The sequence below is a fragment of the Bufo bufo genome, chromosome 2 (assembly GCF_905171765.1).
Source record: "Bufo bufo chromosome 2, aBufBuf1.1, whole genome shotgun sequence".
Lineage (NCBI taxonomy): Eukaryota > Metazoa > Chordata > Amphibia > Anura > Bufonidae > Bufo > Bufo bufo.
The window spans coordinates 449,967,713-450,039,801 of NC_053390.1; the positions used below are offsets into that span (position 1 = coordinate 449,967,713).

Here is a 72,089-nt window from a genome sequence, read left to right on the forward strand (position 1 = left end):
ACGGTCCATTACTACCAGAGTCAGTCTTCCCCAAGGAACGAGGCAGGTCCGTAATGAAGTCCATGAACAGATGCGTCCAAGGACGGGAAGGAATGGGTAACGGGAGGAGAGAACCCGATGGCCGTGAATGAAGGACCTTGGCACGAGCGCAGGTCTCACAGGCTGCCACAAAACCCTCAACCGTCTTACGAAGAGCCGGCCACCAGAATCTCCGAGCAATGAGATCCACTGTGGCTCTACTCCCCGAGTGCCCAGCAAGGACAGTATCGTGGTGCTCCTTAAAAACCTTGTGTCGTAAAGCGAGAGGCACAAACAACCTCCCAGGAGGACAAAGATCAGGAGCCTCTGCCTGGGCTGCCTGAACCTCTGCCTCCAAATCAGGATAAAGAGCAGAGACGACCACCCCTTCAGCCAAAATCGCACCCCTTCAGCCAAAATGGGTCTTCAAAGTTCGCCCCTCCTGGAAAACAACGTGACAGGGCATCAGCCTTCACATTTTTAACCCCAGGGCGGAAGGCGACAACAAAATTAAATCTAGAAAAGAATAAAGAACATCTGGCCTGTCTCGGGTTCAGACGCTTGGCTGATTCCAAGTAGGCCAGATTCTTATGGTCAGTAAACACGGTAATAGGGTGTCTGGCTCCCTCTAGCCAATGGCGCCATTCCTCAAAAGCTAATTTGATGGCCAACAACTGCCTATCTCCCACATCATAATTTCTCTCTGCGGAGGAGAGTTTCCTTGAGAAAAAGGCACACGGTCGCCATTTGGCAGGAGAGGGACCCTGAGATAAGACCGCACCCACACCCACCTCAGAAGCGTCCACCTCAACAATAAAAGGTAGAGAGACATCAGGTTGTACCAAAATGGGAGCGGAAGCAAAACTCTCCTTGATACTAGAAAAGGCCTTAAAGGGAATCTGTCACCTACTTTTAGCATTTTAAGCTGTCACCATCGCTATGTTCACTAAAGTACCTTATTTCCAGCAGTCTATCTTTTTACTTGATTTCGTTTTGTCCTTTTGATATAAAAGCGCTTTTTATGATATGCTAATGAGGGTCCAAGGTGCCCAGAGGGGCGTTTTTTTCCCTCTCCGATGCCCAGTGACGCCCCCCTGCAGTGCCCAAGAACGCCTCCTGATCCTGAAATAACCTCCCACAGCCCGGCAAACTGTTCCGCCCCCTCCCCACGTCATAGTCTACCTTCTAGAAATGCCCCGTCCTCCTTCCTGTCGGCGGCCAGAAAACTCACGCAGGGTCAGTACCGCCTGCGGCCTGCGCCTGCGCGATCATCAACCTCCTCAGGGCAACAGCGCTCAGATTACATCACTGGGCTCGGCGCATGCCCAGTGAGACTTTTGAGGCTGTTGCCCTCAGGAGGTTGATGATCGCGCAGGCGCAGGCCACAGGCGGTACTGCGCCCGCGCGAGTTTTCTGGCCGCCGACAGGAAGAAGGACTGGGCATTTCTAGAAGGTAGACTATGACGTGGGGAGGGGGCGGAACCGTTTGCCGGGCTGTGGGAGCTTAGGGCACCGGAGAGGGGAAAAAACACCCCTCTGGGCACCTTGGACCCTCATTAGCATATCATAAAAAGCGCTTTTATATCAAAAGGACAAAACGAAATCAAGTAAAAAGAAGACTGCTGGAAATAAGGTACTTTAGTGAATATAGCGATGGTGACAGCTTAAAATGCTAAAAGCAAGTGACAGATTCCCTTTAAGCGCATCTACCGACAAGGAGGAAAAATCTACCCCCTTTTTAGTCATATCAGTGAGTGGCTTAACAACAGAGGAATAATTCAAAATGAAATGTCTGTAATAATTGGCAAAACCCAAAAACCGCATCAGCGCCTTCTGATTCTCAGGGAGTTCCCAATCAAGCACAGCGCGGACCTTCTCAGGGTCCATGCAAAAACCAGAAGTGGAGAGAAGAAAACCAAGAAATTGAATCTCCGGAACTGCAAACACACATTTTTCTAGTTTAGCGTACAATTTATTCTCCCGCAGAATGAGCAAGACCTGACGTAGGTGGTCCCTATGAGTTTTGAAATCAGGAGAAAAAATCTAAATGTCATCTAGATACACCAGTACAAATTTCCCCATTACATGATAAAAAATGCTGTTCACAAAATGTTGGAAGACGGCCGGAGCATTCATCAAACCAAAGGACATAACCAAATTCTCTAAATGACCCTCAGGGGTATTGAAGGCCGTCTTCCATTCGTCCCCTTCCCTGACCCTGACTAGATTGTATGCCCCTCTTAAATCCAACTTAGAAAAAACTTTAGCCCCAACAATCTGGTTAAACAGGTCCGGGATCAGAGGAAGGGGATATGGGTCACGAATTGTGATACAGTTCAGCTCCCTGAAATCCAGACAAGGTCTTAAAGAACCATCTTTTTTCTTAACAAAAAAAAAAAACAGCGGCAACAGATGACTTCGAGGGTTGGATGTGTCCCTTTCTCAGGCTCTCAGAGATATAAGTATGCATAGCGACTCTTTCAGGTTGGGAGAGATTGTATAAACGAGATTTTGGCAGCTTGGTGCCTGGGATGAGATTAATAGGGCAATCGTACTCCCGGTGAGGGGGCAGCTCCTGGACACCACTCTCGGAAAACACATCCGAAAATTCAGAGAGAAAAGATGGTGCAGTCTTGGTAGAAACCTCTGAAAGAGATGCCATGAGGCAATTCTCTCTGCAAAAGTCACTCCAACCATTTATTTGCCTTGCTTGCCAATCAATGGTGGGGTTATGTTTAGTGAGCCAGGGTAGCCCCAACACTAGAGGAGTAGGTAATCCACTTAGAACGAAACATGACATATCCTCAACATGAGCATCACCCCCAATCAAACGGATATTGTGAACTATGCCCTTTAACGATTTTAGAGAAAGTGGAGCGGAATCGATAGCAAAAACAGGTATATCCTTTTCCAAAGTGCATACCTGGAAACCATGTATTATAGCAAATTGATTATCAATGAGATTGACAGCTGCTCCACTATCTACAAAAATCTATCTGAAAAAAAGTATTAAAAAAAGGTATAATGAGGATAATAGGCACATATGATAATGCTCATGAAAAAGTCTTTGAGATACTAAGGAAACATTGGGTTATCTTACAGACAGACCGAGATCTAATGGACATATTACCGCCTAGACCAGCAATAACTTTTAGGAGAGGGAAATCCATCAAAGATCGCTTGGTACATAGTATGTATACGAAACCAAGGCCCACAGGTACCTGGCTTGATATGAGGCCTCTGGGGACTTTTAAATGCAGTGGATGTGTAGCTTGCCCCTTTATTTTAACATCTAAGACATTCAAGAGGAAGGATTTTTGACATGAGAGATTTTTCTAATTGTAGAACATGCGGAGTAGTATACCTTATCACTTGTCAATGCCCTCTAAATTATGTAGGGAAAACCAAAAGAGAATTGAGAAGGAGAATTGGTAAACACATTGGAGATATTAAACACAAAAGGGATAGAGTTGAGCGGACACCTGGATGTTCGGGTTCGACGGGGACGGTTTGGCCGAACTTTACAAAAAAGTTCGAGTTCGGGACCCGAACTTGACCCCGAACCCGAATCCCATTGAAGTCAATGGGGACCCAAACTTTTGAGCACTAAATGGCTGTAAAAAAGTCATGGAAAGGGCTAAAGGGATGAAAATGGCATCAAAATGTGGTTAAGAGCATAGCAAGTGCTCTGCAAACAAATGTGGATAGGGAAATGACTTAACATAAAATTCGTAAAAAATAAAAATAAAATCTTGATCTAGGAGGACGAGTTCCATATGGAGTAGAAGGTGGAGGAGGCGGCGAATGTGGCGGTGTAGGTGGAAACGGCGGTGGAGGATAAGGAGGTAGCCTACACAGCTTTTTAGTTTTAGTTTTTATTGTTTAAATTAGGGTACACTCCAAAACATTGGGAAATATAACCTGTGATAAACCCCTCCAGCTGCGCTAAACAAACATTCAGAAAAAACACTGGCTGCAGGGCAGGCCAGCACCTCCAAGGCGTAAAGGGCAAGCTCAGGCCATATGCCCAATTTGTAGACCCAGAAGTTGAAGGGGGCAGACCCATCAGTCAGTACGTGTAGGCGTGTGCACACATACTGCTCCACCATGTCGCACGTCCCCGTGAAGTTCACGATCCAATTGGATATCTGCTCTATCAACTTTCGATGTTCTTTTCTGCGCCTATCATGTTGATCACGTTTAGCGGCGAATCAGGTTTCCACGCCGGAAAGGGAGCGTGAGAAAGGGAGACCACATCCAAGGAAGGTCAATGGCTGCAATGTGATCAAGCTGAAATGTGTGACAAGTTATTAAAGCAGAAGAATGAAAGGGCCATTTAAAGACGAATTTTAGAAATTTAAGTCCCTGTCACCTATGCAGAGCAGGGGTTTTTCATCGCCAGAAATGGGTTAAAGTCACCCAACAATGAAACAGATAATTTTTAAAAATTTCGGTAGCCAGTCACCTATGCAGAGCAGGGGTTTATTCACGGCAAAAATGGTAAAATGTCATCCAAGAATGTAACAGAAAATTTGTGAAATTTATTAACCTGTCTACTAGGTAGAGCAGGGGTATATCACAGCCAAAAATTGGTGAATGTCACCCGACAATGTAACAGAAAAATTAGTGAAATTTATTAACCTGTCTACTAGGTAGAGCAGGGGTATATCACAGCCAAAAATTGGTGAATGTCACGCGAAAATCTAACAGACAATTTAGTGAAATTTGTTTACATGTCTACTAGGTAGAGCAGGGGTATATCACAGCCAAAAATTAACGAATTTCAACCGAAAATGTAGCAGACAAATTAGTGAAATTTGTTTGTTTACCTGTCTACTAGATGGAGCAGGGGTATAGAGATGACCTTGCGGTTCGCCCGGCGATCGGTTTGCGGCAAACCTTGCCTGTTCGCGGTTCGCCGAACATATGGCGATATTTGCGCCCGCCACATTTACATTGTGAAGAACTTTGACCCATGACACATCCATCAGGTGGTACAGGACAGCCAATTGAGACATTTCAGCACATGGATATACCCCCTACCTTATAAATAGACCTCATCTGGCTGCCATTTTACATTCTGTCTTTTGTCAGTGTAGGGAGAGGTTGCTGTGTGGAGCAGGGACAGACTGTTAGTGACACAAATCGCTAGCTAATAGGTCCACAAAAGTCCTTTTAAGGACTGGTATAGGTGTACTATTGATTGGTGTGCAGTATATAGGGGTATAATACACTTATAATATACTTTCTAACATAGAAAGCATATTATAGTGGATTTGTATTGTGCAGCATTGTGACTGGTGAGCGGTTCTGCAGCGATACTACAACTACAAAGAGTGACAAACACAATTAGAAAAAAAATATTTTAACTGGTGTGATATACCAGTGGCCCCCCAAAACGACAGATTGGGTACTGCAGAATTTTTTGCCTCTTTTGCTGCGTTCCCTCTGCTACACACAGTAACAAATGGTACTGGAAAAAAAGTATTATAACTGGTGTGATATACCAGTGGCCCCGCAAAACGACAGATTGAAGCGGGGTGTTATATAACAATATACTTTCATAATAGTGTATTTGGGTACTGCAGAATTTTTGCCTGTTTTGCTGCGCTCCCTCTGCTACACACAGTGACAAACGGTACTGGAATTTTTTTTTTATAACTAGTGTGATATACCAGTCGCCCCCCAAAACGACAGATTGAAGCGGGGTGTTGTATAACAAAATACTTTCATAATAGTGTATTTGGGTACTGCAGAATTTTTGCCTGTTTTGCTGCGTTCCCTCTGCTACACACAGTGACAAACGGTACTGGAAAAAAAGTATTATAACTGGTGTGATATACCAGTGCCCCCCCAAAACGACAGACTGAAGCGGGGTGTTATATGCCTTTTTCCACATACACTGCGCTTCTCTAGAGACTTTTGTCACAGGGTCATTTAAAAAATGACAGGCAGAGGAAGAGGCAGGCCCTTCTGCAGGGGTGGTAGGGGTAGGGCAGGAGCACCAGGCCATAGCCAAAGTGGGAAGTTGAGAAGGTGCGTTCGATTACGTCAAAGGATGCACCAGACTTCGTTGAGTGGATCACTCAGACTTCCGCTTCTGCACCCTCCTCATCCTCTCTCTCTGCACCCTCTTCACTCTCTGCTGTGTGCACCCCCAAAGACACCACCACCAACACCACCACCACCATATACCCTCCGCTTGAGTCCCAGGAATTATTTTAGATCCATTACAAGACATTACCGATGCACAGCCATTCTTGGAATCGGATCAGGAAGAGGAGGTAGCAACGGCCGCCGCTCAGCAGTCTGGCGACAGTACCCAGATGAGCCCCTCTCCTTATCCTCTCTCCTCCCAATTGTCCTCCACTCCACCTTCCATCATGCCGTCCTCACGTTTATCTGGCAAAAGGCAGGCTTCCATGGCCCAAATGTTCGAGCGTAAAAAAAATGATGACGCCAGATAACCTCTTGCCCAACGGTTGACCACTGGCTTGTCGGAACTGCGAGCTTGCCAACTACTGCCATATAAACTGGTGGACTCGGAGGCCTTTAGAAAATTTGTGGCCATTGTAACACCGCAATGGAAGGTCCCAGGAAGGAAATATTTATCCCAGAAGGGCATCCCAGAGCTATATGGCCACGTTCAGCGGCAAGTGAATGTATCTCTGGCACACAGTGTCGGTGCCAAGATACATCTGACCAAAGACACATGGTCTAGCAAACACGGGCAGGGAAGGTACATAACTTTTACTGCCCACTGGATGAACCTTCTGACGGCCGTCAAGCATGTAACTCGTGACACCAGTGTAGATTTGGTTTTACCGCCACGGATTGCATGCAGGCCAGCCTCTTTTCCTCCTACTCCATCCTCCCTCTCCTCCTCAGCTGTCTTCTCCTTTTCTGCTGCTACCGTCTCTTCCGCTGCACCCCCCAAGATCCCCAGAACCTATTCGACATGCCAGGTGAGACGTTGCCATGCTGTGCTGCGTCTGTTGTGCCTGGAAGCCAAGAGCCACACGGGTCCTGCACTCCTTTCAGCTTTGCGTTCACAGGCTGATCAGTGGCTAACCCCGCTCAATTTGACAGTTGGTAAAGTGGTGTGCGACAACAGTGCCCATCTGCTGAGCATGCTGAAACAGGGCAAAATGACACACGTGCCATGCATGGCACACGTCCTAAACTTGGTCGTGCAGCGATTCTTTGTCAAATACCCCGGGGTCCAGGACGTCTTGTGGCAGGCCAGGAAAATCTCTGGCCATTTTAGAAGATCTTACACGGCCATGGCTCGCCTTGCTGAAATTAAGCGGTGACACAACCTGCCCGTCAGACGTCTTATTTGTGACTGACCGACGTGATGGAACTCAGAAACGTGCAGTTAACGACTACCTGTACGAACTCTGCGGCAGGACAAGTTCTGGGAGCTTGTTTTTTTTTCACCGCGCCAGTGGCTGCTCATGCGCGACGCATGCAGACTTCTGTGGCCATTTGATGAGATCACCAAACTGGTCAGTCGCAGCCAGGGCGCAATCAGTGACATCGTACCTTACGCCTTCTTTCTGGAGCGTGCATTGCGTCGTGTCATTGATCAAGCCGTCAAGGAGCAGGAAGATGAGGAAGCCGCAATGCTGGATGAATTCCCGGGGGGCTACTCCATCTGAGACAAGTCAACAACAGGAGTCTGAAGAGGAGTCAGAGGAGGATGGTGTCGGGGCGGATGAGGCGGAGCAAGAAGAGCATGCTTTAAACCTTTCTGGGATCCCTGGTGTTGTCCGTGGATGGGGGGAGGAGAACGAGGACGACATTATCCTGGATGATGAGCAGGAGCCAGGCCACTACACCGCTTCCAGTTTAGTGCAAATGGGGGCCTTCATGCTCCAGTGTTTTAAGAGGAACCCCCGTATAAAAAGCATAAAGGGCAAGGACCAGTACTGGGTGGCAATGTACTTAGACCCCCGGTACAAACAAAAAATGGTGGAAATGTTACCACCATCACAGAGGGCTGTCAGAATGCAGCACTTCCAGGCCTTGCTTCGAGAAATGATGTATTATGCTTTTACGGGCACTGGCAGAGGAATTTCCACTCACAGAGAAACAGTTGTGGGTACCAATCCAACAGCGCCTGCAAGAAGAGGGCGGTTTGAAGATGTGTTAGTCATTTCTAATATGAGATCATTCTTTCAGCCGACCCATCGACAGCTGTCCTCCGGATCCAGCATCAGGGAACGCCTAGACCGACAGGTGTCCGACTACATCGGGTTAACGGCCGATGTTGACGCTCTGAGAAGTGATGAACCCCTGGACTACTGGGTGGGCAGGCTTAACCTCTGGCCAGAGCTGGCACAATTTGCCATGGAACTGTTAGCTTGCCCCTCGTCCAGTGTCCTGTCCTAAAGGACGTTCAGCGCAGCAGGGGGGATCGTGACCAATAAGTGCACTCGCCTAGCTCACGACAGTGTTGACTACCTCACATTTCAAAAAATTAATGAGGCATGGATCTCGGAGGAATTCAACACATGTGACCAGTAGACCATGTTTGATTCAAATTCCTTATGACAGCCCACAAATATCCGCCACCACTCATAACAATTCATGGTCCCTGTCTTAGGTAAATACAGCGGCATAAAAGGCCTTTTATGTCCGTTGAATACATAATTTTTGGGGCCTGTAATGGCCAACACTTACTTCTTTATCCTGTGAATGCCTAATGTACCTCCAGCCACAGAATACAAAGTTCTTTGCTGTCAGGTGAACGCCTGTTGGCTAATTTTTGAGGCCTGTACTGGCCAACACTTAGGCCTCTTTCACACGGGCGTTGCAGGAAAATGCGCGGGTGCGTTGCGGGAACACCCGCGATTTTTCCGCGCGAGTGCAAAACATTGTAATGCTTTTTGCACTCGCGTGAGAAAAATCGCGCATGTTTGGTACCCAAACCCGAACTTCTTCACAGAAGTTCGGGCTTGGGATCGGTATTCTGTAGATTGTATTATTTTCCCTTATAACATGGTTATAAGGGAAAATAATAGCATTCTGAATACAGAATGCATAGTAAAACAGCGCTCGAGGGGTTAAAGAAAAATAATAATAATTTATCTCACCTTAGTCCACTTGATCGCGTAGCCCAACATCTCCTTCTGTCTCCTTTGTTGAACAGGACCTGTGGTGAGCATTAATTACAGGAGCAGGACCTTTGATGACGTCACTCCGGTCATCACATGATCCATCACCATGGTAAAAGATCATGTGATGGATCATGTGATGACCGGAGTGACGTCACCACAGGTCCTTTACCCAGGTCCTGAAGACAGAAGGAGAAGCCGGGCTCCGTGGTCAAGTGGATTAAGGTGAGTTTAAAAAAAAAAATGTAACCCCTCCAGCGCTATTTGACGCTGTATTCAGAATGCTATTATTTTCAGGGGAAATAATAATGATCGGGTCTCCATCCCGATCGTCTCCTAGCAACCGTGCGTGAAAATCGCACCGCATCCGCATTTGCTTGCGGATGCTTGCGATTTTCACGCAACCCCATTCACTTCTATGGGGCCTGCGTTGCGTGAAAAACGCAGAATATAGAGCATGCTGCGATTTTCACGCAACGCACAAGTGATGCGTGAAAATCACCGCTCATGTGAACAGCCCCATAGAAATGAATGGGTCGGTATTCAGTGCGGGTGCAATGCGTTCACTCACGCATCGCATCCGCGCGGAATACTCGCCCGTGTGAAAGGGGCCTTACTTCTTTATCCTGTGAATGCCTAATGTACCTCCAACCACAGAATACAAAGTTCTTTGCTGTCAGGTGAACGCCTGTTGGCTAATTTTTGGGGCCTGTACTGGCCGACACTTACTTTTTTATCCTGTGAATGCCAAATTTTTCTGACTGGAATTGAAAATCAATGGGTCTGTAACCATTCAGCTAAATTGTGGAACGGATGCGGACCCATTTTACAGACGTGTGAATGAACCCTATATGTATTTGACATGTATTTACCGGCTGCTGTCAGTTCTGGCTGGTTTAAGCCGAGCTATTACACTGAAACAGAGAAATTTTACAAAGAACAAAATACACGTTACAACTAGAGATGGCCTTGCGGTTCGCCCGGCGGTCGTTTTGCGGTGAACTTTGCGTGTTCGCCGAACATATAGAGAAATTTGCGCCCGCCATATTATTTTACATTATGAAGAACTTTGACCCATGACACATCCATCAGGTGGTACAGGAAAGCCAATTGAGACATTTGTGTGCTATCTATATGTGTGATACACAGAGGGGTGCGATATACTTATACTTTTATAATGAGTCAAAAACACATAGTACTATATATTGATCACCTGGAAGTCAGGGGCCTAGGGGCTAGTGGCTTACTAGGGCCATTTTTATAGAGGGTAAGGTTCCGGATGGGGTCGCTCTTATCAGGGCGGGTGGTTTGTGGTTAGGCTATCAGGGCCAGAATAGCACCCCCTGTAGGGCAATATCAGGGACAGTTCTTTGCCCACCCTGTTCTTCAATACCACATCATCATCTAGCTCAGGGATAGATGGTTATTGCTTTCCCTCCGGTGTTCATGGAGTTTCATTTTGAGGGATATCTTTTCCATTCACACATCCACAAAATGGGTCCGCATCCGTTCCACAATTTTGCGCAATGGGTGCAGACCCATTCATGTTCAATGGGGCCGGAATGTGCTGTCCGCATCCGCATTTGCGGATCCGCACTTCCGCATCTGTGCTTCCGTTTCCGCAAAAAAATAGAACATGTCCTATTCTTTTTATCCTGCCCTGAGCCCAGTGACCGAAAAAAAATAACTTTTATAAGTCAATTAGGTGGGCGGCGGTGGCGGCCATTTTATGCAAGCTCAGTGCACGAGCACTGCATCTGAGCTTTTGGGACATTGAAATCCAAGCTTTAAAAACAGCACAAATAATCAGTTTTTTTTTTAAATCACAATTTTTTGGGCAATTTACAACATCTGGTGCATTTGCAGGCTTAGTCAGTGTGCAATTTAAGCTATAAATACAGCCATAATTTTCTGAGTTTTTAAAAACACCTTTTTGCAAAAAAAAAACACTATTTTCAAGATCTGCAAGTGTTAAATTCAATTTTAATATATAAAGCTTTCATATTCTGTTACCCAAAAAAACTCTTTTTTTGGCAATATACAACATCTGGATTAGTCAGTGTGCAATTTAAGCTAGAAATACAGCCATAATTTTCTTGATTTTTAAAAACACACTTTTTTGCCACATTCCACTATTTTTCAGTCCTTGCAGCATCAGCAAGTGTGAAATTCAAGGGTTATATACTGCTGTCAAATTCAGTTATTACACAAACACCCGTTTGGGCAAAAAAAATTTAGTTGGCAGCCTTTGCTGCAGATGTCATTGTGAGATACCGCCTTTACATACTGTCTTTTTATTCAGTTATTTGAAATAAAGCCATTTTGGACACAATTCTTTGATAGCGCCCTAGTTTGGATCAGGGCGTGTGAGATACACCCTGTATACACAGGGGTTCTATTCAGGTATTTTAAATACAGCCATTTTGGGCAAACAAAATTAAAAGAAGGCCTATTGTGGTTCAGGGCGTGTGAGATACACCCTTTAAATACAGGGGTTTGATTATTTTATTAATAAAACACCTCTTTTTGTGCAAAATACACAATTTTTCAGTCCTTGCAGCATCATCACGTTTGAAATTCCAGGGTTATATACTGCTGTCATATTCAGTTATTAAACAAACACCCGTTTGGGGGAAAAATGTTTATTTTGCAGCCTTTGCTGCATATGTCATTGTGAAATACAGCCTTTACATAGTGTGGTAAAATTCAGGTATTTGAAATATCGCCATTTTGTGCACAAATCTTTAATTGCGGCCTAGTGTGGGTCAGGCCGTGTGAGATACACCCTGTATATACAGGGCTTATATTCTTCTTTTAATAAAACACCCTTTTTGGGGCAAAATACACAATTGTTGCGCCCTTACATCATCAAGACGTTTGAAATTCCCTTTAAATACAGTGGTTTTATTCAGGTATTTGAAATATAGCCATTTTTGCCAAACAAACTTAATTGAGGCCTAGTCTGGTTCAGGGCGTGTGAGATACACCCTTTAAATACAGTGGTTTTATTTAGGTATTCGAAATACAGCCATTTTTGGCAAACAATTTTAATTGAGGCCTAGACTGGTTCAGGGCGTGTGAGATACACCCTGTACATACTGTCGTTCTATTCTACTATTAATTAAACACCCATTTAGGGCAAGATCCTAAATTCAAGAAATATGAGGAGAGCGTCAAATAAGGGACGTGTCCCAGGTCGCGGTGCTGCTGGTGGAGCTCCTGTTGCAGGGAGAGAACGTGGTCGATCTGTGCCAGCTACACGCACAAGTGAAACCCCTTCCTCAGGTGCGAGTAGGCGACAGAACCTGCAGCGGTATTTGGTCGGGCCTAATGCGGCTCTACGAATGGTGAGGCCTGAACAAGTACAGGCGATAGCAGATTGGGTTGCTGAAAGTGGCTCCAGTTTCTTCACATTGTCTCCCACCCAATCTCATGCTGAAAGACCACAGTTGGCACCTGCAGCCGATGTCCATCAGTCTTTCACCTCACCCCCTTCCAAATCAGCCAAGCAGTCTGATCCCCAAGTCATGCAGCAGTCTCTTCTGCTTTTTGATGACTCTGTTAGCAGGGTTTCCCAGGGCCATCCACCTAGCCCTGCCCCAGAAGTGGAAGAGATTAAGTGCACCGATGCCCAACCACTTATCTTTCAAGATTAGTACATGGGAGGACCATTGCAGCACGTCTCGGATGATGACGAAACACAGGTGCCAACTGCTGGGGCTTTCGAAAGTGTGCAGACCGACAAGGAGGGCAGGGGTGAAGACTGGGTGGAAGATGATGTGGAGGACGATGAGGTCCTCGACCCCACATGTAATCAAGGTCATGCGAGTGACCTATGTAGTTCGGAGGAAGAGGCGGTGGTCGCACAGAGCCACCAGCACAGCAGAAGAGGGAGCAGGGTGCAAAAGCGGAGCGGCCGTCCTCTAGACAGTACGCCTGCTACTGCCCACCGCAGCAAGAGACCGAGCACAGCAAAGCCAGCTCCAAGGAGTTCCCTGGCGTGGCAGTTCTTCAGACAATGTGCTGATGACAAGACACGAGTGGTTTGCACGCTGTGCAATCAGAGCCTGAAGCGAGGCATAAACGTTCTCAACCTGAGCACAACCTGCATGACCAGGCATTTAAGTGCAAAGCACGAGCTGCAGTGAAGTAGACACCTGAAAAACAAAGAAAGGTCTCTGGCTCCTCCTGCTTCCTCTTCTGCTGCAGTCTTGGCCTCTTCATCCACCTCTGGAGTGACAGTGCCACCTGCCACCCCGCAAACAGAGGATCTTCCAGCAACACCACTTCCTGGGTCTACAAGTATCTCCACAATGTCCCACGGAAGCGTTCAGCTCTCCATCTCCCAAACGCTGTAGAAAAAGAGGAAGTACCCCCCTACCCACCCGCGATCACTAGCCCTGAATGCCAGCATTTCTAAATTACTGGCCTTTGAAATGCTGTCATTCCGTCTGGTGGAGACGGATAGTTTTGAAGGCCTTATGGCGGTGGCTGTCCCACAGTACGTCGTGCCCAGCCTCCACTACTTTTCCAGGCGAGCCATCCCTTCCCTGCACAACGAAGTAGAGGACAAAATCAGGTGTGCACTGCGCAATGCCATCAGTGGCAAGGTGCACCTCACTACGGATACGTGGACCAGTAAGCACAGTCAGGGCCGTTATATCTCCTGAGGCGGATAGCAGTTTGGCGCATGTCCTTCCACCACTGAGGATTGCAGGGCGCTTCAGTTTGCCTCCTGTTGCTTCCTCCTCCTACTCTGCTTCCTCATCCTCTACCAGCTCCTCATCCGGTCAGCCTAACACCTTCCCCACCAACTTCAGCACAGCCAGGGGTAAACGACAGCAGGCAGTTTTAAAACTTATCTGTTTGGGGGACAAACCCCACACCGCGCAGGAGCTGTGGACGGGCCTTGAACAACAGACCGATGAGTGGTTGGTGCCAGTGATCCTCAAGCCCGGCTTGGTAGTGTGCGATAATGGGCGAAATCTCGTAGCAGCTCTGGGACTAGCCGGTTTGACGCACATCCCTTGCCTGGCGCATGTGCTGAATTGTATGGTGCAGAGATTCCTTAAAAATTACCCCAATATGTCAAAGCTGCTGCATATAGTGCGGGCCATCTGTGTAAGCTTTCGGCGTTCTCACCCTGCTGCTGCTTGCCTGTCAGCGCTGAAGAGAAATGTGACTTCATCTTGTTCCTGCTCTAAATATGTAAAGAATTGTTACAACATTTCACCCACGTTTCAAGTTCTTAGACTGTGAGTTAGGTTCGCTTATCTGTCCCAGGACAGATTCTGGGAATCGCCCAGAACTAGTACAAACGCTCTTGCCTTATTCAGGGTCATTCGGCACAACTGTTTACATTCTTATATGTGACTGATTAAAACCTATTCTTTTTGCCTACTGCACGTACACATACCATATAAGGATGTTCCGGTAGTATGTGTATGAGCACCAATGTTTATCTTTATGATTGGCCTTATATAGGCAGTAGAAAAGTTTGCATAACAGCGTTAAACCAAACGATAGCATGATAAAGTTAGAGTATTTCTCAGTGATACCTGTGTGTGTATTGCCAACTGAGAAATATCTCTCCTGACGTCAGTGACATCAAACCAATGTGGTCGTAGAGGTCCAGAAAGGTCCAAATCCTTTCAAGCGCTGCAGTGTAACTTCGGCCTTTCCGCTCACCGCCTCATATGCGACGTGCCCACAAGGTGGAACTCCACCTTGCACATGCTGGCCAGACTGTGCGAGCAGCAGCAGGCGATAGTGGAGTTTCAGCTGCAGCACGCACAGGTGAGTCGCTCGGCGGAACAGCACCACTTCACCACCAATGACTGGGCCTCCATGCGAGACCTGTGTTCCTTGTTGCGCTGTTTCGAGTACTCCACCAACATGGCCAGTGCCGATAACGCCGTTCTCAGAGTAACTATCCCACTTCTATGCCTTCTTGAAAAAACGCTGCTGGCGATGATGGAAGAGGATGTGGCACAGGAGGAGGAGGAGGAGGAAGAGGGATCATTTCCTAGGGTTTCCGGCCAGTCATTCCCAAGTGGCTCTGAGGGTGGGTTCCTGCACCCACAAACGCCAGGTACACAATCGTCTAGCCAGGGCACAGTTCTGAAGGATGACGAGGTAGAGGATGAGGAGATGGAGGAGGAGGAGGAACCATGTTCACAGCAGGGTGGCACCCAGACCGGCTCATGGTCATCACTGGTGCATGGCTGGGGGGATACAGAGGACACAGATGATACACCTCCCACAGAGGACAGCTTTTCGTGGCAGCCTGGCACACATGAGCGATTACATGCTGCAGTGTCTCAGCAACGATCGCCGAGTTGCCCACATTCGAACTTGTGCTGATTACTGGGTGGCCACGCTACTGGATCCCCGTTACAAGGACAACGTACCGTCCTTAATTCCGTCACTGGAGCATGATCGTAAGATGCGCGAGTACAAGCGCACGCTGGTAGACGCGCTGCTGATGGCATTCCCACCTGACAGCAGGGGCACAGTGGAAGCACAAGGCGAAGGCAGAGGAAGAGGTTGCCAACGCAGCTGGGGCACCGCCAGCACCTCAGAAGGCAGGGTTAGCATGGCCGAAATGTGGAAAAGCTTTGTCAGCACCCCACAACAACCAGCACCACCAGCTGATATGGAACGTCATAGGAGGCAGCATTTCACCAACATGGTGGAGCAATATGTGTGCACACGCCTACACGTACTGAATGACGGGTCTGCCCCCTTCAACTTCTGGGTCTCCAAATTGGGCTTATGGCCTGAGCTTGCCCTTTACGCCTTGGGGGTGCTGGCCTGCCCTGCGGCCAGTGTATTATCTGAACGTGTGTTTAGCACGGCAGGGGGCGTCATCACAGACAAGCGCAGCCGCCTGTCCACAGCCAATGTGGACAAGCTCACGTTCATTAAAATTAACCAGGCATGGATCCCACAGGACTTGTCCGTACCTTGTGCAGAATAGACATGTATACCAGCACTAACCAGCCATTGTTATACTGCAGCGCAATTGCTCATTCTTGTATACCGAGCAGACAGGTAAAAAATAAATAAAATTGTCTGTTACATTTTTTTGTGAAATTCACCAATTTTTGGGTGTAATATACCCCTTCTCTACCTAGTTGACAGCTTAATAAATTTCAATAATTTTTCTTTAACATTTTTAGGTGACAAACAATTTTTTTCTGTCATAGACCCCTGCTCTACCAAGTTGACAGGATAATGAATTTCACAAATTTTTCTGTTACATTCTTAGGTTGACATTATACAATTTTAGACGTGAATAAACCCCTGCTCTGCATGGGTGACAGGGAATAAAATTCAAGAAATTCTTCTTCAAATGATGCACGCCACCTCTTTTGATTCAATGCTTAAACTTTAACAAGTTGTACCACATTTGCGCTTCAATAATTTGTCCCACAATTCCGCTTTACTCTTTTGGGCAACATTTGCGCTTCAATACTTTGTCCCACATTTCCGCTTTACTCTTTCGGCCCTTATTTGGGCTTCTGTAATTTGTCCCACATTTGCGCCTCAATAACTTTTCCCATAATTCCGCTTTTACTCTTTTGCCTACATTTGGGCTTCTGTAATTTGTCCCAAATTTTCGCCTCAATAACTTCTCCCATAATTCCGCTTTACTCTTCTGGCCCACATTTGGGCTTCTGTAATTTGTCCCACGTTTGCGATTTAACAGCTTTTCCCATATTTCCGCTCGATCCCAAAAAATGTTTATAAATTTATCTCCTGTAAATTTGGTCTCTTTTTCTCACGCTCCCTCTCCGGCGTGGAACCCTGATTCGCCGATAACCATGATCAACATGGTAGGCTCAGAAAAGAACATCAAAAGTTGATAGAGTAGATATCGAAATAGATGGTGGATGTCACTGGGGCACCTCTACATAGGTGACAGGAACATAAATTTAAAAGAATCGTCAATTACATTGTCAGGTGACATTTTTCAAATTTTGCCGGATTAAAACCCCTGCTAATTGACAGGGAATAAAATTTAATAAATTCTTCATTAATTAATGTGCGGCACATACTTTTATTCAATGCTTAAACTTTAAAAAGTTGTCCCACTTTTACGCTTTAATAATTTGTCCCATAATTCCACTCTATAATTTTAAATGTGAAAAAATTCATCCTCCCTTGGATGTGGTCTCTCTTTCTCACGCTCCCTCTCCGGCTTGGAACCCTGCTTCCCCGCCACCCGTGATCACCATGGTAGGCGCAGAAAAGAACATCGAAAGTTGATAGAGCAGATATTAAACTGGATCGTGAACATCACGGGGACGTGCAACATGGTGGGGCAGTAAGTGTGAACACGCCTACACGAACGGACTGACAGGGGTCAGCCCCTGTGTTAAGGGAAATATGGCTTTTAGCCAGAACCTCATCCTGATGACCACACAAATATGCCTAATAATTGGACCCAGTGGTCAGTATGGCCAGTAGCAGTGTGTCCCTTGTTAGCATATCTAAGGCAGGAAGGGCACATTGTGAAAGCAGTTGAACAACATCCTCTTGACCAAGAGATGGGGGAAGATATTTGGGTGGTCACAGGGTGGAGTCTATGGTGGGGGGCTGGGACACAGCAACATATAGGTGAAAGTTGGGAGTGGGGCTGGGGCTTCTCTTCCTGAACACCCGTGGATGAACAGCACTACAGGAGCAAGCTAAGTTATATGTGTGCTTATGTGGGTATGTATATAAGTATAATATCCCAGTAGACTGTATATGTGTACATATAGATTTTCGCAGTCTGCAATTGTATTATATATGCTGTTTATGCATGAGTCTCTATATGTACATGTACTAATGGTCAGCTACTGGATGTGAGTTGGTTAGAAGAGTAGATCAAGTAGACTGCATGCTGGTGAACTCTGGATATACTGTATATACATACACATTATTGGCCACCTTTGCTTAGCATCCAGGGTGCGCAGGAACTGAGGTGGCTGTGTGTGGTGGTGTCCTCGATGTATTGTGTTATCTGTATCTCTATGTATAATGTCCATTGCTATGTTATCAGTAAACTATTTTTATATATAAGTATCTGCGAGGGTTGTGTGCTGCTCCTGGGGTATATGAAGGACTGGAAGAGGTGTTGTCTGTGCGGACTGGCTTCACACATCTACAAGGACTGCCCACAAAGAGAACGCACCTGGGCAGCGGTCGCAGCCAGAGCACCGGCCAGCGGGAACCCCACCGCAACCGCACCTCCGGCAGCAACAAGACCCAAAGCGAAGGAGTCCAAAAAGGAGGGTAAGCAGACACCTGCCCTAGGCCATACTTCCGTTCCCCCCCCCCTCTCCCGGCCCCCCTCCTGCCCCGTCGTCACCACCACTGAGGATTCCCTTATCCAACTGCCCATTACCTCAGTGATACCCTCCACCGCCCCAAGCCCAACCCGCCCCATTGTCACCACTGCAGCAGCACTAACCCCCCCCCCCCTCCAGCTGCTGCAGCCCTCTCTTTGGAGGATTTTCCCCCTCTTGACTCCCAGAGGTCAGGAAAGGGAAGAGGAAGGGGAGAGACAGCCCCATCGCTGACCACTCCAAAAAGAAGATGGTTGAGGTAGAGGAAGGGGCCTCACCCAACAAAGAGGAAACAGAGCAGCAGACGGAAGAACCGGTGGCCACCAATGAGGACCCCCAACAGCAAACCCTCCACCCCCCTGTTAGCCTCGATGAGACCGAGGTGGAGGAAATAGTGGCCAACGGAGCAACCACCGACCCGATGCGGCTACAGATAACCCTAGAGGAGATCGTAGCCAGCTTTGCCCTGTTACAGGGGCAACCCACAGACAGCGGACAAGAAATAGAGAAACCGCCGGACGACCGGAGTGGTAACTAAGATGTATCGTTTCCGCTAACCTTTTTCTTCCCCTTACATGATGGCAAATTTTAACCTTTTCTCCATTAATGTTAGGAGTATCAGGGACAGGTTCAGACGTCAGACGGTGCTAACCTTTCTTACTTCACAGGTCGCCGACTTGTTTATGTTGCAGGAGTGTACTTTGCCCCCCTCTAGGTCATACAACCATCTGGCCAGGGAGTGGTCCCACAGCCCCTCCTACTGGTCCGGTGGTGGCGACTGCAAGTCGGCCGGGGTTGCCATCCTCCTCAGAGGAAATGCGTTCACACTTGACTCCGTCCAGGAGCTAGTCTGCGGCAGACTACTTGTCGTAGACGGCTCCTGGGCGGGAGAGCCGGTTAGGCTCATCAACGTGTACGCCTCCCCTGACAAGGGTTAGCGACTGGAGCTCTTCCAGGCCCTCCGACTGCAACTCGCTACCACTAGGACCGTGGTGATGGCCGGGAAATTCAACTGCCCGATCGAGGAGGACGGACGCAGCTCCCGGACGTCAAGCAAGCTTGACGTCACTTCCAAACTGCTCATTGAGATGGTGACCGAAGTGCATCTGCAGGACGTTGTGGGATCCATGGGGAACGACTCCATTAATTATACGTGGAGTCGACCCAATGGCTCACTCTGCTCCCGGATCGACTTTGTGTTTACCTCTTGGGCAGTCAGGCAGTGTAGACACTCTATGGTCCCTTGCTTCTTCTCCGATCACAGGGCCATTCAGGTCCAGTGCACCCTAGGCACCGGGTTTCCCCCGGGCCGTGGGTCCTGGAAACTGAACTGCGCCCTGCTGAATCGCGAGGACGTGCTTGCGGAACTTAGGGAGGTCTACATAGCCTGGCGGAATGACAAATGCTTGTTCCAACAGACTAGTGACTGGTGGGAGTATGTCAAAGTCCAGTTTCGTTGTTTCTTTCAGGCCAAGCAACAACATCAGGCGTGTGAGAAGAAGAGGGCCTTCAGAGCGCTGCAGCAAGAGCTGCGGTCCCTGCAAAACCTTCACCGGTGCGGCTGGAACGTTAGACAGGAGCTGGAGGAGGCCAAAAAGAAACTGAAAAGGCACTTTGAGGAGGAATCCAAGCGAATTGTCTTCCGTTCCAAAGTGGAAAACATGGAGAAGGGTGAGAAGTGTAACTCGTTCTTTTTCAGGAAACTCCACGCCGGTCACACGCCCCTGAATGAACTTCGAGACAAAGACGGCAACATGCGTTCGGGGAAGGAGGAAGTAATGGGAGTCGTCACAGACAACTACAGCGACCTCTACTCCCTGAAGAACACCGACCAGACGGCCGCCGATAAATTCCTGTCAGGTATCACTAACCACCTTGACCCTGCAGGTACGGAGGCAATGGGTGACCCTCTGACGGTGGAGGAGGTGCTCTATGCCGCTAGATCCTTTAGATCCGGCAGGACCCCTGGCAGTGACAGCCTCCCAGCGGAGCTCTATGTTGCGCTGGGGGACCTGATCTGTCCGGACCTGCTGGAACTCTATGAGGAGATGGTGGTGGAGGGTAGGATGCCCCCATCGTTGAGGGAAGGAATGATCACGATCCTGTTTAAGAGGAAGGGGGAGAGATGTGACCTGAAAAACTGGCGTCCCATCTCTCTCCTGAACGTGGACTACAAGATCCTCGCCAAGGTGCTAGCCAACCGGCTGAAGGTCATCATCGGCAACATCATCCACCCGGATCAGACCTGCAGCATTCCCGGCCGCAGGATCGCAGACAGCCTCGCTCTCATGAGAGACACGGTACACTACGTCAAGGACCGCCGCGTACATGCGGCCCTGGTCAGCCTGGACCAGGAGAAGGCCTTTGACCGAGTGTCCCATGCATTCATGGGCAGGGCTTTGCGCAGGCTGGGTCTAGGCAGGAGGTTCTGTTCGTTTGTTGACCTGATGTACTTTGACATTTGCAGCACGGTGTTGGTGAACGGCTGGAAGACTGACCCCTTCTCAGTTCGCTCCGGGGTCAGACAAGGCTGCCCGCTTTCACCTCGCCTTTTTGTTTGTGTTACAGAATCCTTCGCGGAGTCTGTCCGGCAGAATGGAGAGATCAGAGGGATCACCGCACCAGGACCTGGACACCACGAGGTCAAGTGCTCGCTGTACATGGATGATGTGACCGTCTTCTGCGCTGACCGGCGTTCGGTGACTGCACTCGTCCAGACCTGCGAGGAGTTCGGACAAGCTTCAGGGGCCAAAGTCAACTGCGGCAAGTCAGAAGCCATGCTCTTCGGGGACTGGCAACTGGCCTCTTCTGACCCCTTCCCATTTACCATCAAATCGGGCTTCATCAAAATTCTGAGAGTCTGGTTCGGGAAGGAAGGCGCAGCCCTCAAGTCTTGTGAAGAACGCTTGGCCAAAGTCAACCAAAGATTCGGACTGTGGAGCCTTAGACACCTCACGATTGAAGGCAAAGCACTCGTCCTGCGAAATGAAGTTTTGCCTGTGCTACAATACACCGCACAGGACAGTGTTCGGCTTCATCAGGGGATCTAAGATGGACAGAGTGAAGCGAGCCATCATGTACAAAGAGCCCTGCAAGGGCGGAAAGGGCATACCGGACCTGCCCACTTTATTGCGGATTGCCTTTGTTTGTGACAGCGTTCGCCGGACTCTGAGAACTGCCAACGGCTCTGCGGGCAAGGCTATGTCTCGCTTTTTCCTCCTGCCCCTCTGGAGAGGTCTGGGCTGGGACAAGTGGGACAGCTCCATCCCTTACAACTGGCACGCTCCCTGGTTCTACGGGGACGTCGTCAGGTTTGTGAGGGAACACCAGCTGGAGGGCCTCAAACCCGACTTGTGGAAGCCAAAAACTATCCACAAACTCATCAGAGCAAAGGACATGGTTGAGTCAATTACAGGGATCCAGGAAGACACAGTAGAGACAGTTTGGACTAATGTGTCGTCGGACAGGTTGACCAACGGGCATAAGGACTTGTCATGGATGGCCATTCAGGGCGGACTGCCAATCCGGTCATTCATGCATGCCCGTAACCTGTGCAAAACCCGGTACTGCCCCAGGTGCCCTTTCGTGGAGGAAACATCTTATCACCTGTTTTGGGAATGCCGCTTTGCACAGCTCCTGGTGGACGCCCTGGAACATGAACTCAAAGACTCTGTGCCCAGGAACAGCCTGCAATGCACTTCGGTGCTGTATGGACTATTTACTGGGATTCATACTGTTGGAGCCATCCAGGAGGCCTGGCGCCTTATGAACTGTTTTAAGGACGCTATTTGGTTTGCTAGGAACCGGCTCATTCTCAGGAGGGAGAACAAGTCCGTCCTGGACTGCCGCAGTCTTATCCATAGTATGCTGCAGGACTACAACATCTTGGACGTCGACAAAGAAGAAGAAGAGGACTAAACCCCTCTCCTTCCCCCCCTCTCCCCCCAGTTTGAATTTGTCCTCTCAATAAAGCTAAGGGCATGTGATCCCCCCTCCCTACCCCCTCCTTCCCACCTCCCCTTCCCTCATCACTGTCTAAATGCTTTGTTGGGAGGTTTTGTGATTGAAAATGTATGCTAGTGTAGCATTCATTGCGATGTATAGTGTAGGTTAGCCTGTGCTCTACATAACAATGCCATGCTCGCAAAGACGATTGTAAGTTATTATGTACTGATTCGTGGCCTGTGCTGCGTCACAGTACTAAAGTATGTATGTATGACGACTGATTGTAATAAAGATGTTTCAATCAAAAAAAAAATGAAAAAACAGGAGCAAGCTAAATTATATGTGTGTTTATGTGGGTATGTATATAAGTATAATATCCCAGTAGACTGTATATGTGTACATATAGATTTTCGCAGTCTGCAATTGTATTATATATGCTGTTTATGCATGAGTTTCTATATGTACATGTACTAATGGTCAGCTACTGGATGTGAGTTTGTTAGAAGAGTGGATCCAGTAGACTATATATTGGTGGACTGTGGATATACTGTATATACATACACATTATTGGCCACATTTGCTTAGCATCCAGGGTGCGCAGGAACTGAGGTGGCTGTGTGTGGTGGTGTCCTCTATGTATTGTGTTATCTGTATCTCTATGTATAATGTCCATTGCTTTGCCATCTCTATGTTATCAGTAATCTATTTTTATATATAAGTATCTGCGAGGGTTGTGTGTTGCTCCTGGGGTATATGAAGGACCGGAAGAGGTGTAATTATACACAGAATAATCGGGTTGTATGGGAAGCAAGGGCAACATGCTAGGAATAGAATAGAAGGGATGGAAAACGGAAATATACATAAATCTCCAAATTTCAAGAAGCAAAAATCCCCTCTTCAATGGCGAGCTAGGCCCAAATGTTTTAATTGATCTCTGTTAGGATATACTGTTGAAATTGCTGTTATACTGTGAATTTAGGTTTTTAGACCTAGGAGATTCGGACAGGTAACACAGTTTCATTAAGTCCTAGTGTGAGTTCAATTAATTACAGAGAACCTATTTAAGTGACATTCCTAGGTTACTGACTGTTTCCCATTTTAACCTGTGAGGTACTTGTTTTTGTTGGGTTTTTTTTTTTTTTTTTTTCTCCAGTCCTTCAGTAGAATCTGCTGGTTGGTAAAAGAGGCTTTCAGGAGTAACACACAGATTGCAGGGATAACCATAAGTGACAAAGCAGGACATGGGACTTTTGAAAAGTTAAGTAGATACAGTACGTTTAACCCTGTATTGCCTAGATCAAATGAATCTGTGCAAATGTTATGGGAATCTCTGGTAGATCAAGCTGATTCCTATGACAAATTGCACATTGCTAAGCGTGGTGTGCTCAAACAAACGTCCAAGCGGCTTCACATGCTTGCTAAGCTGATGTGCATATTTGATGATGCCATTAGCAAGCTGGAGAAGGTGGAATCATTTGAAGAGACAAAAGCCCCTGTAAATTTGCATTGTAATTGTTGTGCAGAAGCGGTTAAACAGGTTTCTAGTCTAGAAACACAACACAAAGAAAAAGACAGTCAGATTAGCATGCTGCAGTCTCAGTTAGCTGAGAAAGAAAAATATTATGCAGATGTTGATAAAGTTTTTATACAGCTGTATATGGAGATAACGGGCTATAAGGAAAAAGCAGCCTCTATAGAGGTGATAACTGCTGACCTGAGGACCGAGTTAACTAAGAGGGATGAGAAAATTAGCAACATGCAGAAGACCATAACTGAGCTCTCACATCACAAAGATTTGCACTCAAAGCAAATTTGTGTTTTGAGTACAAAAGGGGGACAGATGAGAGGTAGACCGCTCCTATGGCTGCCTCCAATCAGACTGATTCCACTCCAATAGCTGTACATAGGGCTGCTGGTGACCCCATTCATGGATTAGGAGGTGTCATGGGAAATTTACAGACCACTTCCAACTCACAGACGTGTCACAGCAATGCGACAGAATTGCATTCTTTCCATAACATGGAGAGGATGCAATTTCTGCTAAAGATATGTAAACTGATTCCTACATATGATCCAGACGCAGATCCTTTCACTTCCTGTGATATTTTTGAGGGACATTGCCAGAAATTTTCTGTCCCTCCAGAATATCGCATGGAACTGTTCAAGCTTTGGTTGCCTACACATTTTTTTCAAAGATATAAGGTCATAGAGAAAATTTCCCCCAGGAATGGCCTATTTCATGATGAGGAAGACAGGCTTTCCATCCTCATGAAATTGGTAACAGGGCATACGGACGTCAGCCCAGAGGTCCTAAGTAACTTCAGGCCTACCATCCATGATGAGCCCCTGTCGCTTTGTGGAAGGTTTGAAGCTATGTATAGGAAGGTGACAAAGGATCATGGTGTAGGAGCCCCACAAGGCATGATACCTATGTTTGTGGAGAAGTTTCCATATCTTGATACCACAATTCGTTTAACTGCAGCTAAGGAGACATCACTGATTGAAGCAGCAATGGTAATAGAGCAGGTCAGGCAGGATTTGCTAAAGAGTCACAAATCTATAAAAAATCAGGAAGAAGGTAGCATTTAATAAAAAAAATGCAAGATGGCTGCATGTTAAAGGGGATGGCAGCTAACAAAATATCTGTGTATTCTAGTGCTCTTCAAAGAAGAAAGTGGGAGAATATACAGTGTTTCCATTGTCTGCAATCTGGACACATAAAACGACTCTGTCCGCACAGAGATGTAAGACGGGGTGGATTTCTACCACACATACAATTGCAGTGACCTGTTTCATTTGTGAGCCAACAGGCTACACATGAAACAGGGCTGCAAAAAGACACCATTACAACAGATATCCCTACTGGGAATCTGTTATAATAGATTTGTGGTGGGGATCCCTAAAGATCTGGCCATAATATGTAACTCAGGGGTCCCCCATATACTGGCCAGTGCATGCAATCAATGTAAACCCATAATAGCTCCAGTGCATGGTCACCAGCACAGGGGGAGGGATTAGGTTTACTGTTGCAGAACCTTTTGTTTGTTTGTCCTCAGTATGTAATGCAAATGTGATAGAGTTCTTGTCTTTAATCTCTACACCCAGGTGTCTGTTGGGGGAGCTGTTAGGAATTTATGACTCTCTTTATTGTAGGGGTAAGGCCATACAGTATAACAAAACAATAACAAACACAGGTGCACTCTGCAGTATCACTAAATCCTCAAACTGATTTTAAAATTGAGAGATTAGTCAACATGTCCTACGGTGTAGAACATGTCTAAGCCCGGACACCACGACAAGGTTTCTCAAGTAGCCCGGGACCCTACACTCTCCTACCTGAGCCGTATGGGCGATACCAGGAGCCAGTGGGCAAATTACAGTAGCATAAGGCCGACTCACAAACAACTCACCAGTTACCTCCAGCATGTGGCCATGCTGGCAATGGGAGGAGGGAGGAGTCTGTGAGTCCCACTCAAGACTTGCTGATATGTCCCAGGCCTCACAGGTGCACCTGAATGTGGCCTGTAGATGAAAAACAGGCACAAGTGCCACAAGTGCAGGATTTGCTCCCCTATATATATGCACAACTGCATGTGGGTCTGAAGCACCTCCTGCTAATGCCAACCTGTCTTCTTAGTTTGTATATATAGATTTCTGGAGGTGTATAAACTCCTATTTAAATGTGCCTGTTTTCCATCTACAGGCCACATTCAGGTGCACCTGTGAGGCCTGGGACATATCAGCAAGTCTTGAGTGGGACTCACAGACTCCTCCCTCCTCCCATTGCAAGCATGGCCACATGCTGGAGGTAACTGGTGAGTTGTTGTGAGTCGGCCTTATGCTCCTGTAATTTGCCCACTGGCTCCTGGTATCGCCCATACGGCTCAGGTAGGAGAGTGTAGGGTCCCGGGCTACTTGAGAAACTTTGTCGTGGTGTCCGGGCTTAGACATGTTCTACACCGTAGGACATGTTGACTAATCTCTCAATTTTAAAATCAGTTTGAGGATTTAGTGATACTGCAGAGTGCACCTGTGTTTGTTATTGTTTTGTTATATTGTTATATTAATTATTACATCCGCACTTGTTACCTTGTGTAGGATGTCTATTGTGGTACTTGTGGTTCGCCGCGGGCATCCTCCATTGTATGCATTTTGCTGGGGATTGCCATTAGCAACGGGCCACAAGTGCAGGATTTGCTCCCCTATATATATGCACAACTGCATGTGGGTCTGAAGCACCTCCTGCTAATGCCAACCTGTCTTCTTAGTTTGTAAGGCCATACAGCTCACAAACAGATGGTATTGTCCCTCAACCATGAGGAGACAATGGATTTTAGATGAGCTCTTTTGCTTGCATCAATTGGCAATACTGTTGGTTCATAAAGAATAACGTCTTGTACAATAGGACAGTTCAGTCTGGGAGTGCTCTTTTCATGTTGGGGAGGTACCTTAATTTTTTTTTTTTTTAAATAACAAAGTCTGGTTGTGAGGCGGCCCTCGCCTATATCACTAGGACGACATATAATATATGGTTCTAATTTTTGGTGCCAAGGTCTGTTGCTCCCTAAACTTGGCTCAGAGTGTCATCATAAGGGCATGTCGTTGCATATCTCCAGTGTGTCTTACTCAGGTAAACCCTGTACTGTCAGCTTCTGAATTGGGTCACTAAAGAGTATGGAGAAATGGCTATCTCCCTGTTTGTCACTGGCACTTATAAGTAGGCGTTCAGTCAGGCCAAAACTGACTGGGCCCATTAATGGTAGTAACTAACTACCATGGATACATGGCGTGTAATTTGGGTGCTAGTCCACAAAGTCCGCGGCGTAGCCAGTAGGTTGTGGGGCATAGCTCTCCCTATTGGGGATTCTGCGAGGGAGTGGGATGACCCCTCAGTGATCCGCAGAGGCGCTTTGTATAAATTGCGAATGTCCAGTCGGACGCGGAACTTGGGCGCAGCCGTTGCAAGTGGGAGCTCCCACTGGGTTGTGATATATAGCCTCAGTTTGTAATATACCTACTAAGAGTGCCAAGTGTTATCTACAGATACTGTCAATAGGGGGAGGCCATGAAATCTCCTGATGGATTTTCAGAACTGCAGCTGTTGAGGTGTGCTCCCCTGAGGAGCAGACTGTTGTGTTTTAATATGATTTCAGGTGGAGAAATGCCCAGAGACACAATGATTTCCCTTGATCCTAAGAAGATGACCAGACATCTGTACCCATCATGAAGCCACCAGATGATCCCAGATGAAATCCCAGATGAACATCAGAACCATCCATGCACAAGAAGATGAATCAACCGATTGGCCAAAAATGCAAAATAAATGAGCTTATAATGTATTGTGTTTGTTCTTATTGTAAACACTTCCACACACAGACCAGGCTTCCAACATAGTGTGTCGGTATACCGACAACAGGGGGATATGTTAAGGCAAATTTGGCTTTCAGCCAGAACCTCATCCTGATGACCACACAAATATGCCTAATAATTGGACCCAGTGGTCAGTATGGCCAGTAGCAGTGTGTCCCTTGTTAGCATATCTAAGGCAGGAAGGGCACATTGTGAAAGCAGTTGAACAACATCCTCTTGACCAAGAGATGGGGGAAGATATTTGGGTGGTCACAGGGTGGAGTCTATGGTGGGGGGCTGGGACACAGCAACATATAGGTGAAAGTTGGGAGTGGGGCTGGGGCTTCTCTTCCTGAACACCCGTGGATGAACAGCACTACAGGAGCAAGCTAAGTTATATGTGTGCTTATGTGGGTATGTATATAAGTATAATATCCCAGTAGACTGTATATGTGTACATATAGATTTTCGCAGTCTGCAATTGTATTATATATGCTGTTTATGCATGAGTCTCTATATGTACATGTACTAATGGTCAGCTACTGGATGCGAGTTGGTTAGGAGAGTAGATCCAGTAGACTGCATGCTGGTGAACTCTGGATATACTGTATATACATACACATTATTGGCCACATTTGCTTAGCATCCAGGGTGCGCAGGAACTGAGGTGGCTGTGTGTGGTGGTGTCCTCTATGTATTGTGTTATCTGTATCTCTATGTATAATGTCCATTGCTTTGTCATCTCTATGTTATCAGTAAACTATTTTTATATATAAGTATCTGCGAGGGTTGTGTGTTGCTCCTGGGGTATATGAAGGACTGGAAGAGGTGTAATTATACACAGAATAATCTGGTTGTATGGGAAACAAGGGCAACATGCTAGGAATAGAATAGAAGGGATGGAAAACGGAAATATACATAAATCTCCAAATTCCAAGAAGCAAAAATCCCCTCTTCACCCTGCAACTTCTGGGTCTCCAAATTGGGCACATGGCCTGAGCTTGCCCTTTACCCCTTGGAGGTGCTGGCCTGCCCTGAAGCCAGTGTATTGTCTGAACGTGTGTTTAGCACGACTGCAGGGGGTTATCACAGGTTATATTTCCCAATGTTTTGGGGTGTACCCTAATTAAAAAAAAAAAATTTAAAACCAAAAAGCAGGGAAGGCTACCTCCTCCTCCTCCACCGCCACTTCCACCTACACCACCACATCCACCGCCTCCTCAACCTCCTACTCCATATGGACCTCATCCTCCTAGATCAAGTTTATTATTTTTTATTTTTACGTATTTTATGTTATTTAAAGTCATTTCCCTATCCACATTTGTTTGCAGAGCGCTTGCCATGCTCTTAACCACATTTTGATGCCCATTAGACCTTCCCATGACATTTTTACAGCCATTTTAGTGCTCCCAAGTTCGGGTCCCCATTGACTTCAATGGGGTGCGGGTTCGGGGTCAAGTTCGGGTCCCGAACTCGAACTTTTTTCCAAAGTTCGGCCGAACCCGTCGAACCCGAACATCCAGGTGTCCGCTCAACTCTATTTGTGATATTTCAGTACAGTATAATTTTATTTTGTTTGTTAGTTAGTGATAGTTCTATAGAGTTTAATATTATTTATTTGTTAAGTTAATGGTTTTAATGTACTGTAGATTAAAGAGCTATTGTCCAGTGTTCTTTTTTTGTATTACTATAGTGTATGTTGTCCCCTCATTGTTGGCCCTTTTAATGTTTATGTACATGTTATGGATACATAATCATATTGCTATGTGCACATATTTACCCTGCTGGCGGGGGCTGGTAATCGCCTCCTCTTCCTCCGAGTCCTGAGATGGGGCGGTGCTGGAGGGTCCAGCACTTTCCACCTCCACCTCCTTCACTTCTCCCACATATGGTAGGGGTGGCTCAATAGGCTGGGAGGGTATGGCCTCCTCCTCCTGTTCCTCCACAGCCTCCGCCGATTGCCTTCTCCGATTGGAGGGAATAGGAACTTCTGTAATCACAGAATGTTCATATTTTAGATAAACAACTCAGAAATCTTAACATTAGATATAAAGAAATTCCAATATGGAGGAAACTATATATAATTGCAGTGACTGCCAGCTTTATGACGCATAACTCAATCAAAAAGGAACAGCATGCAAAAAGACATCCCCTCCACAGTGTCTTGATGAAACAATAGGTCGAGAGGAGACCCATGGGATGGGATTATCTCCTGAGTGTATCATAGGATGATCTACTTATCTACACCAGAGTCGGCTGCTTCTTAATCCTATCACTAACACAATAGAACAAAGGGACAAATAAACTAACACATTCATTGGGAGTCTCAGAGCAGAGTTAACCCTTATTGCGTTTATGGATTCACACCATGCAACTTTAATGGGGAATAGGCAAGATGTGGCCTATAAACTCAAAAATTAATGGTTTATAGTTCCCTCTAACCCAAATAGGTCAGAGTGGGGGTCTCCATAGCCCGTAGGAAGGAGGCTAGCCCTCAGGCTTCTACTGCAGACCCAGTGATGGTTCAGTCCGTCACTTGTCTGGCACAAAGCCAACACATCACATTACCCAAAGAACACCATCCTGTGGGTAAGTTTTTCAGCAGCCGGGACTGGGAAACTGGTCAGAATTGAGGGAAACATGGACAGGGATATTCTTGAGCAAAATCTGTCCCACTCTGCGTGATTTGAGGCTAGGACGGAGGTTCACCTTCCAGCAGGACAATGCCCCCAAACACACGGCTAAAGCAACACTTGAGTGGTTTAAGGGTAAACATATACAGTACAGACCAAAGGTTTGGACACACCTTCTCATTCAAAGAGTTTTCTTTATTTTCATGACTATGAAGGCATCAAAACTATGAATTAACACATGTGGAATTATACACATAACAAACAAGTGTGAAACAACTGAAAATATGTCATATTCTAGGTTCTTCAAAGTAGCCACCTTTTGCTTTGATTACTGCTTTGCACACTCTTGGCATTCTCTTGATGAGCTTCAAGAGGTAGTCCCCTGAAATGGTCTTCCAACAGTCTTGAAGGAGTTCCCAGAGATGCTTAGCACTTTTTGGCCCTTTTGCCTTCACTCTGCGGTCCAGCTCACCCCAAACCATCTCGATTGGGTTCAGGTCCGGTGACTGGAGGCCAGGTCATCTGGCGCAGCACCCCATCACTCTCCTTCATGGTCAAATAGCCCTTACTTTTAAAGTTTTCCCAATTTTTCGGCTGACTGACCGACCTTCATTTCTTAAAGTAATGATGGCCACTCGTTTTTCTTTGCTTAGCTGCTTTTTGCTTGCCATAATACAAATTCTAACAGTCTATTCAGTAGGACTATCAGCTGTGTATCCACCTGACTTCTCCTCAACGCAACTGATGGTCCCAACCCCATTTATAAGGCAATAAATCCCACTTATTAAACAGGGCACACCTGTGAAGTGAAAACCATTTCAGGGGACTACCTCTTGAAGCTCATCAAGAGAATGCCAAAAGTGTGCAAAGCAGTAATCAAAGCAAAAGGTGGCTACTTTGAAGAACCTAGAATATGACATATTTTCAGTTGTTTCACACTTGTTTGTTATGTGTATAATTCCACATGTGTTAATTCATAGTTTTGATGCCTTCAGTGTGAATCTACAATTTTCATAGTCATGAAAATAAAGAAAACTCTTTGAATGAGAAGGTGTGTCCAAACTTTTGGTCTGTACTGTACATGTGTTGGAATGGCCTAGTCACATCCCAGATCTCAATCCAATAGAAAATCTGTGGTCAGACTTAAAGATTGCTGTTCACAAGCGTAAACCATCCAATTGGAAGGAGCCGAATACGTTTTGCAAGGAGGAATGGGAAAAAATCCCTGTGGTAAGATGTGGCAAGCTCATAGAGACTTATCCAAAGCGACTTGGAGCTGTGATTGCTGCAAAAGGTGGCTCTACAAAGTATTGACTTTAGGGGGTGAATAGTTGTGCACATTGACCTTTTCTGTTATTTTGTCCTATTAGTTGTTGTCACGTCTGTATGTGAGCAACAAGAGCATACACAGTGAATAAGCTACTGACCGGACCCAAACTAGGGAGGATAAAGGGTGACCCCTGTCAGACCCTAAAAGCTCTTCCTATGCTGCTAAGCACATGTCCAGATCCAAATGGTGGATCGAGACATGCCCGCGTACCTAAGGCTGATGACCACTGTAACCCCTACAATAGTGGAAGGGGCACGGCCACCAGTGCCCTGCTCAGAATATGGACGGAACCGGGGTCGCCTCGGATCCAGTCAGAAAACAAACAGAAACACACAATGTCTGCACACTTAACTGAAGGAGCTGCAGCAGCAGTGAAGACAGATCCAAAGTCAGCAGACACTATCCGAAGTACTTGCTTCAGCAGAACTCAGGTCCATAGAAAGATAACACACAAGTGAAGATACTCAAGCGAGAGATACAGCTCAAATGAAAAGTATAATCCACACCCTACAAAGGAGGAGGGGTGATTTAAAGGCAGAGAAATCAAACACAGGAGAGACAGCTGGGAGGAAGTAAAGACCTCAACACAGGGGCGGAGAAACAGAGCAGAGGGAACTCCTCCAAGCTCTAGTAGTGACATCACAGGGGTGGAGAAACAGAGCTGTGAGAACGTCTCAAAGCTCTGGTAGTGACAGTTGTATGCTTTACAATTAACCAATTTAAAAAAAAAGTCTAAGTTGTGGGCATGTTCTACAAATTAAATTATGCAAATCCTCAAACAATCCATGTTAATTCCAGGATGTGAGACAACAAAAAAAAAGAACGAAGTCAAGAGGGGTGAATACTTTTGCTTAGCACTGTATACATTACAGAGTGTTGGCAAAACATACAAAAGTTATGTACGCATCTACCTGGGCATTTTTTGTCCTGTATTCTTTTTATAAACCAGGGGTGTCTTTGCTTCATGTCTAACCATTTTTTAATGATGGCCAGACGTCGGTGTTTGAGACCCCTTTTGCGCCAGATCTCAAATGCCAGCTCCCGCACAATCCGCTGCTTCTAGGCGTGGGACAGAGTGCGGTCGTATCCCCGCCCCAACATCCGCTGCAAGATAAAAATGCAAGCATATAATCCCAATTTTTAATAATAATAGTATTGAAAATAATTTACTCAAGTAAACTGCAAAAATAATTTTATGTTTTGAAGTGGAAATATTAGATTTAGGCCACCTGCACACGGGCGTGTTTATTCACAACTACGGATCGTACAAACCCGTCCTGCTGTCCTGCACAGTGTACGAGCGCACAGCGTCATTGGTTGCTATGAAGCTGTGCGCTTCCGGCTACCACCGCTGTACTGTGATACACTTGTATGAGCTATACAAGTGTATTACTGTACAGCAGTGGCGGCAAGAAGCGCACAGCGTCATAGCGAGTTAGCAACCAATGACGCCGTGCGCTTGTCCACTCTGCAGGACAGCAGCCTGGGTTTTTACGGTCCGTAATTGTGAAAAAACACACCTGTGTGCATGCGGCCTTACTGTTACAGTTAGAAGATGGGATTGTATTACGACTGTATGTGGGTGGGGTCGGAGCTATCAGATATTGTCCAGCAAAGCAGAGATGTACCTGTCTAGTGAAGTGACGGTACGGTATGGGGTGTACAGCTGGTTCGCCTCCCCGGGATGCACCCTGGGTAACTCTAAATATTATTACTTATAATATTGACCAGGTCCATGCCAGTGCTATATCCAGCCTGGAGACTGATCACTCTGCAGTGATCAAGCCCTCCGATAAAGGAGGCAACACAGTGGTTATGGACCATGGTCAATATACAGACATGTGCGAGGCCCTAGTGAGGGATTCATCCACATACGAGGTTCTATCTGCGAACCCATTGAACAAATTTAGACTACAGCTTAAAAACATCCTAGATGAAGCTAGAACTACGTCTATTATTTCTGACGATGAGCATAAATTTATGCTGCCCACTCATCCACGTCTGGCGACATTTTATTGTCTGCCCAAGTTACATAAGGGAACACGTCCTTTGAAAGGACGCCCTATTGTATCAGGGGTAGGGAATCTATCCTAAAACGTAGGGATCTACGTGGACCGCGTTTTGGCCCCTTTCGTTACTTCCCTACCTTCGTACACTCGGGACACTACACATCTGCTCAAACAACTGGAGGGCATTCACGTTGATAATGCGAGCCTCCTGGCGAGTGTCGACGTGGAGGCCCTCTACTCCAACATTCCTCACACCCTTGGAATAAAGGCGGTTGAGCATTTTTTGAGTACCCGTGGTTGTCAGTACCGCGCCCACAGCCTCTTCGTCCTTTCCCTCCTGGAGTTTACCCTGACCACCAACGTTTTTACCTTTAATGGGAGACTCTACCACCAGCTCAGGGGCACCGCGATGGGGTGTTCTTGTGCCCCGTCGTACGCTAACCTGTTCCTGGGCTGGTGGGAGGAGACCCTGGTCTTCAGGGATGAACGTTCCATTCTTATGGACCAGGTTGGCATGTGGGCACGGTACATAGATGACATCTTCATCATCTGGAACGGGAACGATTCCTCGCTCCGTTCACTGGTGAGGATGTTCAATGACAACCAGATCGGCATACATTTCACCTGCGAGGTTGGGGGCAGTAGGTTACCTTTCCTTGATGTCCTCATCTCTCAAACATCTTCTGGTGACTTGGAGACGTCGATTTACCGTAAACCGACGTCTACCAATACCCTGCTTAGGTGGGAGAGCAGTCATCCTCTCCCACTTAAGCGGGGTATTCCCAAGGGGCAGTATCTCAGGATTAGGAGAAACTGCTCCACCAAACGGGAATTCATCAGACAAGCTGCCGACCTACGTACAAGGTTCCGACAGCGCGGTTATCCTGATAAAGTTTTAAGGAGAGCTTTTGAGTTTGCTTTACACTCAGATAGAACATCCCTCCTTATCCCTAAACCCTGCACAACGCCACCTCCAAACATCATTCGCCCCATCATGACCTTTGATAGGGCTGCAGGCGACATTAGACGCATCCTCCAAAAAAATTGGGGCATTCTCCAACTAGACCCAGATCTGAGAGAAGTGGTGGGGGACTACCCTCACGCACGTCACGTACCGTCGAGGACGCAGCCTCCGTGACACACTTGTGTCGAGTGAATTCACACCCCCACCTACTGTAACAGGCTCAACTTGGCTCAAATCTGACATTAAGGGATGCTATAGATGTAGTGGGTGTATTGCCTGTTCCTATTTAAAATCTGGTAAAAACTTCAGCAGTGCGGTCACAGGAAAGGAATATCGCATGCACCACTTCATCAACTGCAGGACTCGCGGCGTTATTTACCTCTTGTCGTGCGAATGTGGCAGAGGATACATAGGAAAAACTGGCCGCGAGCTACGCAGACGTATCGGCGAGCATCTTGGCGACATAGCTAAAGCTAAAGATACCCCCGTCGCCAACCATGTTCACAGCCAACATAATGGGAAAGCCCGAATTTCTGTGATGGGTATAGACCGCGTTCTACCCCCCAAACGTGGAGGGGACTGGGATCGTGCCATACTACAGCGAGAATTGCGCTGGATTTATTATTTGAAAACAATGACCCCTCTGGGCCTAAACGAGCAGCTCAATTTTAGCTGTTTCATCTAACTGTCTCATCCCCTGTACTTCTCTCTTCCCTCACTGGGCCAGTTATACCCCTCCTGCGGCCGGTGTGTATGTGAACCTGCCTCTAATAGTTTGGTTCATTTATTTAAATTGTTAACACGGATCCTTCTAACCATGGGTCCCCCTGGCGATTAATTGAACGGCATTTCACCATTGTGTTCAATTTTTACTGCCTTGTACACCAATCCCCCTGTACCCCTGTATATATATTTTCTTGCTTCCACATTGGCGCTTGGGCAGTGGGCGTGGCTTTCCCGGCACGGCGCGCCCCGTGACCAGTTTCTGGTCATGTGATCTTGGTCACATGCTGTGCGGCGTCATCCCCTGGCGCCGCGCTCCACGGGCCGCGTCCGGCTGGAAGGCACGCTCACTTCCTGCGTTCCACCGGACATGTGACTTCCTGTCTACAGAGTCACATGTCCGGAAGTAGGAAGTCACAGGGAAAACCGGCGGCTTTTGGAGCACATTTAAAAGACACAGAGTGGTGAGTACACTCTGCTGACAGCCTGCCCTTGGATTGACTATCCTATGGCTTCTTCTTCCTATCCATTATAGTTGGCACCCACTGGTGCATCTATACTTTTTGATAGAGATTTTTGATGCGGTCGTGTCCTGTGTGATTCAGCCTGACTGGCTACACACACTGATAGACATTTGACCTATACCATCCCTTTTTTGTACCATCTTCCCCCCTTTTCATTGGTTGCACAGGCCCCATCCATAGTCCTGTGACCACCACTGATCTCCCCTGATGATATTCTTTCACGAACTGAAACGTGACACGTAGCCCGTAGGGCTGTCTTTCATTATGTTTGTTGTAGAGGCTCATCCTCTAGTGTCTATCTATTTTAGAATGTATCGTTATTAAATGCTAAGTTTTATCCCTCTGTCCCACGGGATCAGTATATACGCTATTTAACTTTGGGATTAAGTAGGCCTGGTCGCCAAATCCGGCCTCTCTGGTTTTCTAACTCTAAATGAACCAGCAAATACTGGCGGTCTGACAAAGAAAGCTTCTCCTGAGTCCTGACCAATAGGACACAAATTATAATCTATAAACTGTGTGTGTGTGCGGTATATAGTGTGTGTCTGTGTGTGCGCGGTATATAGTGTGTGTGTGCAGTATATAGTGTGTGTGTGTGGGGTATATAGTGTGCGGCATGACAATGGATGTGCAATGTGCATGTGAAATATATTTCTATGCTTTCCATACAAATATGCTACTAACATAGTGGGTGTGATGTCACAGGAATACTTAGTGCAACAATCACTAATATCTAGTGAGACCTTATAAAATGTGAAGTTTTGTGCACTTATGAAAAATTAGAATCGCAGAAGGTCGCACTGGCGATTTTTTTTATAACACTCTTTATGCATATAAAGCGATTGTTCAGACATGCAGGTGAAATGTAATCAAATACACTACTTTAATGTAAGATTACTTACAGTCACCAGGAGTTCTTCCTCTTCGTCGCTGAACTTGGTTCAAACCATCGCATCCATGTAATTTCTAGTCGGTGCAAACCAGTTGCTGTAGGCCATGCCTTTCTAGCACATGCTCTTGCGATTAATACTTTGCCGAAATTTCGCAGATAAAAAAATAATGCTTGTAGACTGCAGATTCGCTTAATACTTCTGGTATGTCAGTGTCCATGTTGTGGGACTATGTGTGCACATCTAGTAAGTATTTTGTGGCTGCAAATATGACCTGGAGGTTTTTCAGGTTCGCCTGCCATTAAAATGAATGGGAGCCGTCGCAAACTTGCGGTTTGCGAACATTTGATCGCGTTCGCGAACCGTCCCAGCAGATGTTCGTTCATCACCACAGGGGTTTGTGGTCGGGGCTGCACCTGAACCGGGACCCTAACTAGTAGTTAGCTAAACGGTTTGATTTGTGCAGTAACCGCAATGTCGTAGGGATGACTGAAGGAGGCCATCCCCTGGTGTGACAATGAAATGGAGGGTGGGAAGGGTGGGTGTGTTGAGCAGACGTAGGATGTAGGGGAGGGGGAAATGAGCCTAAATAGCAGGGCAGAGCCCCTCCCACAAATACAGGCCAATAAATCTGCCTTAAAACTTGTGGTCGGGGCTACACCTGAATCGGGACCCTAACTAGTAGTTAGCTAAACGGTTTGATTTGTGCTGTAACCGCAACGTCGTAGGGATGATTGAAGGAGGCCAAAAAGAGACCATATGCAACCAGAAAACTTTATTTACAAATCGCACTTACAGTACAATGTTCTGAAAGGCGAGAGGCATCTCAATGTTAGGGTGAGGTATGTATCTGGAATAACAGGAGGAGTGCCACCGCCCTAATTTCCTGATGACGTGAGCAGGAATTCTGTTCTTGGATGCTGCGGATGCGGCGCCAATCCGAAAGGAGTGGCCAGAGACAGATGCCGGGTCTAAACCTAGGTTGGCCACCAGGGAGCGAATATGAGAAACAAACTGGGAGCTTGTGAGATGCGCTGCATTGAAAGGCAACAGTGGCCTGTGGTGTGTTGTACTGTCAATACTTTTTAACAATTGGTGTAGCACTTGAACAGGGTACCAGCGGTGGGTGGTTGGGCAGTACGTGATCTGGGTAGGAGGGCCCGACTTTGATGTTTTGGTGGATGTAAGCGAGAGAATGAAAATTATCTGTGTCAGCCTTCAGTTGCCCAACAGTCAGATACCTGCGGCTACTACGGGCTGAGGTAAACTCTCCTGGTCTCAGGAAGCCATTGTCACGAGGGTATCGAGAACCACGCCTGACTCAGTTATACCCGGGGTCAGGAAGTCGCAGCGGTTGGCTGCACGCTCTATTTAAGATAGGGCTGTTTTCCTTATGGTAGCTTTCTGGGTTTGCTTTGCAAACCCTTTTGGCTCACTCAGGGATCCGTAGCTCCTTCTCCTCAGCTGTTCCTTGTCCTGCACTCCCAAACCTCCTTATATTCCTCTCACACTTCTCTGGTTGCCAGAGATAGAACTTCCTGCCTGGACATCTATTCTGACCTTCTGGAGCTGTGTTGCTGCGTTCTCTGGTAGTTGGTCCAGAACGCTACCCTCCGGATCCCTGTTGGACCTTTGTGGTCTATTGTGATCGCCCACCTGGGTGTATGTGTTTGTCTGTTTTGTCTGTCCTCTCCCTGGTGTTTCCCTCTTAGTGATAGTGGTGCGGACTAGCGATCCCACCGGCCCGTTCACTATCTAGGGCTCATTTTAGGGAAAGCCAGGGTTTAGGCACGTGATCGCCGCACGGGTGAGGAACCCGTCTAGGGACGTCAGGGCAGTCAGGTGCCAGCCGCAAGGTGACTTAGGGTTCACCACCTTTCCCTCTCCCTTGGGCAGGGCTTTCCCTTTTATCCTCCCTGTGCGTGACGTCGGTCATTACAGCCATAGAAAGCCAGGTATATGGCTGCTTTTATCACTAGACTCTGTTGGGCGCCAAAAGGGCTATGGTCTAACATGTCAGATAACTGACTAAATATTTGCCCGGTGATGGCCTGGCGGCACGGACGTATGTTTGGATTGCATTTTTCAAGACCGCTGAGAGTAGCCTTGACTACATGAATGGAGAATAGTGAGGGAGCTTCTGGTTGACTGGAGGCTCGGAAGTGCTGTACACCGGCTAAGTAAGACTTAACTGTGGAGTATGACAGATTCAATTCAGAATGACAATAGCCGATGAAAGTCAGGATGTAGTTGGTACAATCGAGACTGCCTTGGGGAAACTTGTCTTGGAATTTAAGAAATGCCCTCCAACCTGTATGGTAAGCCCTGGCCGTGTTGGGTGACAGGGACTTAGCCAGTAGAGAACGAGCTGTAGCTAAGTGAGAGTTTACATCCAGACCAGTGACGGGAACGGAGGGACTGTGGCACCGTTGGCGTCTGCGTCAGGAAATACCTGTGAGAAAAGGACAAAATTAGCTCTAGACAGGGCATCAGCTGCGACATTCTTCTGCCCAGATATATGTGAGCATATGTATCGAAACTGGTGTTGTAATGAAAGAAGCACTAGACGTCTGAGGAATGATAACACCTGAGGGGATTTAGATGACCCGTTATTTAGGATATCCATTACCGCTGCATTATCGGAAACGAATAACAGTGTGACCGGTCCACTCGTGACCCCACACATGAGCGACTGCAACTAAGGGGTAAATCTCAAAGGAAGCTGAAGACTGAAGAAACCCCGGCAGAGTCTTAACCTCGTCGGGCCACAAGTTCGCTAGCCAATGTTTGGCAAAAATGGCTGCGAATCCAGAACTGGGAGCGGCATCGGAGAAGACTATAGGGGAACTGTTGGACACCACCGGGATGAGGAGAGAAATACCATTCCAATTACTAAGAAAATAGTCCCACATGGCTAAATTGGCTACTATTTGGTCGTCAAGGCATATGAGGCTGTCTTGGGAAGGAGCTGAAGGAAGGAGAGCTAGTAGTCGTGAAACAAATGGCCTACCTTGGGGCATGACTCGCATAGCAAAATTTAACATGCCTAAAAGAGACTAATTCTACTTTTTTAATGGTTCTGGTCTGCGTGAAATTGTGAAGCATGACCCTAATCCTGTCCAATTTGCTTTCCGGTAATTTTGCGACCAGGTTTATTGTGTCCAGAATGATACCTAGGAAAGTGATAACTGGGGATGGACCTTCAACCTTTTTTGGGGATACCGGGATATCAAGTTGGTGGAAACAGCTTAGCAGCGACTGTAGTGCTTTTGGATTGGACCCGGGGTGTTCCAGTAACAGAAAGTCATCCAAGTAATGGATAACAAAACTACAATGGAACTCGTTGACTAGTATCCAGTGGAGAGCCTGGGTCAGTTTGTCAAACAACAATGGACTGCTTTTCGATCCGAAGGTAAGTTTAGAGGCAAAGTAATAAAGATCTCTCCACTTTATGCCATGCCACAGTCACAGAGTTGGACTGATGGGGAGTAGCTTAAAGGCGTCAGATATATCAGCTTTTGACAGAATAGTGTTACGGCCTAACTGCAGTATAATGGCGATAGCCTGATCTATGGAGGAATATTTCATACTGACTTCTTCGGAGGGTATGAGAGAGTTGATACTGGGAATGGAGTGACCGTGTGGGGCTGATAAATCGATGATCAATCTTTCTTTTCCCCTCCCCTCCATGACGGCACCTTACTTGGAGATTATCCTCCTCCTCCAGCCAGGCAGGGACAGGAAGGTTCAAAAGGGCCCGCCTCCTCACTTATTTTCAGTGTCTTCCTGTCCCTGCCAGGCGGAAGATAGGACTACGTTCGTGCTCCGGTCGGGAGCTATCGCGGATGGCGGGTGCATTGCGCCAGCCACGGTCTTACCTTGGGCAAGTAAGGCCGTTCCATGGATGCCTGCCGCAGTCCTCTCCTTATTCAAAACTCGCGCGCGCCAGCGCGTAGTGGCAGGCCGCGGCAACCGGACACTCAAAGAAGTACTTCCGGTTTCTAGGCTGCCTGCTGCCCGAGATTCTCGGCTCCGGCGGGTGACGTCATCTGGGGGCCTAATTGTGGTAACCGGAGAGTTGCCGGCCCGGATGACGTCGGAGGTCCTGGGGAGACTCCTGGCCATACGTAGTTTTTAAAAACTGGCGCCCTGGTCAAGTCGGATGTCGGCCTTTGACCGGAGAGTTTGCAAGCTTCCTGCAGCCTCAGATATCCGCACTTATGGATCAGGAGGAAGTTATGGACCAACCTGTAGCTGTGAGTGACATCCAGGTTGTGAGTATGGAATGCTGCTTACACTGTTACTAAGTCTTTCTCATCTTTCCCCTTTTTTCTGTATGGAAGAGTGACAAAGATAGCTCTGTAAGGCCTAAAATATCGCCGAAATCTAAAATTCCTAGATGTCGCGTATGTTCGGCCAAACTCCCCGATAATTATGCTAAAAAAACTGTGTGGAAAATGCATTGATAGCATTGTTAGGGAAGAAGTCCCGTCCCTAAAACAGGAATTGCAGTGCCTGATTAAGCAAGAAATAAAAACCGCTTTCTCAGATTTTTCTGCAGCCGCTAGCGTTCAGTCAACATCAAAACAGGGGCCCAGGAAAAAATCCCCCATAAAAACCTCTTCATCCTCCTTTGATGTTTCTTCAGATAGCGATGAGGATAGTAATAATTCTGACTCCGATGGAGATTTTAAAAATTATCTATTTTCATCTGACGATATAAACGATCTATTGAAAGCGGTCAGGGATACCATGGAAATTAAGGAAGAAAAAGTACATAGGTCCGCCCAGGATAGAATGTTTTCAGTATTAGAAACTAAAAAGAAAAGGGTATTTCCGGTACACAAAAATCTGCAGTCTCTTATCCTGAGGGAGTGGAAAAATCCTGACAGGAAGGTTTTCCTACCCCGAACAATTAGGAAAAGGCTTCCTTTCGACGAAGAAGAATTGTCCCCATTCTTGAGTTGTCCTAAAATTGATGTTTTACTCTCCAAACTAGCTAAAGGTTCTTCTTTACCATTCGAAGATACAGGATCATTGCGTGATCCTATGGACAAAAAAAGTGGATGCTAACCTTAAAAGAACCTGGGATGCGGTCGCGGCTTTGTTTAAACCCAATATCGCGGCCACGTCCGTTGCTAGGTCCCTAAAAAGTTGGTTGGAACAACTAGATATACTCTTAAAATCCAATACCCCATACGAAAACTTTGCAGACTCCTTCCCTCTTTTATTAAAGGCCGTAGATTTTTTGTCAGACACAACAGCGGATTCTGTCAGGGTGGGCGCAAGAGCTACGGCTCTAGCCAATAACTCTAGAAGGGCACTTTGGCTAAAAGCTTGGTCCGGAGACACAGGTTCCAAAGCAAAACTATGTAACATCCCGTTTTATGGTAATCTTCTCTTTGGTCAGGACTTAGATAAAATTCTAGAGAAAGCTTATGATTCCAAAAAGAACTTCCCAGAGGATAAAAAGAAGAGGAAAGCTCCCTTTTTTCGTCCCCAAAAAAAGGTTAGTTTTCAAAATAAAAGGAGTAAAACGGAAAACTGGAGATCAGGAAGACAGAAAGGGAAGGGTTTTATGTTCTCTCCCCGTTCCGAGGAATCTTCCAAAAAATGACGCCAGAGCCCCAGTGGGGGGAAGACTGGGAAAATTTGTGGATTGCTGGGAAAAATACTCATGCATCCACTGGTTACTAAATACCCTCCACAAGGGATACAGTATTCCCTTTGTCAAGAGTCCCCCCTCTCTATTTGTTCAGACTCCAGTTCAGAGCTCGGAACATCTCCAGCTTTGCATGGAGCAAGAAATCGAACTGCTAGTTCAGATGAACGTCTTAGTTCCGGTACCAACGAATCAAGTCGGTCTGGGCTGTTATTCCAGGGTGTTCTTAGTAAAAAAAACAAACGGGAAAATGAGTCTCATCATAAATATGAAAGCCCTGAACAGGTCCATAAAGTACGAAAAATTCAGGATAGAATCTATAAGAACCACGGTCAAAGTTCTACAAGAAGGGGTGTTTCTAGCATCCATAGATTTAAAAGATGCGTATTTTCACGTACTCATTCATCCATGGTCACAACAGTTCTTGAGAATAGCGGTATGGGTCCAAGGGCATCTAAAACATTTCCAGTTTCAAGCTCTACCCTTTGGGATAACGACTGCCCCCAGGCTTTTTACAAAAATTATGCTAGAGGCAATAACCCCTCTGAGGAAGGAAAAAATAATGATAGTTCCATACCTGGACGACCTTTTAATAGTGGGGGACTCCCAGAAAGACCTAGAAAGAATGGAGGGCCACAGCAGCGTCTCGCCAGAAAACTTTTCTGGCGAGACGCTGCTGTGGCCCTCCATTCTTTCTACATGCCATTGGACCGCTTTGGATCTGCGTTCCCCTGCCCAGCTGTTGCGTATTCACCACTTTTGCTCTTCATAAGCCGTCTGTGTTGCTGCTCCTGAAACAATTTACTTTCTCCCAGAAAGACCTAGAGACCAATCTATCCAAAACGATAGACAGACTGGAGGAACTGGGTTGGATTTTAAATCGGGAGAAGTCCCACTTAGTTCCCACACAAAAAATAGTTTTTTTGGGAATTCTCATAGACTCGGTGAGCCAAAAATGCTTTTTACCAGCAGAAAAGATCACAAAGATCCAATCCCAAGTAAAACAATTCAGGCAACAAAGATCCCACACCATAAGACAAACGATGGCCCTGATAGGATCCTTTACAGCTTGTATCCCGGCAGTGAAGTGGGCGCAAATACATTCCCGTCCTCTTCAGACGTTCATGTTAAAAATATGGAACCGAAAACAAGATTCTCTAGACAGTCTAATAACAATTCCGGATCCCATTCGGTCCTCACTAAAATGGTGGGAATCAAATTTAAATTTACAGAGGGGAGTTCCATGGGTAGTGAGAGATCAGTTGATCCTCACCACGGATGCCAGCCTATGGGGCTGGGGAGCACATCTCCAAACAGTGTCAGCCCAAGGGGAGTGGTCACAATCCCAGAAGAGGTACTCATCAAACCACCGGGAACTTCTGGGGGTGTGGGAGGCTCTGAGTTACTTCTCAGAAGAGTTAAAGAGGTCCAACGTACAAATAAGATCCGACAACAAGACGGTGGTAGCATATATAAACCACCAGGGCGGAACAAAAAGCAAACTACAAGCCCTAGCCAACAAGATTTTCTTGTGGGCGGAGGAGAATCTCCTCTCCCTATCAGCGATTTTTCTAAAAGGGACGCAAAACATCCAAGCGGATTTCCTCAGCCGCAGGAAATTAGATCCGGGGGAGTGGAGTTTAAAAGAGGAAATTTTCCAGACCTTAACACAAAGGTGGGGTCTTCCCCAAATAGACCTCTTTGCAAACAAAATAAATGCAAAATTACCAACTTATTTTTCCCTAGATCCATGGGATCCGAGAAGTGCAGGAACAGATGCGCTAGCTCTTCCTTGGAATTTCCAACTGGCATACTGTTTCCCACCTCTGCCTCTGATTCCAAGGGTTCTCAGGAAAATAAAAGAAGAGAGGGCCGAGGTAATCCTAATTGCTCCCAACTGGCCGAGGAGATCCTGGTTTCCTCTCCTGGCAAAGATGTCCAAGGAGGATCCATGGATTCTACCCTGGTCGGAAGACCTCCTCTGTCAAGGGCCAGTTTTCAACCCAAAAACGCAAAGTCTGCACCTCTCTGCTTGGATCCTGAAAGGGCAGTCTTAAAATCTAAGGGTTTATCGGACAGAGTAATTAATACCATGCTAGCCAGCAATAAAATTTACAGCAAAATCTGGAATAGATATGTTTCCTGGTGTTCAGAAAATACTTCTAACTCCATGGGGAGTATTCTGTCTATTCTAGATTTTCTTCAAGAAGGTTTTAATAAAGGGTTAAAACCTAGCACTCTTAGAGTTCAAATTTCAGCTTTAAGTGCCTATTTAGATGAAAAAATAGCTCTTAATCCGTGGATTATTCGCTTCATGAAGGGAACAGTCAGACTCAGACCCCGGAGTAGACCTCTGGTCGCTCCGTGGGATTTAAACTCTGTCCTCTCCGGTCTCACTAAACCCCCCTTTGAGCCCTTAGAGTCAGCAAATATCCGATATCTGACCCTTAAAACAGTATTTCTAGTGGCCATTACCTCTGCACGTAGGGTTAATGAGATACAGGCCTTCTCGGTTAAAAAACCCTTCATGACGATCAGGGACGACAGAATAATTCTAAGTTTCGACAATTCCTTTCTACCTAAGGTCGTCTCGGAGTTCCATAGGATGGAGGAGGTGGTTCTTCCTTCATTCTGTGAAAATCCCAGATCTAAAAAAGAAGAGGTTTTTCACACTTTGGATGTCCGAAGGTGTGTTCTGAAGTATATATCAGAAACTAAAGACTGGAGAAAATCTAATAACTAGGGATGAGCGAACCCGAACTGTATAGTTCTTTTCGTAAAAGTCCGTGTTCGGGTTCGGTGTTCGGCGCTTTCTTGGCGCTTTTTGAAAGGCTGCAAAGCAGCCAATCAACAAGCGTCATACTACTTGCCCCAAGAGGCCATCACAGCCTTGCCTACTATTGGCATGGCTGTGATTGGCCAGTGCAGCATGTGACCCAGCCTCTATATAAGCTTGGGTCACGTAGCGCTGCAGGTCACTCTGCTGATTCAAGCATAGGGAGAGGTTGCAGCTGCGACGTTAGGGCGAGATTAGGCAGATTAACTCCTCCAAAAGACTTCATTCTGTGATCGATCTGCAGCTGTGGATAATTGAAGTGCTAATATTGACTTGCTCACTTTTTTGAGGCTGCCCAGAGCGTTTTTAGATCACTTTTTTTCTGGGGTGATCGGCGGCCATTTTGTGACTTGTGGTGCGCCAGCACAAGCTATCACCAAGTGTATTTAACCATCAATAGTGTGGTTATTTTGTGCTATATCCTACATCAGCTGCAAGCTGAGCCTGTGTCACCGAAGTGCATTTAACCATCAACAGTCTGGTTATTTTTTGGCCATATACTACATCAGCTGCAGGCTGAGCCTGTGTCACCCAAGTGCATTTAACCATCAACAGTGTGGTTATTTTTTGGCCGTATACTACATCAGGGGCAAGTTGAGCCTGTCACCCAGCGCCTAAAAAATAGACCTGACATTTCTATTCAACCAAATCTGTACTGTTTTAGCTGGTCAAGTTATTTGTAGTGACCGTAAAAGCACACTTTTTGTTCTGGGTTGAAAAACTATTCCCAAATTTGCCATTCTCAAAAAAACTAGTTTCTGGTATATGAGGCCTACTTGAAATCTATCCCAAAAAGGATATCTTACATTGAAGGTGCTGATAGTGTCATTCAGAAAAACCTAAGACACACGCTACCGTGCAGATAGAAGTCTGATTCTGTGATTAAACCTATACCTGTCACACAGCGCAAAAAAAACAGGCCTCACATCTCTATTCAACCAAATCTGAACTGTTTTAGCTGGTCAAGTTATTTGTAGTGACCGTAAAAGCACTTTTTATTTTCTGGATTGAAAAACTATTCCCAAATTTGCCATTCTCAAAATAACTAGTTTCTGGTATTTGAGGCCTACTTGAAATCTATCCCAAAAAGGATATCTTACATTGAAGGTACTGATAGTGTCATTCAGAAAAACCTAAGACACACGCTAGCGTGCAGATAGAAGTCTGATTCTGTGATTAAACCTATACCTGTCACACAGCGCAAAAAAAAACAGGCCTCACATTTCTATTCAACCAAATCTGTACTGTTTTAGCTGGTCAAGTTATTTGTAGTGACCGTAAAAGCACACTTTTTGTTCTGGGTTAAAAAACTATTCCCAAATTTGCCATTCTCAAAATTGAGGTGAACGGGAACAATGAGGAAAACATCTAATAAGAGACGCGGACGTGGACATGGTCGTGGTGTTAGTGGACCCTCTGGTGCTGGGAGAGGACGTGGCCGTTCTGCCACAGCCACACGTCCTAGTGTACCAACTACCTCAGGTCCCAGTAGCCGCCAGAATTTACAGGGATATTTGGTGGGGCCCAATGCCGTTCTAAGGATGGTAAGGCCTGAGCAGGTACAGGCATTAGTCAATTGGGTGGCCGACTCACATTATCTCCCACCCAGTCTTCTGCAGAAAGCGCACAGATGGCGCATGAAAACCAAGCCCATCAGTCTGTCACATCACCCCCATGCATATCAGGGAAACTGTCTGAGCCTCAAGTTATGCAGCAGTCTCTTATGCTGTTTGAAGACTCTGTTGCCAGGGTTTCCCAAGGGCATCCACCTAGCCCTTCACCAGGGGTGGAAGAGATAGAATGCACTAACGCACAACCACTTATGTTTCCTGATGATGAGGACATGGGAATACCACCTCAGCACGTCTCTGATGATGACGAAACACAGGTGCCAACTGCTGCGTCTTTCTGCAGTGTGCAGACTGAACAGGAGGTCAGGGGTCAAGACTGGGTGGAAGACGATGCAGGGGACGATGAGGTCCTAGACCCCACATGGAATGAAGGTCGTGCCACTGACTTTCACAGTTCGGAGGAAGAGGCAGTGGTGAGACCGAGCCAACAGCGTAGCAAAAGAGGGAGCAGTGGGCAAAATCAGAACACCCGCCGCCAAGAGACTCCGCCTGCTACTGACCGCCGCCATCTGGGACCGAGCACCCCAAAGGCAGCTTCAAGGAGTTCCCTGGCATGGCACTTCTTCAAACAATGTGCTGACGACAAGACCCGAGTGGTTTGCACGCTGTGCCATCAGAGCCTGAAGCGAGGCATTAACGTTCTGAACCTTAGCACAACCTGCATGACCAGGCACCTGCATGCAAAGCATGAACTGCAGTGGAGTAAACACCTTAAAAACAAGGAAGTCACTCAGGCTCCCCCTGCTGCCTCTTCTGCTGCTGCCGCCTCGGCCTCTTCTGCTGCTGCTGCCGCCGCCTCGGCCTCTTCCTCTGCCTCTGGAGGAACGTTGGCACCTGCCGCCCAGCAAACATGGGATGTACCACCAACACCACCACCTGCGTCACCAAGCATCTCAACCATGTCACACGGCAGCGTTCAGCTCTCCATCTCACAAACATTTGAGAGAAAGCGTAAATTCCCACCTAGCCACCCTCGATTCCTGGCCCTGAATGCCAGCATTTCTAAACTACTGGCCTATGAAATGCTGTCATTTAGGCTGGTGGACACACACAGCTTCAAACAGCTCAGGTCACTTGCTGTCCCACAGTATGTTGTTCCCAGCCGCCACTACTTCTCCAAGAGAGCCGTGCCTTCCCTGCACAAACAAGTGTCCGATAAAATCAAGTGTGCACTGCGCAACGCCATCTGTGGCAAGGTCCACCTAACCACAGATACGTGGACCAGTAAGCACGGCCAGGGACGCTATATCTCCCTAACTGCACACTGGGTAAATGTAGTGGCGGCTGGGCCCCAGGCGGAGAGCTGTTTGGCGCACGTCCTTCCGCCGCCAAGGATCGCAGGGCAACATTCTTTGCCTCCTGTCTCCTCCTCCTCCTACTCAGTTTCCTCCTCCTCTTCTTCCACCTGCTCATCCAGTCAGCCACACACCTTCACCACCAACTTCAGCACAGCACGGGGTAAACGTCAGCAGGCCATTCTGAAACTCATATGTTTGGGGGACAGGCCCCACACCGCACAGGAGTTGTGGCGGGGTATAGAACAACAGACCGACGAGTGGTTGCTGCCGGTGAGCCTCAAGCCCGGCCTGGTGTTGTGCGATAATGGGCGAAATCTCGTTGCAGCTCTGGGACTAGCCGGTTTGACGCACATCCCTTGCCTGGCGCATGTGCTGAATTTGGTGGTGCAGAAGTTCATTCGCAACTACCCCGACATGTCAGAGCTGCTGCATAAAGTGCGGGCCGTCTGTTCGCGCTTCCGGCGTTCACACCCTGCCGCTGCTCGCCTGTCTGCGCTACAGCATAACTTCGGCCTTCCCGCTCACCGCCTCATATGCGACGTACCCACCAGGTGGAACTCCACCTTGCATATGCTGGACAGACTGTGCGAGCAGCAGCAGGCCATGACGGGGTATTGGTTATTCCCCGCTCGCCCCTCATGAACAGTCACATACTAACCCTTGACTCACTTACCACAAGCCCTGACCTTCTAAACTGGCCCTGTCAGAAACCCCAATAAGACACGGACACCAAGTTGGATTATATCGGCCACAGCAGCCGTTTATTGTAAACATATACATAAATAATTAACCTTTTATTTTCCACAAAACATCCCCATAAGATATAACCAACTTAATTCACCTGAGTAACACGGGGGAGGTCCTGGAAGCCCCAAACCTCAGAATTTTCCCAGTATCCTTTTTGAGCCGACTTGCCCCCAGCCGTTAAGCACCAGCTCGGGGGCACCACTGACGGCTCGCCCAAATTCCGCCACAACCGACCACCAGCCATAGGAGTCCAGCCCCAACCGTGGAGCCCTCCCATCCTCGTCACCTGAATCTCTCCAACTTCAAGGACCTCCCACCGCCACAGCCGCCGTGACAAAATAATTAATATTTTATTTTACTCATTCATTTAAACAATCCCCCCACTCTGTCCCCTTCCCATCCCCCGCCATCCGGCCCAAGCTCTGGAACCTGAGCCAAAAGGGGTGGGTGGGTGGGAGCTCGGTTCTCTCCACAAAATGGCCTCCTTCTTCCCAGGCCCTCACCTTTTTAACCCCTCGCTCCGCCGCCCCCCTAACTCAAACTGACCAATCCCTCCCCAGGGGCTCCCTCAAACCAGCCCCCCGTCATGGTCGCCTCCCCCCAAGGCTGCGCCCCCAGTCCGGCTCTGTCTTGACGGGGTATTGGTTATTCCCCGCTCGCCCCTCATGAACAGTCACATACTAACCCTTGACTCACTTACCACAAGCCCTGACCTTCTAAACTGGCCCTGTCAGAAACCCCAATAAGACACGGACACCAAGTTGGATTATATCGGCCACAGCAGCCGTTTATTGTAAACATATACATAAATAATTAACCTTTTATTTTCCACAAAACATCCCCATAAGATATAACCAACTTAATTCACCTGAGTAACACGGGGGAGGTCCTGGAAGCCCCAAACCTCGGAATTTTCCCAGTATCCTTTTTGAGCCGACTTGCCCCCAGCCGTTAAGCACCAGCTCGGGGGCACCACTGACGGCTCGCCCAAATTCCGCCACAACCGACCACCAGCCATAGGAGTCCAGCCCCAACCGTGGAGCCCTCCCATCCTCGTCACCTGAATCTCTCCAACTTCAAGGACCTCCCACCGCCACGAACGCACATGCTTGACACCTTAAGCCTGTGCGTCCCTCCACATCCGCAAAGCTGTCTCAATGCCCTCCTGTATTGCCAGACACCACATGTCAATACCCACTGCGTTCAAGTGAACGCCGTCAGACCGCCAAAAAGCTCCGACCCCTTTTTCCAGTTCAGTATGCCGTACTACCACTGCACCATTCCTTGCCATAAACCGCCCTATGGCCCGGTTAGCTTTTATCCTAGCCTTATTTATCCCCTCCACCGACCTCGCCCCCCTCCACACTTTGCGGGGAACAATGTCCGACCAAACGGAAATAAGACCCGGGAACAGCGCCCACAACCGGAGTAGATCGAATTTAACGTCCTTCACCAATTCCCGCAACGGCCGCGCCCCCAAATCGTTGCCCCCCACGTGCAACACCAACACATCCGGCATCCTATCCAACCTAACAAACTTGTGGACCTCAGGTAACACGCCCCCCCACACCATTCCCCTACGCCCCAACCATCTTACCACCGCTACCGACCGGTCAATCCCCAACTGTTGTCCATCCGGCCGAACCGCTGCCCGGATGGCTCCCGAGAAAATATAGGAGTGACCCATTATCCAGATAAGCGCTGGGTCCGAACCTGCAACGAAATAACAAAACAAAAGCATACCGTGCGTGATGAGACAGCATACAATACAATATCACAACCGATCTAGACGAATATATGATCTAAAGCGAATCGATTCCCACCTTCCTATCCGCATGATCACGTCCTGTCCCACCCCGCGTCTGGCCGCTTCCGTCGCTGCCCCGATTCTAAAAGAATGGCTAGAGTAACCCCCAAGCGCTAGGCCCAACTGCCCTAGACACCGCTTAAAGACCGCCGTGAACTGGAAACGGGAAAGGAAAGACCCGTCCGCATGCACTAAGAGAGGGAAATTCGCCCTCCCCACCGCAACCCCGTACTCCCTCAAGCAACATACCGGACACATTGCGCAACCCGGGACCGCGAACAAAACAACCTTCCGCCCTCTCCCTTCCACATCAGTTTTTGACCGCCTAATACGAAACTCCACCCTGTCCTGAAAAAGGTCTACATCGTCCCTAAACAAACCGCCCTGTCTCTTAACCGACGGAGAAACCAACTCGCCCAAACGCAAGGCCCCAAAAAATGCCAGCGAAAAAGCCAACCGGAACAAACGTAACTCCCACGACGAGGCACAAACGTCGACTAGTTGATCCCCCAACCTCAACAGCAAAGCAAAAGACACCGGCCTACAGTCATCCTGCCCCGACTGAGAACGCCGCCAACCCTTTAAAGCCCTCACCACCAGAAAAGACTTGGTGACGTCCGGCAGGTTCCTAAGACGAAAACCGAAAGCCAAACCTGAAACACAACTATTAATCCTAGAGACAGACCACCCCTCCTCTCTACAATGCCCTATGAACAATAGCAATGGAATCTCAAAGTCCTCTGACACAACAGCCAACCTGGTCTTCCAATCCTCCCAGCATTGCCATGCCCTATCATATGTCTCCCACGTACCGGGTGCAAGTGAAGCCCGTATGAGACCCGCTACGGTGTCTCCAGAAGTTCCCACAGGCAACTCGGGCAGTCCAGCCCTCGCTCCTCTGCCCCCGGAGCCAGCTGGCGGAAACGTTCCCACTGTGAACGAGAGAGAGCATCAGCAATACAGTTATCAACCCCTGGTACATGCACTGCTACCACCCAAGCATTAAGTGACAAGCACTCCAGCACCAGCCTCTGCAATAGACGCACGACCAACGGTGAAGAAGCCGACAACCCGTTAATCGCTTGCACCACCCCCAAGTTGTCACAATAGAAACGAACCTTCTTGTTCCTAAACTCCTCCCCCCATAACATTACTGCCACCACAATGGGGAACAATTCCAGCAGCGCTAAATTCTTGACCCAGCCTCTCTCCACCCAGGTATCAGGCCAACCCCCCGCACACCACTGCCCCCCGCAATAGACCCCGAAACCGCCTCCTCCCGCCGCGTCAGAGAAAAGGTCAAAATCAAAGGAGTCTACCGCCTCACCCATAAACAGACCTCTGCCATTATAACACTCCAGAAACGATGCCCAAACTTGCAAATCCGCCCTAAGCTCTTTCCCCAGTCTAATAAAATGGTGCGGCGCTGCCACCCCTGCCGTTGCTGCCGCCAAACGCCTACTAAATACCCTACCCATGGGGATAATCCTACAGGCGAAATTCAGCTTCCCCAGGAGTGACTGTAGGCTCCGCAATTTGATTTTTTGCAGTCGCCTCGCCCTATCAACCTCCATTTTCAAATCCTCAACCTTGTCCAAGGGCAGCCTACATTCCATCCTCACTGAGTCAATCACTATGCCCAGGAAGCTCAATTCCGTGGTCGGCCCCACCGTTTTCCCTGCCGCCAAGGGAACCCCGAAGGAATCAAACAACGCCTCCATCGTGTGCAACAGTAAAGAGCACACCCTGGATCCCGGGGGGCCAATACATAAGAAATCGTCCAGATAGTGAATAAGTGATTCACATCCGGAGGAATCCACTACCGCCCATTCTAGAAAAGAGCTGAACTTCTCAAAATACGCGCAGGACAACGAACACCCCATTGGCAAACAACGATCAACAAAAAACTTACCCTCCCAAAAACATCCCAACAAATGCAGGCTCTCTGGGTGCACCGGCAACAACCTAAATGCTGACTCAATATCTGTTTTCGCCATCAATGCACCCCTCCCAAACTTCCTAACCCACTTCACTGCCGCATCAAACGAGGTATAGACTACCGAGCACAGCGTCGGGTCAATGCCATCGTTGACCGACGATCCCTTAGGAAAGGATAGATGTTGAATCAGGCGAAACGTATTCGCCTCCTTCTTTGGGACCACCCCCAGAGGCGACACACGCAAGTTCTGCAAAGGTGGTTCCAAAAACGGGCCCGCCATCCTTCCCAGTCTAACTTCCTTCTCTAACTTAGTAGTCACCACCTCAGGGTGCTCCCTCGCCGACTGCAAATTCTTCTTAAGCAACACGGGCCCCGATGGAACAAATGGAATTTTAAACCCCCCTGAAAAACCTTCCCGCAACAATTGCGCAGCCCCCCTATCTGGATATCTAGCGAGAAACCGGTCCATCTCTTCCAGACGCACCGGCGTCTCCCCCTTTTCCAGAACTCTCGCCCCCCTTCTGTCTTGCCCCTCTAAAGCAGCGCGTGGCTCCGTGAGACCCGCCACAGGTGGAACATTCGTGCTTAAATTTGCACTTGGCTCCAAATTTACACCCCCCTTCATTGAATAAAAAACACAACCCCTTCGCAGATGCTGCCGCGAAACCGGATTGTCCCCCCGCCCCTGACTCGCTCCAAAAGGGCTGACCTGACCGAACCGGCGCCGTCACTTTGAGCCACAAAGCGATATCCTTGTGGTCCCATTTTATGCTAGGGCGTACCGCCTTCCGCTGCCTAAACTGTTCGTCGTAACGCAGCCAGGCCATACCCCCATACACCCGGTAATCTTCCCCAATAGCATCCAGGTAACAAAAAAGCGCGGAGCAGCACTCCGGCGCCTTCTCCCCTATCACACTGGCCAATATCGCGAACGCCTGCAACCAGTTAGGGAACGTCCGCGGTATCAGTCGGTGCCTACGCTTCTCCTCGTCCTCCCTCTTACCCTCATCCTTTCGCGCCCTATCCAAATTGAACCTTTCCAAAGGGAGTAAGGAAAATATATCCACATACTCCCCTTTCCAAATGCGCTCCCTAACCTCCTGCTTCAAATGTGCCCCCAACGGGCCCTCGAAACAAACATAAACTTCGCCCTTAGCCCTATCGTCCAACCGCATTACATCCTCCTGATCAGACCCACCTACCTGCGTCTGGACAGACGCCGAAGTACCACATGAAACCACCGTAGGTGTACTGGAAGCTGGCGGCCCCCCGGCGGCCGCCCCCACGCCCCACGCCGGCAACGGCCCTGACGCCACCGACCCGCCGACCCCACCCCCCAGGCCCCCCAACGGTAACACGGGATTCCCTGCCGCCCCCAAATTTGCTAACAACCCCACTAAACCCCCCAAGAGCTGGCCCAGCCCCTTACTCAAATCCGACTGAGACCCCCCAACCCCCCCCAGACACTAACTGACATAAAGGTCCCCAAGGTGCCTCACCTGGCTGCCTGGGTGCTGTGACCCCATCAGCCGAAGGTCCTGACTCCCGACGCTCGGTCCTCTGAGACGGTCCTGGCACAGCGAGCTCCCACGGATGTCCCCTGGCCGGGCTGGGGCCAGGGACGTGATCTTCCGGATCCTCCCTGGAACCGACTTGCGCGACGACACCATCCTCTTCAACTTGCCTGGCCGACGAGGGCCTGCTGCCAAGGTCCGCAGCAGCCCCGTGCCCTCTGGAACACTGCTCTGGCTGAGGGGCCTCATCCACATCAGGATCCTGGAGAGAGCCCGCCGTTCCTGGTCCCGACCACAAGGTGGCGCTGCTGCGCTGCTGATGAGGCCTGCTGAGGCCTGACCGAGGGCTCCGCCTACTAGCTGGATTCCTTCCACGCCTGGGCGCCCGGGAAGGAGCTGCAGCCGACGCCTGCAGGCGTGAAGGGTCCTGAAAAGCAGGGCTCCGTCTGCGGCGCTGAGCCCTAGGGGAGGCCATATCTGGGCTGAGGCGCGCCGGCGGCCGGGCCCGCCGCGGCCGGGATGCCCGTGGCTGAGGCGAAGCGGGAGCCTCAGCCGCCCCTCTGAGCAGCTGCTGGACCTGTTCCTGGAGCCAGCCTGGTCCCCGAGCAGCTGCCGCCGACCTGAGATCCGCCAGGAGTGAATCGATGTCCATGACGAATGTAAGTGAGCGCAATGAGTCGTTGTGTGCAGCTCGGTTCTCTCCACAAAATGGCCTCCTTCTTCCCAGGCCCTCACCTTTTTAACCCCTCGCTCCGCCGCCCCCCTAACTCAAACTGACCAATCCCTCCCCAGGGGCTCCCTCAAACCAGCCCCCCGTCATGGTCGCCTCCCCCCAAGGCTGCGCCCCCAGTCCGGCTCTGTCTTAGTGGAGTTTCAGCTGCAGCACGCACGGGTCAGTCGCACTGTGGATCAGACACACTTCACCACCAATGACTGGGCCTCCATGCGAGACCTGTGTGCCCTGTTGCGCTGTTTCGAGTACTCCACCAACATGGCCAGTGGCGATGACGCCGTTATCAGCGTTACAATACCACTTCTATGTCTCCTTGAGAAAACACTTAGGGCGATGATGGAAGAGGAGGTGGCCCAGGAGGAAGAGGGGTCATTTTTAGCACTTTCAGGCCAGTCTCTTCAAAGTGACTCAGAGGGAGGTTTTTTGCAACACCAGAGGCCAGGTACAAATGTGGCCAGACAGGGCCCACTACTGGAGGACGAGGAGGACGAGGATGAGGAGGAGGTGGAGGAGGATGAGGATGAAGCATGTTCACAGCGGGGTGGCACCCAAAGCAGCTCGGGCCCATCACTGGTGCGTGGCTGGGGGGAAACACAGGACGATGACGATACGCCTCCCACAGAGGACAGCTTGTCCTTACCTCTGGGCAGCCTGGCACACATGAGCGACTACATGCTGCAGTGCCTGCGCAACGACAGCAGAGTTGCCCACATTTTAACGTGTGCGGACTACTGGGTTGCCACCCTGCTGGATCCCCGGTACAAAAACAATGTGCCCACCTTACTTCCTACACTGGAGCGTGATAGGAAGATGCGCGAGTACAAGCGCACGTTGGTAGACGCGCTACTGAGAGCATTCCCAAATGTCACAGGGGAACCAGTGGAAGCCCAAGGCGAAGGCAGAGGAGGAGCAAGAGGTCGCCAACGCAGCTGTGTCACGGCCAGCTCCTCTGAGGGCAGGGTTAGCATGGCAGAGATGTGGAAAAGTTTTGTCAACACGCCACAGCTAAGTGCACCACCACCTGATACGGAACGTGTTAGCAGGAGGCAACATTTCACTAACATGGTGGAACAGTACCTGTGCACACCCCTCCACGTACTGACTGATGGTTCGGCCCCATTCAAATTCTGGGTCTCCAAATTGTCCACGTGGCCAGAGCTAGCCTTTTATGCCTTGGAGGTCCTGGCCTGCCCGGCGGCCAGCGTTTTGTCTGAACATGTATTCAGCACGACAGGGGGCGTCATTACAGACAAACGCAGCCGCCTGTCTACAGCCAATGTGGACAAGCTGACGTTCATAAAAATGAACCAGGCATGGATCCCACAGGACCTGTCCATCCCTTGTGCAGATTAGATATTAACTACCTCCCCTTAACAATATATTATTCTACTCCAGGGCACTTCCTCATTCAATACTATTTTTTATTTCATTTTACCATTATATTGCGGGGCAACCCAAAGTTGAATGAACCTCTCCTCTGTCTGGGTGCCGGGGCCTAAATGTGTGACAGTGGCCTGTTCCAGTGGTGGGTGACGTGAAGCCTGATTCTCTGCTATGACATGAAGACTTATTCTGTGCTGACATGAAGCCAGATTCTCTGTTACGCGACCTCTCTCCTCTGCCTGGGTGCCTGGGCCTAAATATGTGACAGTGGCCTGTTCCAGTGGTGGGTGACGTGAAGCCTGATTCTCTGCTATGACATGAAGACTGATTCTGCGCTGACATAAGGCCAGATTCTCTGTTACAGGACCTCTCTCCTCTGTCTGGGTGCCGGGGCCTAAATGTGTGACAGTGGCCTGTTCCAGTGGTGGGTGACGTGAAGCCTGATTCTTTGCTATGACATGAAGACTGATTCTGCGGTGACATAAGACCATATTCTCTGTTACGGGACCTCTCTCTTCTGCCTGGGTGCCTGGGCCTAAATGTGTGACAGTGGCCTGTTCCAGTGGTGGGTGACGTGAAGCCTGATTCTCTGCTATGACATGAAGACAGATTCTGCGCTGACATAAGGCCAGATTCTCTGTTACGGGACCACTCTCCTCTGTCTGTGTGCCTGGGCCTAAATGCGGCACGCCAGACCTGCAGGGTATTGCGATTGTGAGGTCACGGTTAATGGCAAGCGAGGGTCACTCACAGTTTTATCAGGAAACCCTGGGCAAGCATACTGCAGTGAAGGAGAGGCTGGCACAAAAGTCCTCTGGGGCACACTCTGTGTTTAGGGACCAGGCCTGGTGGTGGTTGAGGTGCCCTGGGTGTTGCAGGTGTTTTATGTGCCTGGGGCAAGGTCCCTTTGATGTACGTGACGCCAGTGCCAATTTAGACGGTGGCACACCGTGTAGTGTCAGGTTGAATAAATTGAGGATTCAGTGGGTAAACCAAAACGTTCCTTTACTTGGTTGATACAGTCCCAACTTTATACAGGTAGTTACAATTGACAAAATGATTGAAATGCAGTCCCTCAGACAATCCTTCACCAACAGGTAGATTTCAGATGACAGCAGGAAATAAACAGGCAAGATACTTGGAGGAACCTAGTGACGACTGCTTTACAGTGAAACACTGCTCTATCCCCTTCAGCTATTCTAGCTGGCTGGATGCCAAGGCCCGGATGCCTAAATACTGGCTTTTATCCTTGGTAAATCGGTTATTTTTCTAATATCGGCACTTGCTGCATTCTATATAACCTCTGTCCATCAAGGTACTTATCTGACCCGGTATTGTCCTGACTTGACTGGAGGGTAACCGCTGATCTCTCCCAGGAGGTGCACCTGCAACTGGGGCATCTTCAGAGCTAACTAAGGCTCTCTTGATTCACAGGTAGGCTAGGATCCCTCTACTAGCCCCCTGGTAACAGCTAACAGCCTGGGCTGTCCAGCTGCATGTCAGGAGAAGGTTCTGACTTGAGCCTTCTGGCTTGTCTCAGCAGACTCCTGACCCTGGATGCAACAACAACCCTCTCCCTGTCTGGGCCTGAACCTTTATACTAGGGGTTCCCTAGCTCCCTCTAGTGTCTAGGATGACCAATTACAGGGGGAAGGCCTGTTAATGTGTATACAGGGAAACATGGCATAAATACAATACATTGCAAATTACATAAAATGCACAGTTAGAGATACCATCCCTGTCCTGAGTGAGGGGAAGTCACGCACACCCCAATTGACCCTCGTGTAGTGCCCACGCTTAGTCCGTGAGGCCACTACATACCCCCACGCTTTAACGTTGCCCGACCTCGGCGCAACAAGGAGGGGCCCTGCCCAGCTGGATACTGCACCTGAAAAAGAAACCGAGAAGCAAAGCAGGAAAACACATCTACATTTGCGGAAGTACATGACATGCATGATTCAGGCAGTTCCAACTGGCTTAGGAACAAGTTCGGTGAAAAGGGGCGTCGCTCTCTTCTCTCAGGATCGTATGAGGGAACAGGGGCGCTGACCTGGCACAGCGTAGCATTACTACCAGGATAGTCCATATGTGCAAACAGGCAGAAAAACAATTTAAAAGTTCTTGGAGGCTCAAAGAACAAATATGAGTCCGTACCCAGGTTCCTTTCTTATGAATCACAGAGGCTCTCGTGCAGTGGAGTCCATCTCTGGGCACATTTCTTTTAAAAGAGTAAAAATCTCAGAGGCTCAGGTACTTTTGAGTCTATCACTGGGCACGGTTCCTTAGAATGCTGTAATACCCCTAATCAACCTGAAAAGGGGGTTAAGGGTTAAAGGTGCAACAAAGGAACAGGCACAACTTGGTGTGGAATAGTAGAAACAGGCAGGAGGTCCTGGAAACACGATGGCTTTGTTGACATATTCATTTCAGTGGGTGACCACTACCACTGAGCCGTGGGTAACTGGCAGCAGCAACAAAGGACCAAAACAAAGGACTCCTGTCCTGGAAGGGTTAAATTCTCGGAAGTAATCCTTAGACAAAACAAATCAAAGGCCTAGCAGGCTGATTCACAAGGGCCTATCATAATCACCCGGCTCTGCTGGCAAATAAGGTCTGTAGTAGTCCTCTACAGGTGGATGTGCCCACATTACAGTGTTAGGGGGCAGCTGCAACGTGAAGGGACCCCTAATAGGTATTGGCCCCATAGGCCTAAGGGTAAGGACAGTTGTGGACCGAACCGGTCCAGGCATAATTATAGTAGGCTGTGCTGGATTAGATACTGCCGCCGCAAGCGGTCCGGTGGACTGTGGAATCGCTGACTCTGCGCAGCAAGTCACAGGGTTAGAGGGCCGTCTTAGGGGCACCGACGGAGTGGAGGTAGTAGAAGGTGGCCTATGGGTGGTGACAGGCACCCTTACCTCGTCCTCCTTAGGCGGCGTCTGGATCCTGGCGGTGGCAATCTTGCGCAGCTCCCGCAACTTCTCTTCCAGACGGACGATCTGGTCACCTATGCTTTCAGTCTCCGAATTTTTTTTATTTTTTATGTTGCATTGCATTCTGTTGGTCTAAAGTGGGAGGGGGGGGGGGATTCCGGTTTCAGCATGCTAATGTGGTGGGACAGATGGCACGAGGGGTCGATACTGTGGAATATGTTGGTGAATTGTTATGGCTTCGGTGACTAGGGTGCTCAGTTGGAATGTGCGGGGAATGGCGGAACCTACTAAACGAAATGCTATATTCATCTGTGTATTCATCTATATTCATGCTGTATTTATCGAAATTTCAGTCAGTCATTTGTTGCCTACAGGAAACACATAGGCCTCTTTCACACGGGCGTTGCGGGAAAATGTGCGGGTGCGTTGCGGGAACACCCGCGATTTTTCCGCGCGAGTGCAAAACATTGTAATGCGTTTTGCACTCGCGTGAGAAAAATCGCGCATGTTTGGTACCCAAACCCGCTCTGCTTTTGCACCCTTCTCCCTCTTCTGCTGTGTTGGGGGCTCTGTGCGACCACCGCCTCTTCCTCCGAACTACACAGGTCACTCCCATAAACTTGATTCTATGTGGGGTCGAGGACCTCATCGTCCTCCACATCATCTTCCACCCAGTCTTCACACCTGCTCTCCTTGTCGGTCTGCACACTTTCGAAAGCCACAGCAGTTGGCACCTGTTTTGTCATCATCCGAGACGTGCTGCGGTGGTCCTCCCATGTACTTATCTTGAAACATTAGTGGTTGGGCATCAGTGCACTCAATCTCTTTCACTTCTGGGGCAAGGCTATATGGATGGCCCTGGCAAACCCTGCTAGCGGAGTCATCAAAAAGCAGAAGAGACTGCTGCATGACTTGGGGCTCAGACTGCTTGGCTGATTTGCAAGGGGGTGAGGTGAAAGACAGATGGACATCGGCTGCAGGTGCTAACTCTGATCTTTCACAAGGAGACTGGGTGGGAGACAATGTGAAGGAACTGAAGGTACTGTCAGCAACCCAATCTACTATCGCCTGTACTTGTTCAGGCCTCACGTTTCGCAGAGCCACATTAGGCCCGACCAAATAGAACCTTCAGCGCTGTCGCCTACTCGCACCTGAGGAAGGTGTTTCACTTATGCATGTAGCTGGCACAGATCGACCACGTCCTCTCCCTGCAACAGGAGCTCCACTAGCAGAACCACGACCAGGGCCACGTCCCTTATTCGACGTTCTCCTCATTATAGAAACGTAGAAACATAGAATGTGTCGGCAGATAAGAACCATTTGGCCCATCTAGTCTGCCCAATATACTAAATACTATGAATAGCCCTTGGCCCTATCTTATATGAAGGATGGCCTTATGCCTATCCCATGAATGCTTAAACTCCTTCACTGTATTTGCAGCTACCACTTCTGCAGGAAGGCTATTCCATGCATCCACTAGTCTCTCAGTAAAGTAATACTTCCTGATTTTACTTTTAAACCTTTGCCCTTCTAATTTAAAACTATGTCTTCTTGTAGCAGTTTTTCTTCTTTTAAATATTCTCTCTTTCCTGGTAAGTTTTATCCTGCAATCCATGTACTAATTTAGAAGCTCTTCTCTGAACTCTCTCCAAAGTATCAATATCCTTCTGGAGATATGGTCTCCAGTAATGAGCACAATACTCCAAATGAGATCTCACTAGTGCTCTGTAGAGCGGCATGAGCACCTCCCTGTTTCTACTGGTAATGCCTCTCCCTATACACCCAAGCATTCTGCTAGCATTTCCTGCTGCTCTATGAAATTGTCTGCCTACCTTTAAGTCTTCTGAAATAATGACCCCTAAATCCCTTTCCTCAGATACTGAGGTTAGGACTGTATCACTTATTTTATATTCTGCTCTTGGATTTTTACGCCCTAGGCGCAATATCTTGCACTTATCAACATTAAATTTTAGTTGCCAGATTTTTGACCATTCCTCTAGTTTTCCTAAATACTTTTCCATTTGGTGTATCCCTCCAGGAACATCAACCCTGTTACAAATCTTTGTGTCATCAGCAAAAAGACACACCTTACCATCGAGGCCTTCTGCAATTTCGCTGATAAAGATATTAAACAATATGGGTCCCAGAACAGATCCCTGAGGTACCCCACTGGTAACAAGACCATGGTCTGAATATACTCCATTGACTACAACCCTCTGTTGTCTGTCCCTCAGCCACTGCCTAATCCATTCAACAATATGGGAGTCCAAACACAAAGACTGCAATTTATTGATAAGCCTTCTATGTGGGACAGTATCCACAGCCTTACTAAAGTCTAGATAAGCGATGTCTACTGCACCTCCGCCATCTATTTTAGTCACCCAATCAGAAAAATCTATAAGATTAGTTTGACATGATCTCCCTGAAGTAAACCCATGCTGTTTTTTATCTTTCAATCCATGGGATTTTAGATGTTCCACAATCCTCTCCTTAAGTATGGTTTCCATTAATTTCCCCACTATTGATGTCAGGCTTACTGGCCTATAGTTGCCTGATTCCTCCCTACTACCTTTCTTGTGAATAGGCACAACATTTGCTAATTTCCAATCTTCTGGGGCGACTCCTGTTACCAGTGATTGGTTAAATAAATCTGTTAATGGTTTTGCTAGTTCACTGCTAAGCTCTTTTGATAGCTTTGGTTGTATCTCATCAGGCCCCTGTGACTTATTTGTATTAATTTTAGACAGCTGACTTAGAACTTTCTTCCTCTGTAAAGACACATGCATCAAAAGATTCATTAGTCTTCCTTCCTAACTGAGGTCCTTTTCCTTCATTTTCCTTTGTAAAAACTGAACAGAAGTGTTCATTGAGGCAGTCAGCTAGTTCTTTATCTTCTTCCATATACCTTCCTTCTTTTGTTTTTAATTTGGTAATTCCTTGTTTTAGTTTCCTTTTTTCATTTATGTATCTGAAGAATGTCTTATAGCCTTTTTTCACTGACTGAGCTAATTTCTCTTCTGCCTGTGCTTTAGAAGCTCTTATAACTTGTTTGGCCTCTCTGCCTAATCTTATAAATTTGCCTGTCATCCTCGTTTTTTTTTTTATAATTACTAAATGCTATCTTTTTGTTTTTAATGATTTGGCCACTTCTGCTGAGTACCACAATGGTCTCTTCCTTTTTTTGCTTTTACTGACAAGCCTAATGCAATTATCTGTTGCCTTCAATAGTGCCACTTTTAAGTAGTCCCATTTCTCCTGGACTCCATTGAAACTGTTCCAATCTGATAGGGACTCGTATACCACTAATCTAATTTTAGAAAAGTCAGCTTTTCTAAAATCAAAAACTTTTATTTTTGTGTGGTGTGACTCAGTGACTGTACTTGTAGTAAACCGCACTGACTGGTGATCACTAGATCCCAAGCTTTCCCCTACAGTAATATCAGATACCAAATTCCCATTTGTGAATACTAAATCTAAAATGGCCTCCTTCCGGGTTGGCTCCTCAACTACTTGCTGTAGAGATAATCCCAGTAGGGAATTTAGAATATCTGTACTCCTGGCAGAACTAGCTATTTTGGTTTTCCAGTTTACACCAGGAAGATTAAAGTCTCCCATAATGATAACTTCCCCTTTCAATGTCATTTTAGCTATTTCCTCAACTAGTAGATCATCTAATTCTTTGAGTTGGCTAGGTAGTCTATATATCACACCTACACGAGTTACCTTATAATTATCAAGCTGCATCAAGCTGCAAGGTAACCCAAACTGACTCTAAATTGGTCTCGCTAACTTGTATTAAATTAGATTTTATGTTATCTTTCACATACAAGGCCACCCCTCCCCCTTTCTTGCCTTCTCTGTCTTTCCTATATAGAGAGAACCCTGGTATTGTTAGATCTCAGTCATTACTCCCATTAAACCATGTCTAAGGTTCTTGACCTTACTGTAGAAGGCTGTGAGTTTGAATCCCAGCATACTCATTTCAAAAATAGAGGCTAAATAAAACTTAAATAGACACACCAACCTTTTAATTTGTGTAACTATTATTTTTTGGTGGGAAAGGTGGCAACCCTCCCCGGTGACCCCCATAACTTTTTTTTATAGTTATGTCTACAGAGATGTGTGGGGGCTTATTTGAGGGAAATCTGTCTTTTTTTACAATACCATTTTGTGGTGTGCATGACTTCATCACTTTTTATTCAATTTTCTTTGGAGATAAAGTGATGAAAAAACAGCAAATCAGGCTTTTTTTATTTATTTTCTGTTACATCCTTCACCATATTGGCTAAATGTAATGACCGACGTCACGCACAGGGAGGATAAAAGGGAAAGCCCTGCCCAAGGGAGAAGGAAAGGTGGTGACCCCTAACTCACCTTGCGGCTGGCACCTGACTGCCCTGACGTCCCTAGACGGGTTCCTCACCCGTGCGGCGATCACGTGCCTAAACCCTGGCTTTCCCTAAAATAAGCCCTAGATAGTGAACGGGCCGGTGGGATCGCTAGTCCGCACCACTATCACTAAGAGGGAAACACCAGGGAGAGGACAGACAAAACAGACAAACACATACACCCAAGTGTATCACAATAGACCACAAAGGTCCAACAGGGATCCGGAGGGTAGCGTTCTGGACCAACTACCAGAGAACGCAGCAACACAGCTCCAGAAGGTCAGAATAGATGTCCAGGCAGGAAGTTCTATCTCTGGCAACCAGAGAAGTGTGAGAGAGGAATATAAGGAGGTTTGAAAGTGCTGGACAAGGAACAGCTGAGGAGAAGGAGCTACGGATCCCTGAGTGAGCCAAAAGGGTTTGCAAAGCAAACCAGCCCTATCTTAAATGAGCGTGCAGCCAACCGCTGCGACTTCCTGACCCCGGGTATAACGGAGTCAGGCGTGGTTCTCGATACCCTCATGACACTAACTTTTTTTTATATTTTAATACCGTATGGGTGTTTTCGCATGCGACGATGCCCATAATTTTCCTAATTTTTTTGTTCATTTTTGGGGAAAGTGGGGTGATTTTACGTTTTAAGTTTTTTTTAATATTTTCTAAACTTTTTTCTTTACTTTTTTTAAATTACTTTTCATCAGATTGCAACTTATACAGAATAATGGAAATTGCTCCATTATTCTCTATAGAAATCACTATATCACAGTTTAGTGCTACCACTTAGTGGCCTGAACTGGGATATACTAACAATGAGCCTGGAAACCTAGTACAGGCTGCGGCTCATTTCTAGAACAGGGTGCTTTCCCTATGCTCCTCTGGGGGAAGGCGCGTCTGAGCAGGAAGCCTGCGCTTCCGCTTTTTTCCACTCTCAAATGCTGTGGTGACATTTGACAAATGCCACAAGGGGGCCCACTGAGATTTATCGCCCAAGGGCCCACATGAACCTGGAGCCGGCCCTGCAACAGTGAAGTGCGTATATTTTTTTCTTTCTGTAATGAAATAGGCCACTAAATGCTTTTGCCACAAGTAAGTGCACTAGTGAAGTGCGTATATTTTTTCTTTCTATAATGAAATAGGCCACTAAACCCTTTTACCACAAATAACTGCACCAGTGAAGTGCGTATATTTTTTTTATTTCTGTACGCTTTCAACACATAACCGCCGATGTGAACTGAGAATATATTTTTCTTGTTTGAAAAGATATAAGCCACTAAAGGCTTTTCAACATAGCACTTGCACCCCAAGAACAAATTGCTGGAATGATAGAGCTGTATAATAGCATTGGCTATTTGAATCCCCAAATTATCTTTCCCTGCACTTGTAAATCGCCTTTCTAGCACTGTCCCAAGCGCCTTCTGACGTCTCTCCCTGCACTAAGATGCTGTGAATTGATTCCTCCCCATCCTTTCCCTGCATTTGTAAATCGCTTTTATGGCACTGTTCATAGCTATTTCTGACGTCTCTCCCTGCACTAAGATGCTGTGAAATGATTCCTCCCTATCCTTTGCCTGCACTTATCAATAGTTTTTTTTTTTTTTAATTCACTGAGGTTTTTCCAATTGCTGTCCCTAGTGCCTTCTCACATCTGTCCCTGCACTCAGAGCGCTTGAAAATGTCTGAATCTAAGATGGCTGCCTTATTTATAGGGCTGTGACATCACAGGGCTGGCTAGCTGCTGATTGGCTGCATGCATGGCATTGTAGGTCAGCCTGCCTTCCCAGAGTTCCTTGCCCCATGTCCTCACATGTGTAGCCGCCAACTGTAGCCGCCATTTTAGGAAAAATTGTGATTCGTTACCAAGAAGCGCGAGGAAATTCGCATTCGTTGAGAATCAAATTTTTCCTAAAATTTGGATTGAATTCCATTTTGTCAGCTTCGATTTGCTCATCTCTAGTTAAAAGGGATAGCCAGAAACTGATGAACTCTTTATTGTCTCAAATTATATCACTAGAAACCATTCAGAAACAGTCTAAGGCCTTGTGCACACGACCGTTCAGTTTTTTGCTGTCCGCAAATTGCAGATCCGCAAAAAACGGAAGCCGCCCGTGTGTCTTCCGCAGTTTGCGGAAAGTCCATTGTAGAAATGCCTATTCTTGTCCGTAAAATGGACAATAATAGGATATGTTATATATTTTTTGCATCTTTTGCGGCCCCATTGAAGTGAATGGGTCCGCATCCGAGCCACAAGAACTGCAGCACGGATGCGGACCAAAACAACGGTCGTGTGCATGAGGCCTAAGGTGGGGAAAATGCAGGATGACTTACTTGTTCTTCGACAAAGACTAAAAGAGCTACTAAATGTCCAATGTGCCAAAGCATACCAATATGCGAAGTTCAAATACTACACACATGGGGATAAGGGTAACGAATTGATGACCCACTTAGGCAAAAAGCAAAAAGAAGCCCAATATATAAAAAGTATCAGAACAAACTTTGGGTCCATAACTACTGAAACTAAAAATATTGCTGCGGAATTTAGCCACTTTTATCATCAGTTGTATAACATCCCACCACGTCTTCTAGGAACAGCAGACCATTCTCGAATGGACCAATTCCTTGCCAATCTCAAGCTACCCTCTCTCACAGAGGAGGAAAGCTCTTCGCTTCTATCTCCCATTTTACCAGAAGAACTATCCAAAATCATTGTTTCCCTACCCTGATGGGCTAAATGCTGGGTACAACACAAAACTCTTGCCAACCTTACTTCCTCATATCCCCACCTGGTGCCAAGCATTGATGAAAGGAGAATCTCTCCCAAAACAGACACTAGAGGCGACCATTACAGTATTGCCCAAAGAGGGCAAAGATGAAAAGGCCTGTGGCAACTACAGGCCCATTTCTCTTCTCAACTTGGATGTGAAAATCTGGGCCAAACTACTAGCAACTAGGCTGAACAGGTTAATTCCTAAGATAATACACCCAGACCAGGCAGGTTTTGTGGCAGGCAGGGAGGGGAACTTCCACTTTTGTAGGGTTCTGAATGCAATTCAACTAGCAACTGACAAAAATCTCCCCCTTATTCTTCTCGGCACTGACGCCGAGAAGGCATTTGATCGAGTTAACTGGCTGTTTATGCAACGTACCCTACAGAGATTCGGAATGCCAAACCCTTTCGTCCTAGCAATAATGTCTCTATACCATCACCCCAGCGCCAGAGTTCGTGTCAATGGCACGCTGTCAAAAGCCTCTGAAATACGTAATGGAACCCGTCAGGGATGTCCTCTGTCACCCACCCTCTTTATTATCACCATGAATACCCTATTACAAGCAGTCAGGGACAATCCATCTAAAGAGGGCTTGAGGGTTAGAGGGGTGGAACACAAATGTGCTGATTTTGCAGACGATCTGTTATTATTGCTTACAAACCCCACTCAGGCCCTCCCACTGATCATGAACATATTTGATGAATTCTGAACCCAATTCAATTTTAAAATTAACTATACCAAGATAGAGGCATTAAACATCACCCTTTTTATCAATGAACTGATTGATGTATTTTTCAATTTTTGTATTTTGTGAAAGAGGTCAGTGCACCTTTTCCATATAGTATTGGGAGAGCCACCCCATTATGTACATTCTAAAATGTACATAATACAATTCAGACACATTGGGTGTCAGTATATACCGCAATTTTTGCATGACATTTAAAATACTTGATTATTATTGATTATTGATTGTCTGCTGAGCTGTGTATCTAATCCTATCATGTGTGATACTGTCTGCAGAGCTGTGTATCTAATCCTATTGTGTGATACTGCCTGTTGAGTTGTGTATCTAATCATATCATGTGTGATACTGTCTGCTGAGCGGTGTATCTAATCATATAATGTGTGATACTGTCTGCATAGTCGTGTGTCTAAGCCTATTGTGTTTGATACTGTCTGCTGAGCTGCGTATCTAATTCTATCATGTGTGATACTGCCTGCTGAGCTGTGTATCTAATCCTATTTTGTTTGATACTGTCTGCAGCGTCGTGTATCTAAGGCTATTGTGTGTGATACTGCCTGCTGTGTTGTGTATCTAATCATATCATGTGCGATACTACCTGCTGAGCTGTGTATCTAATCCTATCATGTGTGTTACTGTCTGAAGAGTCGTGTGTCTAAGCCTATTGTGTTTGATACTGTCTGCTGAGCTGTGTATCTAATCCTACCATGTGTGATACTGTCTGCAGAGTCGTGTGTCTAAGCCTTTTGTGTTTGATACTGTCCACTGAGCTGTGCATCTAATCCTATCATGTGTGATACTGCCTGCTGAGCTGCGTATCGAATCCTGTCATGTGTGGTACTATCTGCTGAACTGTGTATCTAATCCTTTCATGTGTGATACTGTCTGCTGAGCTGTGTATCTAATCCTATCAGGTGTGATACTGTGTATGAAGCTATTATATGTATGTGTATAAAGTGTGATACTGTCTGCTGACCTGTGTTTTTAATCCTACCTTGTGTGATATTGTCCATGAAGCTATTGTATGTATCTGTATAGAGTGTTATACAGATACAAAGATAAGGAGCTCTGCTTTGTGTACATACTGCACACTCCAGCCACTGCTGAGAAAAGAGAGGTGGGGGAGGTGCTGATGGATTTCAGTCCCTGTATTTCCCTGTCTTGTGGATGATGCCTGATTGGATTACAAGTTAAATAAGATATAGAAGCCCATTCATGTTGCTATTGGAAAACATAACACAAAACATTCTTATTGTCTTGAGTCCCTGAGGCGGTGCTTATTTTTAGAAAAAAAAGAAATAAAATAATATAGCAAAAGGTATGAAAAATGTACTTTACAATCAGAAGTGTAAAATACAACTTTGGGACTGTGAGTGATTAAACCCTTTCCCAACCTATTCTATATGGGGAGGAGTGATGGCATTAGTGTTTGCTTCTCCCAATAGTATGAAGGAGATCGTTACTAGTGATGAGCGGCAGGGGTCATATTTGAATTTATGATATTTCGCAAATATTTTGTAGAATATTGGTCATATATTCGCGAATTCGTATATTCGTTATATTCTGCATTCTTTTTTTTTTACATGAAAATCGGCAAGGTAATTATCGCGTAATATGTGAATATTGTGCGCTCAATACAGGCGTGGGTCAAAAACAAATAAATAGCACTATAAAATACAGTGCTATATATTAGTTTTTAGAATATTTGTCATTTTTTCCATCTGAACACATGATTCCTCCCTGCTTCTAGCTTGTGGGCCTGAGTCATTGGCCCATAAGTAACTTAAGCAGGGAGAAATCATGACTTCAGATGGAAAAAAATGATGAATATTATAAAAAACTAATATATAGCACTATATTAAATATAGTGCTATATATTTGTTTTTTAGAATATTCGTCATTTTTTTCCATCTGAAATCATGATTCCTCCCTGCTTAAGTTGCTTGACTCATTGGCCCACAAGCAAGAAGCATGTGTTCAGATAGAAAAAATGACGAATATTCGATATAACGAATAAATAGCACTATATTCTAAATATTCGCAAATTCTCGAAGTGGCGATATTCGCGATAAAAATTAGCTTTTTTAATATTCATGCTCAACACTAATCGCTACATGTAATAGCAGTGGTCTCCTTCAATAACGAACAATGCAACGATTCCCAAGTAATAATATCACCATAGTGCCCTCAGTATTTATAATGCCGCCCCTGCAGGTCCCCATGTAGTTCTAATGCCCTCTGCAGTTTTAACTCCCCTTTACTGTGCCCTGTATTATAATGCCCCCTGAAGTGTCTGTATATTACACAGGTAAGAGGCTGTACAAGGGGGATGCCCCAGATGTCAACCTTACTTTAGATACCTGACCTCCTAAACGATTTCATCTGCTTATATCGAATTTTAAAACCTTCAGGATCACAGGTGCATATCCATGAGGCGAACATAATTACAAAAACAAAATGGCTGCACACCATTATACATACAAACAATAGAGCTAGGAAATGGGGGTCATTCTAGAATGACCCCCATTTCCTAGCTCTATTGTTTGTATATATAATGGTGTGCAGCCATTTTGTTTTTGTAATTATGTTTGCCTCATGGATATGCACCTGTGACCCTGAAGGTTTTTGTCTAAATTTTCTTGCAACATGTTGGGGGTGGCACCCCTTTTAGACTGGACACGCCCATCTACCTGGGGTTTCTGAGCAGAGTACGTATATAGCTGGTTCCTACACTGCCCTGAATATTGTAGGCTTAAGTAAGTCCAAAGTGAGGCAGTTTCTTTAGTGATAGGGACCCATCTGCGGAAGCCACCTTGACGCCTGGTAGATGGGCCTGACACGTATGTGCGCTAAGAGCTTCCATTATTCATGTATACTCATTTATAGTCGGTATTGTACCACTTTTATCTAGAATGACCCCCATTTCCTAACTCTATTGTTTGTATATATAATGGTGTGCAGCCATTTTGTTTTTGTAATTATGTTTGCCTCATGGATATGCACCTGTGATCCTGAAGGTTTTAGTCTAAATTTTCTTGCAATATATATATATATATATATATATATATTTAATGGCTTCAGTGTTTAATGCTACTCCGTTTCCACCAGTAGTGCCAGTATATAATCCTCTTTCGACCTCCCTCCAAATATTGAATGCTTTGCCAATAAATATATATTGACCACCCTGTATTGCCAATGGAGAATTCCCCCAAGAATAGGACAGGTTCTATATTCTTGAGGGGGCCACAGAACAGACATTCAGATGCAGGCAGCACATGGTGTTGTCCACATCTTTTTTGCCCCCATTGCAATGAATAGGTCCTCAAAAAATGTGGATCGGATGCAGACCAAAAATATGGTCATGTGAATGCACTAAGGCTATTACACATAAAAAAAATTTGATGAGGATTTGAAGCAGACCTGCCTACAGAAATGGATTGGAAAGGATTAAGAAATATACAGTAAAGGAAGGATTTATTCTTCTGGCTTTGGCTGAAAATCGGCCGTGTTTAGCCCTGGTACGTTAGCATTTAGCATTATACCTTCTCACAAATTTCCCATCATCTACGTGTCCAGGCCTCATATTTACTGCTTATTAGAGATGGCCTTGCGTTCGCCCGGGGGTCGTTTCGCAGTGAACTTTGCTCGTTTGCGGTTCGCCGAATGGACGAACATATGGTGATGTCCGCCGGCGCCTTATTTTACATTGTGAAGAACTTTGACCCATGACACATCCATCAGGTGGTACAGGACAGCCGATTGAGACGTTTCAGCACATGGACATTCCCCCTACCATATAAATAAACCGATCTGGCCGCCATTTTACATTCAGTCTTTTGCAAGTGTAGGGAGAGGTTGCTGTGTGGAGCAGGGACAGACTGTTAGGAACACCAAATGCTAGCTAATAGGGCCACAAAAGTCCTTTTAAGGACTGGTATAGGTGTGCTATCATTAGGTGTGACTTACTGAGGGGTGTAATATACTTATAATATACTTTCTAACATAGAACGTATATTATAGTGCATTTGTATGTGCGGGCTTAGTCCATATGTTATGCTTGCATCTATTATTATAGTGCATTATTTTCTGTGATTGTATAAATGTAGCCATGTACATCCGCAACATTCATTATCATATCGTGCAGGATGTTTTATATATTTTTTTCCGGCATTTGTTTTGTGCGGTTCTGCTGCGATACTGCAGCTACACAGAGTGACAAACGCTATTGGAACAAATAATTTCTACAGGTGTGATATACCAGTTGCCCCCCAAAAAAACTGATTGAAGCAGGGGTGTTATATACCAATAATATACTTTCTATATAGTACAGCATTTGTTTGCGGTTTTGCTGAGTTACTGCAGCTACACAAAGTGACAAACGCTATTGGAACAAATAATTTCTACTGGTGTCATATACCAGTTGCCCCCCAAAAAATCTGATTGAAGCAGCGGTGTTATATACCGATAATATACTTTCTATATAGTGCATTTAGGTAGTGCAGCATTTGTTTGCAGTTTTGCTACGTTACCGCAGCTACACAGAGTGCCAAACACTATTGGAACAAATAATTTCTACTGGTGTGATATACCAGTTTCCCCCCAAAAAAACTGATTGAAGCAGGGGTGTTATATACCGATAATATACTTTCTATATAGTGCATTTGGGTAGTGCAGCATTTGTTTGCAGTTTTGCTACGTTACCGCAGCTACACAGAGTGCCAAACACTATTGGAACAAATAATTTCTACTGGTGTGATATACCAGTTTCCCCCCAAAAAAACAGATTGAAGCAGGGGTGTTATATACCGATAATATACTTTCTATATAGTGCATTTGGGTAGTGCAGCATTTGTTTGCGGTTTTGCTGCATTA

At 47.0% G+C, this 72,089-nt stretch overlaps 1 long non-coding RNA gene across 1 annotated transcript; it reads right to left on the reverse strand.

Annotated features, from left to right (window-relative positions):
* Positions 1-37,747: 37,747 nt before the first annotated feature.
* On the reverse strand, positions 37,748-58,895 carry LOC120991608. Its single transcript, XR_005776732.1, has 4 exons — positions 58,885-58,895; positions 43,160-43,305; positions 38,989-38,994; positions 37,748-37,759 (listed from the first exon to the last, which is right to left on the reverse strand). It is a non-coding gene; the product is annotated as an uncharacterized LOC120991608 (long non-coding RNA).
* Between the last annotated feature and the right edge of the window lie 13,194 nt (positions 58,896-72,089).